The sequence below is a fragment of the Herpailurus yagouaroundi genome, unplaced genomic scaffold, assembly GCF_014898765.1.
Source record: "Herpailurus yagouaroundi ecotype Mexico unplaced genomic scaffold, PumYag 187, whole genome shotgun sequence".
Lineage (NCBI taxonomy): Eukaryota > Metazoa > Chordata > Mammalia > Carnivora > Felidae > Herpailurus > Herpailurus yagouaroundi.
The window spans coordinates 4,485,038-4,546,434 of NW_024412418.1; the positions used below are offsets into that span (position 1 = coordinate 4,485,038).

General features: G+C 37.2%; 5 protein-coding genes and 1 pseudogene across 5 annotated transcripts; 1 reads left to right on the forward strand and 5 right to left on the reverse strand.

Annotated features, from left to right (window-relative positions):
* Window positions 1-4,536: 4,536 nt before the first annotated feature.
* Window positions 4,537-5,493, reverse strand: LOC121043799 (olfactory receptor 1038-like). The gene has a single exon (XM_040495801.1). It carries the CDS (start codon window positions 5,491-5,493, stop codon window positions 4,537-4,539), a length of 957 nt encoding a protein of 318 aa, XP_040351735.1.
* An 18,952-nt stretch (window positions 5,494-24,445) lies between these two features.
* Window positions 24,446-25,405, forward strand: OR8U3 (olfactory receptor family 8 subfamily U member 3). Its single transcript, XM_040495802.1, has one exon. It carries the CDS (start codon window positions 24,446-24,448, stop codon window positions 25,403-25,405), a length of 960 nt encoding a protein of 319 aa, XP_040351736.1.
* Window positions 25,406-27,833: 2,428 nt separating this feature from the next.
* Window positions 27,834-28,775, reverse strand: LOC121043801 (olfactory receptor 5AL1-like). Its single transcript, XM_040495803.1, has one exon. The coding sequence runs from the start codon at window positions 28,773-28,775 to the stop codon at window positions 27,834-27,836; it is 942 nt and encodes a 313-aa protein (XP_040351737.1).
* Window positions 28,776-36,518: 7,743 nt separating this feature from the next.
* LOC121043802 (olfactory receptor 5AL1-like) lies at window positions 36,519-37,463 on the reverse strand (annotated as a pseudogene).
* A 4,963-nt stretch (window positions 37,464-42,426) lies between these two features.
* On the reverse strand, window positions 42,427-43,386 carry LOC121043804 (olfactory receptor 1044). Its single transcript, XM_040495804.1, has one exon. The coding sequence runs from the start codon at window positions 43,384-43,386 to the stop codon at window positions 42,427-42,429; it is 960 nt and encodes a 319-aa protein (XP_040351738.1).
* A 10,632-nt stretch (window positions 43,387-54,018) lies between these two features.
* Window positions 54,019-54,966, reverse strand: LOC121043805 (olfactory receptor 8J3-like). Its single transcript, XM_040495805.1, has one exon. The coding sequence runs from the start codon at window positions 54,964-54,966 to the stop codon at window positions 54,019-54,021; it is 948 nt and encodes a 315-aa protein (XP_040351739.1).
* Window positions 54,967-61,397: the final 6,431 nt, after the last annotated feature.

Sequence of the window (61,397 nt, forward strand, 5' to 3'; positions counted from 1 at the left end):
TTGATGAGTCCTTGGACTTGTCACAGCCTCCAATGGTCACTTTAGTTGGTTATAAATCCATTTTGTTCCAGCTTCTAGGCCACTTTTCTCCCCTGACATTTTCATATACAAGTTTCTTTCTTGGGCCCAGGAATTCTCAGCTGTTTCACCTGCCCTGTGTTTGTAGGTATAGACTGAGTGATCTTCCATCAGTCATTTTAGCCAACACATACTGTTACTTACTGTGGATTGAATTGTGTTCCCCCAAAATATATGTTGCTGTCCTAATCTTAGGTACCTCAGAATAACATTTGCAGATAGGGTCACTACATATATAATTAGCTAAGATATGGTCACCTTGGAGTAGGGTGGACCCTTAATCCGGTATGACTGGTATCCTTATAAGAAGGAAATACGGACACAGGCATAGACAGAAGATGGCCATATGAAGAGAGGCAGAGATTGGAGTGATGCGGCCACAAGTCAAGAAACACTGGGGCTACTAGAAGAAGCAAGAGGCAAGAACAGATCCTCCCTCAGAACTTCCTGGGAGCAAGGCCCTGCCGATTCCTTGATTTCAGACTTTAGATTCCAGAACGGTAAGAAATAAATTTTTATTGTTTTAAGCCACTTAGGTTGTGGTACTTTGTTAAGGCGGACTGAAAAAACTCTATGTTTTGTTGCTGCCGTGTTGGGACTCTGTTTTTTCTATGAGGCTTTTTTTAGTCTCCCAGGCTCTACCCTGGGAAGGTAAGCTATCATCCTTTCTGCTCTGGGAGCGCTTCAAACTCACTGAACTTAGCCTCAGTAGCTGTGTGTTTTTGTAGCAACCTCACCCGAATCTGGTATGCTACCCAGAGGATGGGGCAGCTTCTTTGCAATGATTCACTCACCTTTAAATTCTCCTCACATTGCCAGTCTCAGGTTGAGCTCTTACTGCTTGTGGAAAAAACAAAACAAAACAAAAAAACTCTTTCGTTGTTATGAGTTCTCTCCCACTCTCCAGTTCACTGTACAAGGTTTTAGCTATTTAATATTATAACAACCAAAACGAAACCAACAACAAAGATATCTCCCTCCGTTGAGTTCTTGCCCTTGACAATTGAGAGTCATAATTCCCAAGATTAATTTCTCGGCTGTCGCATCCTCCCCTCCAAAAGTTTAAGAGTTTGAAAGTCATAATTCTAATTTATTGCTTTCTCTCCAGAATCTGTACCATTTACAGTCACTTAGAACACATTATGGCCGTTTTAATAATGGTGTTGGGTTGTATGAGGCAAATATAAAAATAATTTTAAAAACATGTACCTTAATATGACAGTATTGATATTTTCACATAAATCTCAAGTCTAAACTTAACTATGAAATCTGTACTAAGATAACTTGGGATAACTTAAGTTAATCTTGTTATCACCGATTTCTTTTTTTTTAAGTTGTTCAAATAAGACAAAATCCAGTAAATCTGTAGTTATACCATTCTTTAATTTTAGTCATATAATATTCGAACAGCACTGGAAAGAACTCAGGTATCCAGTATGCTTCCCACATTGTTCAATGAACAATGCCTTAGGACATCTGCCTTAGGACAAAACCAGCTCTGAGTTTCTGAGTTTCATAAGCACCATGAAGTCAGAACTTAAAAATGTTAAAGCAACTTTTCATCTTAAGGTTCTGAGAAGCCTGTTTGATAGAAGTCAGGGATATTATCCAATGTCAGTTACAAATGGTAAAACAGGTTTGAAGCCCATAATATTCCAGGAAGTAACTATTGTTTTACTAAGATTCTCTAGCTTGAAGGCTGACAGATTTTGATTTCGGGTCATGCCTTGGTTCGAATCGCAAGGCTCTTGAGATGAAAACAGGGATGACAGAGAATAAAAAGGGGAATCAGCTCATGGAAGGTAAGCACTCATATGTTACCTTGGCTTTATTTTGTTCATTTGATAACGAACTTCATTTTGTTTGTTGTTTGTTCACTTTATTCACCGTTAATTGTTCCTAACTTCATTATTGAATGAACAAAATATATTGCCTGGGCCATTAGATCCATTCTAACACATGCTACAGTACATAGGTCAGAAAGGCACAGTCTTATAATTCAGCAGACTGATTTATTTAGAGTAAATGGGGGAGGTCATTGAGAGGACACGACCGCCAGTTGATCATTGAGCTGGACCTGGGCCATGGGAGGCTCCTCACTCCTTCTCCTGTCCTTGGAAGGTTCTCCCACAGTAGGAATCATTTTCAAGGATACAGACTGGAAAGAGCAAGTTGTTGTTGAAGACCATCTCAACACATACATGACTGAAACCCATTAAGGCCTCCACAGAAACTTTTAAGATTGTGGCAGGTGACAGTGGACATTTACTTGTCTTATGGCCACCCAAGACAAGCCTCACATGTAAGTTTCCTTGTATAAAAGTGACACTTACCCATCTGAGGTGCTCTGCCTCTTTCTTTGGTCTCTTTTTGCCCTTGTGTAATGGGGCCAGTTTCAGATTTCACCAAGGAAACTCCCAAGGTTAGGAATTAACACTTATAAAAAAAAAATTGTTTCAGTTTAAAGCCACAGAAACCACCCAAAGTATCTTAATGAAAATAAATAACAAGGAAGTGTGTTTTGTTTTTAAGTAAAATCACCATGGTATTTTATGAAACTCAAGAGCAGAGAATGTAACCAGGTTTCACAAAAAACAAGTACTTGGGCCTTGAAAGATAAGAACAAAGATTTCTCTTGTTTGGATTTCTTATTTTTCTTTCTCTATAGACCAGTTTTCTGTTTCTCAGTGCATGGGGAAGTCACACTGGCAACCCCAGCTCCAGAATTCACTTAACCTAAGATTAAGTGATCAGTTGACTCTCACTGGAATTACAGAATTATGTCAAAGTCCCTTGAAAGACATCTGGTTGGCTTATCCTCAGTCATGTGATCACTCCCAGGTACTGTGCTTATGGGGTAGGTCTACTAGTGCAATGACCGTTGTCACATTCCGCCTCTGTGAAGGAGATTTTCAGAGGGGACAGGGCTTTTGTAGGTAGGAAAGCAGTCTATACTGCGCTTCTTTTGTTTACTCACTCATTCCTTCACTCCACTCTCCCTCCACCACCGCCGCCACTACCATTCAGAGTAGTTATGGAGGTTGTATCGGACGAGAGCGATACATTGTAGAAGATAAATTCATCCCACCAAATCCTGGGTATCGAGCATGCCAGAATGAAAGCCTAAACTATATGTCTGAGCCAGACCCAAACATGTCATAACATACTGCAGACTAGCAAAGTGGAAGAGATTTTTGTACTGGAGTCTGGTGGGCTTCGCCAAAAACAATCAGGACTGATCATGTGTCCTTTATTTCTTTTTAACAGGCTTAGAATACTTGTTTTCCCTACTGGGACCTTCTTATCCTACATGTGCCCTTATTTTCCAAGGAGAACATGAATACAATGCTCCCACACTTAACAGACCTCTCAAGGCACTTATGGCTACTTGCTCATGCTGCTGGAATTTTGCCTTGGTTGCGCATTAATGGACTTAATCACCTTTTTTTTTCTGATCCTTTGACTCCCTCTGAGCCGAACTCATATCAGAATTAAACATTTGTTTTTGTAGTTATTTGATTGACGTTTGTCTCCTGTACCAGACTGTTCAGCCCTATCAGGCAGGGAATGTGTTTGTTTTAGCTCGCAATATGAAGCAGACAGTAGACATTATACATTTGAATTTTTGAGTGAAAAAAAAAAAAAACCCACAAATCTATGACATTACAGTTGACAGTTTAAGTGGTTTTGGATTATTTTGCTTTATACATAATCAACCCAACATAGAGCTATATTCTTGAAATGTGACAACAACCATAATTATCATGTTGTTTTAAGCTACCCCTGCCTGTCCCCCAGCACTTTGTAAAGTCCCCATATCCCCACAACTTCAGAGAAACTTTGGAAAGTACAGCTTTGCTTAGGGAATTTCGGGATAGGTCTACATTTTTGCTTTGATAGGGTTACCAAGGGGAGTATAGCTTTCTAAAAGGTACTCTTGATCCACAGATTTACATAGCAAAAAATGGCATCTTTTCAAAGGGCATGATAATTGTGTCATACCAGGGAATGGCCAGTAGTGAACCAGTGGTAGTCAGAGGCAGAGTGAGGAGTGATGGTTAGCAGACCAGATACAGTTGGGGACAGGCTTTTGCACAAAATGACATGGGGATGGACAAAAGATTTACTTCACTCCCTTCCTTGCCCCTTTCTCGGTCCTCCACCAGTATACAAAGCAGAAACACTTTTGAAAGAAACTGTTGATTCTTACTATCAGTGGAACAGGAAGGGCTCTCAGTGTCCTACACCTAAACAGTTGGAATTTACTAGAAGTCTAAATTCTACTCCTTTAAATATTTCATCTTAGTAAAGACGGTATTAAAAATGGAATTCATGTACAAAATAATTTTACTCCCATAAAGGATGATAAAAATGAACTTACTCCATCAAGAGACTGAAAAGATTATAAAAACAATATATCTACATGTGGCAGTACCCCAAGTCAGACACTGCCCCGAGTCATTTTTTAAAGTTTGTTAGAAGCAGGATATAACATTTGTCAATTAACTTCCTCAAGGCATTTTTCACCTCTTTGTTCCTCAAGCTATAGATCATTGGGTTCAGCATAGGAATTACAATTGTGTAGAACACAGAGGCCATTTTGTCTGTGTCAAGGGAATGGTTTGATTTTGGCTGCAGATACATGAAGATCAGAGTCCCATAGAATATAGTCACAGCAGTCAGATGATATGCACAGGTTGAGAAAGCTCTGAACCTTCCTTCTGTAGATTGGATTTTCAAGATGGCAGCCACGATGTATAAGTAAGAAATAAGAACAGTGGTCAAAGAGCTGATCATGTTGAAACCCGCAAAGATGAAAATCAAGATTTCTTTGAGACTGGTGTCTGAGCAGGCGAGGGCCATCAAAGGGACATCATCACAATAAAAGTGATTGATGATATTTGGGCCACAATAAATCAGTTGGAAAGTAACGGTTGTGTGGAGCAAAGCAACAGAAAAGCTGTATAAGTAGGGGCCTGTTACTAGTTGCATACACACTTTTGGGGACATGCTCACCATGTAGAGAAGAGGATTGCAGATGGCCACATAGCGGTCATAAGCCATCACTGCAAGAAGGAGCATCTCTGAAATCAAGAAGTTCAGGAAAAAGCCCAACTGTGTTGCACATGCATAGAAAGGTATAGACCTGTGCTTGGTCAGGAGGGTCTGCAGGAACTTGGGGGCTATTGATGAAGAGTAACAGAGGTCTACAAAGGCCAGATTGCTGAGAAAAAAGTACATGGGTGTGTGAAGTCGAGAATCCAATCGTATTAATGAAATCATCCCAAGGTTCCCTACCAAAGTTAGAGTATACACTACTGAAATGAGAAAAAAGAGAGTGATTTCAATCTCTCTATGGACAGAAAAGCCCAAAAGAATGAATTCTGTCACCCTGGTGTTATTCCTTTCAACCATTTATTCCAGTCTCTTGGCTGCTGAAAAAAGACAAAATAGAGTCAGAGACAAGTTATTAGGTCAAGGAATTGTCACCAGATGCCAACTCTTATGTTTTAGCTTCAGAAATTATAGTTCATTGAGGTGGAATATGAGAACAAGTAAACACATCCCATTTCGAACTCTCCTTTCTAGCTATCATAATTTTATGAGACCAAAGAATGAGGGCCAATAAAAAAAATCAATTGATGGCAAAAAAATAACAAAGAAAAAATTATATGTATGTATGTATGTATGTATGTATGTAGGTAGGTATGTATTTAATACGGTGAGAATTTTTCATCTTTCATTTTCCTCCCAAAATTAAAGTTGGCATTCACAGTCTCAGAGGTGGAAAGAGGCATATAACTCCCAATAACCACACCACATAAGTTATGATAACCATAGATGAGTCACATACAAAGAAATAAGATTAATTCTTTAATTCTAATGGGCCTTCAATTTTTGTTCTCATAAAATTATGATAGCTAGAAAGGAGATTTGAAATGGGATGTGTTTATTTCTCCTCATATTTCACCTCAATGAACTGTACATTCTGAAGCTAAAACACACAAAAGTGTGGGAAATAGAATAATCTCCTTTCCTCCCCAAACACATTAACCCAAGAGAAGCTTTTTTGTAACAGTTTTGTATGAGTGGACAGAAAAATAGCCTTTCAAATTTTATCTTCTTCATTTATTAATTCAGCTTAATACTGTAAATGATACCTAATACATTCTCCAAATTAAATGTATATGTATGCATACACACATATATATACACACAAATACATATATGCATTCATACAGACATATATGTAATGTGTACAGATGTAGATAAACACATATATATGTATGCCTACAAACACACACAACACATACATACCTGCATACATAATATCTGACATGAAAGCAGTTTTCTGTCTCATCCATTTACTTTCTCCTCCGTAGAAGAAAAACTCACCTTGTGAGAGGTGTTTTTGGACAGAATTTTTGAATTGGCTTGCCTTTCTGAGCTGGCGTCTTACCACAGCTGTTAGTGCTAGAGTTCCCTGTTCTAGATGTGGAACAAAAGGAAAAGTGGAAAGGGCACCTGGGTGGCTCAGTCGATTAAGCGTCCAACTCTTGATTTTGGCTCAGGACATGATCTCATGGCTCATGAGATTGAGCCCGCATTGCGGGGCCTGCTTGGGATTCTCTCTCTCCCTTTCTCCTTGCGCATCCCCTCCCTCCATAAACAAACAAAGAAACAAATTGTAAAAAAAGGAAAAGAGAAAGTACAGATGTGGACAGATATGGTCAGCATTCCCCACTTCGAGACATGGGATGCCTTTGATGTTTGAGAGGTGTAAGTTTTGGTATTGGGTTACTTTTTTTTGCACACACATACTGGAATCAGGCTGATTTTCTTTCCTTGTACATCCATTAAAAAAAAAAGGGGGGGGACCTTCAAAACCCACACTTCCATCAATTTCAAATTTTGAAAAGGCCCACTCCCGTTTTTATGTATTACCTTCACTTATGAATGTCTTTTTGATACACATTTTTTTTTTTCTCCTAAGAGAAAGGCAATTCTCACCCACAAATGCTTGTCTTCTACAGAGACTGGTTTCTGAAATTTTATCAGCAGATAAAACATGTTTTCTTTGAAAGGAAGCCTGAGTCTCAGGGAGCTATTGAGGGGGATAAATAAATAAATACATTTATTTTGGGAGTGTTAGGAGGGTTATTTCACTCATTCTTGTGTATAAATGCCAGCTTCATCCAGTTGGAGCAGAATTAGATAGGGTCATCCACTTTCTTTTTAGTGGGGAAAACTGGATGACTTGGGGAAGGAAGTCTGTGCAAATGACCAACTGTACCTATTTAACCTACCTAGTTGTAGAAAAAAATCTTCCCCTGAAGGTTTTTGCAGAAGCCTCCTTTCAATGATGCTCAGATAGGAAGGGTATGTGAATGTGTGATATAGGCCTTTAGACAACAGTCTTTTTTCCTTAGAGAGTTAATTCCCAGTTTTCCCCAGACATGACTTCCCTAGGGTCACTGACCCTCCAGGGGACAACTACGATTACAAAGTTCTAATTAGAAAAAGATTAGTCCATAAAAACAAAGTTAGCATTAGTTCATATTCAAACTAGAATGATCTCACCATGAAATCACTAGTCTTTGGTTACCTATGTCCAATCTAATTTGTATAAACAAAACAAAGAAAATCAAAACCAAATGGCAAGCAGTTGAAAGCTCACCACCATTTCCGAAATATTTTCATCATTTATTTATAATTGTCCCTTCCTGTCCGTGTGACCTTAGAGGGATTCTGATTTAATCATTTGTCTTATCTAACTGAATGTGTTTTACACCCAGATGTTTTAAGTGTTTAAGCAAACAATTCTGTTTATTTTTTCTTTGCTGAGCATAGGCATTGAAATAATAACAAACCCTCTTTATTTATATTTTGGGGAGTTGACATTTAATTTTTTAAGGTCATGTAGCATTAATTAGTTGATGACCTGAGGCAAGAACCTGAGCTAATAGGTTGTCCAAATAGTTAATTGCCCTGATGTTATTTAATTGAATAATCCATGTCTTTCTTATTAATTTACAATTTGAAAATATCATTTTATTTACTAAAACAATGAAATAAAATCAACCAGCTTCTGATTATAGTAAAGATCTTAGAGTTTTAGAAACCTATCAAAAATATTTTATATATACTTTCTTTAAAAAAAAAAGAAAAAAGAAAATCTTTTGCATAATATAAAGTACATGCATATATATGCTGATTGTGAAATTTTACATGTAGGAAGATATACATACAAATACAAAAATAAACACATGTCGGGGTGTCTGGGTGACTCAATTGGTTAAGGGGCTGACTTTGGCTCAGGTCATGATCTCATGGTTCGTGGGTTCAAGCTCTGCATGGGGTTCTGCACTGACAGCTCAGAGCCTGGAGCCTGCTTCGGATTCTGTCTCCCTCTCTCTCTGCCTCTCCCCCACTCATGCTCGCTCTCTCTCTCTCTCTCTCTCTCTCTCTCTCTTTCTTTCTCTCAAAAATAAATAAACATTAAAAATGTTTTTTAATAAAAGAAAAAGTCACATATAAATATATATCATCTACCAGAGGTAACTGTTCTTCAAGTTTAGGGAGACTTTTGCTTTACTTTTTTCTTTATATTTTTATGTATTTTACTAAATTGGAGTCATAGAGTGCATGACAATTTACTACATATAATTACCATTTTTTACCAGCAGTGCATCAGGATTTTACATACTATTCAAATTTCTTCCCAAAGCATGTTTTCTGCTATATATATATATAACACTTCCTATTTATACAGTTTATGATTTTTAATTAGTAAAATAATAATTCTTTTATTCAAAATTTGTTTAGAATGATCCAGTATTTTAGGGTAGAATGATAAAAAATAGAAATGCTGAATAACAGGATATGTCTAGTTTAAAACTTTTTGCTTATTGCTTTTTTTTTTTTTTTTTCTTTTTCCTGGCAGTGTTCCTTAGAAAGCTGTTTGTGTTTACACATTGCCTGCAATTTTTTTTTTTTAATTTTTTTTTCAACGTTTATTTATTTTTTGGGACAGAGAGAGACAGAGCATGAACAGGGGAGGGGCAGAGAGAGAGGGAGACACAGAATCGGAAACAGGCTCCAGGCTCCGAGCCATCAGCCCAGAGCCCGACGCGGGGCTCGAACTCACGGACCGCGAGATCGTGACCTGGCTGAAGTCGGACGCTTAACCGACTGCGCCACCCAGGCGCCCCTGGCCTGCAATTTATATCCTCCTACTTCTCTCCAAATCATTCCAGTAGACTTTCACCCCATTATTCTTTCCAAAATCCCCTTAACAAGAGTATATTATGTAGTTAACAACTTTTATCAACAATATTTGCCAAATTGATGATTCCTGGATTAGCTTTCTTCACTTGGTTTCCCATATCCTCTGATATTCCTCCTGGATGTTCTTTCTCTGGCTGGCTGGTTCCTCCTTGTCACCTTCACCTCTCTGTGTTGGCAAGTCACAAGTTCAGTTCTTTGCCATTTTGTCTGTTTATATCTATACATTTTCCTTTACTTGCCAATTTCATCAGCCTTATTCCATCTAAGAGTGTCCGTATGTCAGTGACTCCCAGTGTGAGTCTTCATCCCAGTACACTCCTCTGATTTCTAGATTCAAACATTCAGCAGCCTACCTGACATCTTTACTTGGATGTGTACAAGCATCTCGGGTTTATTGTCCAAAACTGAGTTCCACCACAAGACTTCTCCTCTATAGCTCTTCTTATTTCAACTCTCTCTCTCTCTCTCTCTCTCTCTCTCTCTCTCTCTCTCTAGCTGCTCCAGGCAAAAATCCTTGGAGTGACCCTTGACTCCTCTTGCTCCTATCCTACTCCAATCTGATAGGAATTCTAGTTGCTGTTACATTCACTGTATCCAGCATCTTTTTACCAACCACTGTGTTACTCTACCCTTCCATCATCTCATCCATCTCCCTTTCCCTCTACAGTTGTGTTTCAACACAGTAATTATTCTAAATAGTATCCCATGCGCTTTTACTCCCTGGCACATAATCCTGCAATGGTTGCCCATTTCACCTGGAGTAAAACCCAAAATTCTTACACGGGTGTACAAGACTAGGAATGATCTGGCCGTTGTTGGCTTTCTGAACCTCAGCTATGTTAATCCCTATATCCCCTTCCTGTCTTTCTGTCCACACTGGCTTGGAATACCCCAGGTCACACCAGCCTTAGGAATTTGTTTTTATTCCAGTATTATAGTGCTTTTAGATGCCTTGCTCCTCCACTCCTTCACAGTGGTAAAGTGTGAGAACACTGGAACCAGATTATCTGGGTCTTAAACTCTTCAATCTGCCATTATAGTACCTGGTCATGTAACATCCTGGGTCTTGTTTTCATCATCTTCGAAACAAAAATAGTGGGATGCCTGGGTAATTCAGTTGGTTAAGCATCTGACTCTTAATTTTGGCTCGGATCATGGTCTTATGGTTCCTGAGTTTGAGCCCTGTGTAGGGCTCTGAACTGACAGTGTGGAGCCTGCTTGGGATTCTCTCTCTCCCCAAACAAATAAATGTAAATGTAATGGTAATAGTAGTTGCCTCAACTGCTGCTTGAGAATTAAATGAATAAAAGTGTGAAAAGACCTAGAATCGTGTTTGGATTAGCATATGTGCTTTATAAACATTGACACGACTACTGCTGCCTTTCCTCAATTTACTTTATTTTTCTCAATATCATGTACAATATTTTTACTTGGTTAGTTTGTCATCTCTTTGTTATTTATTGTGTGGGCAGATTCGGGTCTCTTTATCTGTAGTTTCTGATACTAAGTAGAGACTCAACAAATTTGATTCCCAACACTGCTGTATTGTTTCTGCACTAACATTAATAATTACATATATATATATATATATATCACTTTGCCTGATTCACTCCTTACAAATGGTGTTTTCTCTTTTATGATTAAATAAATATGGATTAAAACCTTGAATTGCACCTGCAAGTATTCTGCAGGACAAGCAAACGTTTCTAATAAATTTTAATTTGATAAATAAGCGATGTCATGTGATACAAGTAGTACGTGATGCCGAATGTCACATGATCACAACTGAGCCAATGGTTCTCGAAATTCTCTTTGATATACAAGTGCTTTGGATTATAAGCTCATTTCTGGAACAAATTGTGCTCACAAATCGAGGTTTTTACTCTATATTTATTTATTTATTTATTTAATCATTGGTAAAATGTAAATTAGTCATTTATATTTTAAATATTTAATAATATTTAAATATTAGAAATTTATATCTTACCAGAGTAAAATCCAATTACTTACCAATAAGATCCATTATTTAATCTAATGATTAAATAAATATAATAAAAGAGGAAACACCATTTTAAAATTATAAGCTTGCCACTTCTGGAGTCAAGTTGCCAAAAATTTTCCAAGAGATTTATTTATATTGTTCAATAATACTTTATTAGGTCCCCATTTTTGTCAGGAACTACAGAAAAAGAAAAAACAGCTAAAACAAGACTTCTGTTTTGTTCTTTTTTTCCTTGTATTTTTAATCACTAACAATTTACATAAGGCTTTTTTTTTTTTCTTTACCCAGTTTGGCACTTAATAATCTTCCACATGTCTTTCATTTTTTTTTTCAGTTTTTATTTAAATACACACACTTATGCTGTTATTCCCCTGATACTTGTATTTTTTATTATTATTTTTTTTATTTTTTAGAGAGAGAGAGCATGCGTGCGTGCAAGAGGGGAGAGAGGAGCAAAGAGAGAGAGAGAGAGAGAGAGGGTCTTAAGCAGCCTCCACCCTCAGTGCCCTCGGGCTCAATCCCATGACCCTGGGATCATGACCTGAGCCAAATTCAAGAGTCAGATACTTAACCAACTGAACCACCCAGGTCAGGTGCCCCTTGCCTGATACTTTTAAAGCTCAAATTTGATTTATTCCTCCAAGCACGTTTATTTGTTTTTCATGGAGTGACTGTTTGATACCTTTCAATATAATGTTTGCATTGTGATGAGGTTTTTGGGTCCTGTTCTGTTTCTAGAAAATGATCAGACATAGCCCTGAGTATCTTCTCATAGCTCAGCCTATAATGCACATTCAGAAGGTTTGCAGAAACCAAGGCTTCACCTAATTATTGCAGCTCAGAGACGGTCACTTGCATCCTAAGTGTGCACGTGTCTCATATCCCACACTTCACCGCTAGTATGCATGTTTTCTATTTCATGTTTCTATCTTCTCTTCTTTTGAGTAGGCTTTTGCCTCGCAGACTCTTTTGGCTTTCTTTGTTCACTGAAGGATTTAATAGCCATTATTTTCCTTTAGTGCATTCTAGCAGGACCGTCTGGTCACAGCACATGTCAAAATGGGAATTGTGAAAAAAGTAATAGTTTGACATGGAACTTGAACGATTTCCATTACTGATTATGTTTCCAAGTTATGTGTTCCTGGTGGCTATGCAGTATCTTGACAGGATCGAGAAGTTCCAGAGGGCCTACTGCCCTCCCTACTACAGAATATGAAAGCCATTAGTTAGCATTTCCATTTTTACTCAGGCTACAAAGGTTCTGCATATCTGAGAAGTCAAGAAAAATGTCAGCTTCTGTCACCACCATTGTTCATCTGGTGATTTTAATTCAATAATTGGTGGTCATTAAGAAAAAAAAACCAAGTCAGAGTTTGCTTCAGCGTTGATGATGAAACGGTCTCTCTGTGTCTTATTATAAAACTCTTCGTTGCAATCAATTCCCTACGGGCATTGCTTCAAGTAGACTACTTGCTAATCAGTTTCAAGGGGCCTTATTAAAATGACTAGGTTTTCAGCTTTTTCATGGGGACGTTTTAATTGAAACCCACCTCAGCAAACTTAAAGTTTCAGCTTAGGATGAATGAATCTACAGTTTAGTGTGAGTGTGTGAAATTAATCATCTGATTCCTCAGGGATGGCCATTTCCTCTACCTTAAACCACCCTCCTCCGGGAGACGAAGTAGTGTAGGGGGAAGAAAAGGGGATGTGAAGCCAGATCTAGGTTTGCACACACACCTTTCTACTACTACCTACCTGTGTGCTCTTGGGAAGGAAATAAATTCTGAACCTAAATTAAGAAATGAAAATACTAACGTCGCACAGGGCTACTTTGGGGCGTTAACTCATAATGGCTATTAAATTGCTTTGCAAACTGCCAAGTTGGTGATGTTGCAATGGTTATGAGTAGCATGATAATGATCATAATAATAACAGTGACGAGAATTTGTTGGTGCTTATTATGTGCCTGGCAAGGTACTAAAAAGATCCACATACATAGTGATCAAAAAGAAATTCTTATTCTCCCCCAAACAAGAATCTCACTCAAACAATGGATTTTGCATCAGTCCCAGGGAATAGTAAACTATCAATCACACTCCTAAATTCTCTCATTTTTCAAGGTGTACACATCAGCTGCAACATGTAGTTTTCTTTTTTATTTATTTCAAATTCCACAAGCTTTAATGTTTCTACATATCAGTCTCTTTCAAATTCATTGCATGTAATTCCATAATGTTAAGCCATTATGTTTTTTTTTTTTTTGAGGGAGCTTTTGAAATGCATCTGATATATCAATCTTGTATAGAAGACATTTCTATCGTTTCTATTATGAGGTTTAGGCAAAACTGTTTATTATGATCTACAATGTTCTGTGTTCATGGCCCTGGATGTCTTTTCTAATTTCCCCTGCTTTTTCTCTCTCACTGTCCACTATAAAATGCCTCTCCTTCTTTGACTGTGGCTGCACATCTTGTCTCTGCATATCCTGCGTCACTGAAATACTTTCCCACAGCTTTTCCTCTCTGTAATGGCTAATACCTTCTCACCTTCCTAGTACAACGTCACAGTTAACATCTCGGTAAAATTTTCAGGCAATTCACAATTTTCTCTTTACCTGATTCTCCCCAAAGGGGGAAGATTGTTGAATGATCATTTTGCAGGATACTCTATTTCTTCTTTATGTCACTATTGTATTTTTCATGCTACATCATAATATAGATTTTCCATGTCTGTCTCTCTCATTGGACTCTAAGCTACTTGGAAAATAATATAAAAAAATAAATAATTTTAATAATTTTTAGTAAATAATGGAACTATTAGAAAAAATGATCTAAGAGAAAAGAAACAATATCGGAGATTATTATTATTTCTAAGGCAAAAATTGTATTTCCTTAGTGATTTTTTATTTGAATATTTTTAATGTATGTATTAGTCTAATACACACATATATAATACACCTCACAATATTGTTCATAAATCTTTTCCTATTGTGTTTTTCACATTTCTAGTATATAAAGGTGCTATTTCTGGTGAAATTTTATTATTCCAATTCACTGATTTCCTTGGGTTTTACTGATCACATTATTTGTGAAACATATTTTTATTTCTTTCTTTAAAAAAAAAATCTATGTCTGCTATCTTTCCATTCTACAGATTTTTTGGCCTCTGTGATAGTACTTCAAAGAGACAGAGAGAGTGTGAGTGGGGGAGGGGTAGACAGAGGGATAGAGAGAATCTCAAGCTGGTTAGATGCTCTCAGTGCAGAGCCCCATAAGGGGCTCAAGCCCATGAACTTGAGATCATGACCTGAGCTGAAATCAAGAGTTGGAAGCTTAACCAATTGAGCTACCCAGGCACCCCTATGATCATATTTTTAATAGATGTGTACTGATATTTTAACCCTCCCAACTAATATGACTACTTACAACTTTTAAAACATTTTTCTCCCTTCAGTAAATGGACTAATTATTATTAATAACCATTTTTATTATGGACATTTTCAAACATATACAGAATTAGAAGATTTGATACAATAATCCTTACCCCAATAACAATTGTCCAGCTTCAGTGTCTCCATTCATGATAAGGTATATATATATATATATATATATATATATATATATATATATGAAATGTTTATTTTTTAGAGAGAGAGAGTGGGGGTGGGCAGAGAGAGAGGAGACAGAGGATCTGAAGTGGGCTTTGCGAGGCCAATATGGGGCTTGAACTCACCAACCATGAGATCATTACCTGAGTCAAAGTCAGCCGCTTAACTGACTGAGCCACCCAGGTGCCCAATGGTCAGGTATATGTTATCCATACTTCTTACTTACCTCATACATTAGCCCCCAAAGTTATTTGGAAATAAATACATCTTTATTTCCAAATAAATAAATCCCAGAATTCACTCCATTTCATCTGTCAGTGTGCTCCAGGCAAAGATCACCAGGAACAATCTCTGGTCAAAGTTGTGTTACTTTTGTGTGTTTTAACAATGGACGTTGTACACCACGGGAATCAAGCTTGCTATGGGATTGCATCCTATGAGGTTATTTAGAGTAGGGTTCAAGAAAGCATGGTGGCACTCTGGATTGGGTATTGTCATGGAGTGACACATTTTTATGATTTGGTACGTTAATGGTTCCTATATAGAACACGGACAAATTGGAGTAGGGATAAAGCTTTAATTGGTAATGAAGCAACAGTCCCTTACAGTAGCCAGAGGAAAAGAATGTTGGACCATTTTTGTGGTCTAAACAGTGTTCTTGATTTTGTCTAGATCTCTGACACTATTACTGAGTGACCCTGTTTTTGTCTTGCTTCATTACTGTTACCAAGTAAACTTTTGTCATGTTGGTGTTCTGTGAAATTATTGGTATTATTGATATTAATTTATTAGCAATATTATTATTAATAATATTATTGATATGATAGTACAGCTTAACTTTTAGCACCAGACCAGGGCTCACCTAGCAGTTGTCAAGAGATGTTTTTTCTTCCTCATATCTACACTGATCTCACTTAAGATAAATAATTTTGATTACATGGATAAAATGTAAACAGTTCATATCTTAAGCAGATGGTTAAGATCCATGCACCTCACAGATCATTTCCCTATTTCTAAGAATGGTAATCGTATCTGTTCTTTAAGTCCTGGCCGAAGTGTTTGATTTTTCCAAAGGTCTTAGAATGTACCCACTCTCACTTAAATAAATAGACGTGATCTTACTTCCTAACAAATTCCCAAAGCATTTAGTTTTCAAAAACAACAACCACAAAATGAGCCTGATCGCAATGCAGTTAGAGAATTGTTGATCAGAATCTTGAGAACCAACCCATATAATTCAAATGAAGAGACGTCAATAAGGAAAGATTAGTGAGGCGCCTAGAGCCTAACAACGGTGCCACCTCATCACCACCGAAAGGTCTGACGGGACGTTGGGAGATGTAGGAGCCCGATGGGATCAAGGTTGTGGATATGGAGCTCCTGGAGGGAGCCGGACAGAGGGTTGATCTGCTGTCTGAGACATGGTGCCAAAGCGAGGAGAGAGCAGGGGCAGGGGACAAGTGCCCTGCCCTTCCTCTCCTGGTGCAGTCTCACCTCTTGTCACAACTCCCTTTTGGCTGCATCCAGTTAGAGCCAGCCCTCACCCATGACTGGAAGATGCAGTCATTCTGGTTGTGTTTAGAGCAGAGAAGGGAAGGAAGAGGAGTGTCAGTTAGTGGTTACGACTCTACAGCCAGTCAAAACACGGCTTTTCCACTTAACGGGTGACCTTGAGCAAGGTGCCCAATCTCTGTAGTCTGGTTTCCTCATTCTAAAATGGGAATAATAATGGCACTTATGTCGCAGGATTGTTGTGAAAAGTAAATGTACTGCTGTATATAATTATATATAATACATAAAAATATATTTATAAAATATGTCACACACACACACACACACACACACACACACACACACACATACACAGAGTGGAGTCTGGAGCAATAAAAGTGACCTTAAATAGGAGTTTGTGGATATTATTGTTAATGACGACTGTGACGCTCTTTTATTTGCTCTTAGGGGGAAACTGAGAGACAGAATTACTCAAGGTCGAGGAGCCTTAGTTTCCTCATCTGTTTAAATGATCATGTCAAATTAGATGACCTCAAATATTTATATCAAGGATGATGCAAATAATTCGTTGTAAAGCCTTGAGAAATTGCAAGCAAGGGTTGGTGCTGGTAAGGATGTGGAGAAATTGCCTTGTATATGATTGGTAGGAATACAAAATGGTATCGCTGCTCTTGACCACATTATAGAGATTCCTCAAAAAGTGGGAATAGAACTACTATATCATTCATTAGTCTCACTTCTGGATATGTATTCCCCAAAAATTGAAATCAATATCTGCAAGAGATATCTGAGTCCTCATGTTCCTTGCATCAGTATTCACAGTAGTCACATGGTGGCAACAACTTGAATGCCCACTGATGGGTGATGAATAAAGAAAATGTGGCACGGATCTACCATGGGATATCACACAGCCTTAATAAAGAAGGTAATTCTGCATATGTGCCAACATGAATGAGCCTGGAAGGCATTATGCTAAGTGTAATAAGCCAGTTACAGAAGGACGAGTACCGCATTATTCTATTCTTCATGTTAGATATGAGGTATCTGACATAGTCAGACTCATAGAAAGAGTAGAATGGTGGTTTCCAAGGAGGGGGGTGGGGGAGATAAGAGTTGATTGCTAAAGGATAGAAAAGGTCAATTATGTAAGATGAATAAGTTCTAGAGTTCTGCTGTACTACATTTTGTCTATAGCTGACAGTGCTGTATTGTGCAGTTACAATGTTGTTATGGGTTTGATCTTATATAAAAGCGTTTTTCCCATGATTAAAAAAAGAAACAAAACTGAAAAAAAAAGTGTGGCTTAACAAATGACAAGGAGTGAGACCATATACAACGTTTTCAGATTTCAGAGGAAATCCGACAAAGAGTTGAAAAGCGTCTGTTGTATTTACCAGTGAGATGATAGGCAGACAAGCTACAAAGAACGGACTTCAGTGGTGGGGGGCAAAGCTGGATTGGAAGGGGCAAATGATTGGGGCAAATTGGAAGCAGTAGGCAGATTTTCCAGTGGTTTTGGCTTCTGCTATGAGTTTTGTATTATGCACTCATGTATCTAGTAACATGATGTATATTAGACTTGAAAATGGCTTTCTAGTTTGAAATTTGGTGAGAAACTGAATTTCACCATTCATAAAAACACATTTCCCTTCTTGTATAGATTCACAAAGACAAAATCTGAAACTATGGTGAAAGCAGTTCTAGTTTTTAGGTAGGTTTTTGGGTTATTTTGGTGTTATTTATTTTTTTGTCTCCTCTTACTTTTCAAAGGAAATATCTTTTGAACACTTAATATTTACCATAGAGTTTACTGAGTCCTTCCCATACAGTAATTTATTCAATACTCACAAAATCATAAAATATGGACCACTTTTACTGAATGTTACAATTCAGGAAATTGAGGCTTAGAAAGAATTTGGACATTGTCCAAGGTCTCATAAGTGAGTTACTCAGTATTTAAGGGTTGATGTTTTCCTCTCAAAAAACTTGAATTTTTATTCAAATGAACCAGGTTTACAGTCTTTTTGTGTTGTTTCTAGTAGTATAGTCTACCTTTACCTTCATGGAAATTGTTCCTTCAGGAATACAGATAATTAAACATTTTTTAACTCCTCAATATAATTTGTCCAGCTTATCTTAATTTGAGAAAAATAGGAAAATAAATACTGCAGCTTTCTGATATCTCCAGAGGATCAAATTTAAACCCGAAGGGATCCAGGAACTAGTAAATCACCCAAACACCTTCAGAATGAACTCACTAAGAGCCAGGATCATGGCTAAGCAGGTGAGTCATGGAATTTGTACATGGAGCGAATTGCCAACCTTCCACCCATAACCTAGCTTCCCGTGAGGAACCTCTCCCCTTTGCAAGCTGTGGTATCTGATGGAATCCATCTGCTTTCAATATATTTTTTTAAGTTTATTTATTTATTTTGAGAGAGAGAGAGAGGCAGAAAGAGAGAGAGAGAGAGAGAGAATCCCAAGCAGGCTCCTAACTGTCAATGCAGAGCCAGACATGCAGCTGGAACTCATGAACAACAAAACCATGACCTGAGCCCAAGTCAAGAGTAGGATGCTTAACCGACCCTGAGCCATGCAGGTGCCCCAGAATCAGTATGCTTTTAGAGATAACACCTATAACATCCTAACTACATTTCTTAGTTCCATACTCTGTTTGCCAGTACTTTCTAAAGGATGTCTACTTGTACTTAAAATACTACTTTGTCTCTAACCCTCTGCCCTTCCCTCTTGCCCCCTCTGTCTCCCTTCTCTCTCTCTCTCTCTCTCTGTCTCTCTCTCTCACACACACACTCCTTAAATGACCTCATATTGAGTTATCCAGGTCATCTAGAACCACCCTCTCCTCTACAGCAGTACTCGTAAAAGCTAGTTGTTATATGGCCAACCGAGGAGAGATACAAAGGCAGGTGGCTCTCCTGTCTAAAATTCTCTTATAAGAGTGGGTGACCAGGAATGTTTCTAAACTGAAGTAATGGTAACAGTGTTTTTCTATTCTTGGAAAACACCAGATATATGGTAAAAATTTCCCTTTTAAATAAAGAATGGATACTCACTGTAATTTTTGAAACTTGAAATAAAATAGAAATCCACTAGTATTTCATTTGACTTTAAATTTTTTTAATGTGTATTTGTTTTTGAGAAAGACAGGACGTGAGTGGGGGAAGGGCAGAGAGAGAGAGAGGGAGACAGGATCTGAAACAGGCTCTGGGCTGTGAGCTGTCAGCACAGAGACTGACTCCGGGCTGGAACCCAGGAACTGTGAGATCGTGACCTGAACTGTGAGATCGTGACCTGAACCTGAGTCGGACCTTTAACCTGGCTTAACCAGGTGCCCCTGGTATTTCATTTTTCTAATATTCCTTCTCAGAAGAGGTGTTTGGCCTCAAGCAGGGCTTTAAGGCAGTCAGACTCACACCAAGTGCTTCCTCACCCTTTTTCATGTCGTGTCATGTCACATCACATCACGTCACATCTTGTCATGTCATGTCATGTCAGTTGTACGTGTTTTGGGATACACAGAGGGAGCATCTTATGGCTAAAGAAGTCACAATGTCTCCAATCTGTACATCTGTATGCCCAGTACACTGATGGTGTGCAGTGTGCCTTTGCAAGATGGTCACCTCTGGGGAGGAAACCAAGCTTGGTGAAGGACGAAGGATGCTTGGCTTGGAAAAGCTATACCGACCCTTATAAAGCAGGGAGCAGGACCTGGATAAGATGAGACACCAAGTAAATCAAGTCAATTTATTGACTAATAGAGCTGTGGATAGGAAAGAAGATGTTTCCCAGTAACTATTTCCTTCTTCTTTTCACACTTGCTCTGTGCAAAGCTTGCCATTGTGTTAATTGCCAAAGCCTGTGTAGAACGTCAGAGATACATCCCTAATCCTTAATAAGCAAGGCAAAGCCTTTAAGAATTAGTATAAAGGAAATATTTAATTTGTTTTGCAACGGTGTTTTGAGAAACCGGATGGGCAAAATAGAATCTACAAAGACAGATGATGGAGAATCAAATAAATGAAGTTGCTAGTTGTTAACAAAGTAGTCAACTACCAGAAAGAAATAAAAATGATTATTACTGATTAATCTTCGTACTCAAATAACTAAAAATAAAAAGTATTTGCCTCATTATATATAGTTAAGTAAACACCTAAAATGTTTCACCAATAGTTTAAATAAGTACAAAAGATAATTTTATATTATAAATATTGGCATTGTATATTTATATATATGAATTTTTACATACATACATATATATGTCTATATAAAGTTAAATTCATTAAAAATAGTGTAATATTATTGTAACCAATAATTGTCATCATCCATTGAAAACACAGAGACTCCTTTGTACAATTAGAGAGAATAGAGCATTTCTTTTTTTTTCTCTTTCAATTCATTTGTCCATTCAATTTTCACCATAATAATGTATTTTATTATATTTTATAATGTAACTATTTCCCTGGTTACTTCGCTTTGCTTCTCTGAAATTCAAATATACACACACTGATTAGAATTTAATTTGTGTAATAATAGATTCTATACCTTCTACATGTCATTGTGGTAAAATATTTCTATTTGAGTTATTATCACAATTAAATGATTAAAATCATCTATATACGTCCATTGTTGGTGGATAATTATTCAATATATATTTAATTTTCATTTGAAATTGAATTTATTAATGAACCAGGGGTATATTTATAGGTTGATCTGAAAAGAATCATCTAAATGACCAAATGTTGGAGCCAGGAAACATAATAGGATTCCAGATGGGTGAGAGATATGCCTTTCATTTGTCAAGTGTGAGAAGTGTGGGGTTTGAAAAGGGACGATACAAACAAAAACCAAGAGTACGAGTGCCTTCTCAGGCAAATGATATTTGGAAAGGAACAGATAAAAAAAAATGGAGGACCTGTAAATTAATTTTCTTCAAAGTATTCTTGCCCACATAACCCTTGGTGAGTCTTTTCATGTCAGTAGAAACAGCCATACTCCAATTTGAATTCCACTGCATTGGTGGAGTCATTAGTATTCAAACTAATTCAGCCATAGGCCAGGCAAACAAACCCAAAAGAGAAGTAAAAGTAAGTTTCAAAGAATGGTTGATCTCTGCTGGCCATTCTAACAAATTCGTTCTTCAGGCTACTTATTCCCAAACATGTCTGTACATTGGAACCACCTAGGGGGCTTTGCAAATGCTGATGCCTGGGTAAGGCCCAAATGTTCTGGTTAAATTGCTGGGGGGTACCGGGGCACTGAGTTAAAAACTTCATAGGTGTTTCCAATGTGCTGTAAAGTTCCAGGAAAAACCCACTTCAGGAAGGATGCAATAAAACAAGAAACAACAACGCTTCTTAAATAAATCTTTAGGTGAAATACGTCAATGATTTTGAGGACTTCCCTATTCCAGAGATGTGGAAATGACAGAAATATTAGCAATACTTTGAAATAGTGGTCGCTTCAGAACAACCTACTGAGACTAATTGGAAGCTATGAGAAAAATAATTACTTTTGAAAAATTAGGGGGATTGATAAAATAATCCATAGAGTTCTAAGGTAGATACAAAATCATAAATGCTGGATTTTATGAGAACTTTAACAGATGCTTATAAGTAATTTTATTTCTAGGTGATTTAAGTTTCTTGAGTTAGAAATCCAAAACTCCTCCTTAATAGGCACCTCCACTGTAAACTTTGTTCTTCTAGCAGTAATGTGGTGCATAAATATTCTGATTAATAGTAAATAACCACCATATTTAATGCTTTAATTGATGTATTTTTCTTCTCAAAAGGTTCCCTCTGATTTTATTTGACATGCACCTTGTAACCACCACAAACTTTACAATCAAGTTAATAAAAGCAATGATATAAGAAATTCTAATGCACAGATGGACTTTGCTGTTTTATGTAAAATATTATCAAATTATAAATGGGTCTTTTCCTCTGACACCATTTTTTTCAGTGAAGGTCTCCTTTACTTATACATCTCATGGCAGTCTTATAATTATTTTCAATTAAGTTTGACATTATAACTTCACATATGGAATTGAAATAAAAGACTTTGTGAGAAAACGTTCAATGCGTTCAAGCCCTATAAGCAAGTAAGAGAGGCCTTAATTCTGAATATTCTTGAATGAAACAGTTATTTAGCAGAATGGACAGCATTACTTGACAACTTTTTAAAAGCTCAGACTCCTGCAACTTTACTTTGGCAAACTGCATAGAAAGCCCAGGACTCTTCAAAAAAAATACCACTTTCGTATTTGTCTTCTCTAAGTTTGAAACATTCTGTTTGATATTACAGAAAAATGAATACATCTTCCAGATTTAAAATTCTATCCTAGTGATTAAAGCTAAAAGAGCAAGCCATGCACTTTGGGCAGTGTAGCATGATAATTAGGAATATGGGCTCTGCTTTTTTTTTAAAGTTTATATTTATTTTGAGAGAGAGAGGAAGAGAGCACATGCATGCATGTGAATGAGAAGTGGGGCAGAGAAAGGGGTGGGGGGAGAGAATCCCAAGCAGACTCCACGCTGTCAGCACAGAGCCCAACACGGGGCTTGATCTCTCCAACCATGAGATCATGACCTGAGTCGACATCAAGAGTCCTCTGCTTAACCTACTGAGCCACCCAGGCACCCCCTGGGCTCTGCTTTCAAACAAACCCAGCCACTCTCACATTATACCACCTACTCTGACCACAGCCATAAGCCTGGGTTTTTGCAAATGTCAATCAGGGATGTTGGGATAGAACCTTCGTCATAGCATTAGCAAGAGACTGGCATAAGTTAATTCATGTATGACAAAAAATAGAGTATCTGATAAGAACAGCCTTCAGTGGCAGCAGGTACATAATAACAGTAGAAAAAAATAAAATTTGAAATATGAAGGCAGTAGACATGATGAATTTCTCAAGGTGCCTTTCTTTATTAATATTTTGTAGTTACATTCTGTAGAATATAAAGCAAAGGACAAAACTAAATTCAAATAGGCTAATATTGAGCTTAATGAGATTAGTCCTCTTTTTAAGGCTGGTAGAACTAGAAAGAGTTGCAATTATTCTGAAGCATGCATTAAGAACTCCACCTAGCTATACATGTTTCTATTAAACTCTGCTTGCCGCTGATTATTTCCTTAGGCTATGTTGTTGATATGTCTAGAACCTACTAGAGTAAGTGCTTTGATATTTTAAGCCCTTGGAGTATACAGACACATGTTTATGGGGAAAGATGGCTATCTCCCTGTAGTTTAACAAGTTATATGATAGACTACTTAATTAATGTTAATTCTTTGGACAAGAAACATTAGAATGTTGTGAATTTTGAATTGGAAAAAAATAATGAGTCCCTAATTGCTATACAAATAAAATTGCATGTTTCTTCTATATTTCTGATTAATATTCTTCTAGTTTCTACAGCCTCAAGTACTTAGTCTATGTAAGTGAAGGAGGGGATATAGGAAAGCAAGTAAGTCATAGTAGATTATTTTGATGTTTTTAAGCCTGTGGAAACATGCAAATATGTTGAAAAAAGTTAAAATAGCTTCATTTATGAGTTACACATTTTTGTGCTGCCATATTTATAAATACAGAAAAAAGATAGTGGCAGCAAAAATGCTGAAATGTCAGTGTTTGTTGTCTCAAGTGTTTTCTTTCAGGTAGCATTATAATTTTAACCAGCACCCTTCCATATTTTCTAAAATTACAAGGCAAAACAACATTTAAGAAGGCTATTGTGAGAGTAAAGGACTCCTCTCCCTGAGCCAAGAGTCCTCTGCATGTTATCCAAGATATAAGGTGTACTTTTTGCCCACAAGACAACACGATTTAAGGCAAGAAGACACCAGCGATCACCTTTTGCCAACAGTGGCAGTGGCCATGAGAAGTGCCATTTTTATTCTTCAACTTGGAGTGAAATCAGTAAAATTCACTTAAATAAATGGCTGAGACCAATATCACCCATGTCACTGAATTCATTCTCCAGGGAATCACAGACCAGCCAGAGCTTCAGGCCCCATGCTTTGTGGTGTTTTTCATCATCTATCTGGTCACAGTGCTGGGCAACCTGGGGTTGATAACTTTAATCAGGATTGATGCTCGACTCCACTCGCCTATGTATTATTTCCTCAGTCACTTGGCCTTTGTTGACCTTTGCTACTCCTCTGCTATCACACCAAAGATGATGGTGAATTTTGTTGTGGAAATCAACACTATTCCTTTCTATGCTTGTGCAACACAACTGGGCTGCTTTCTCACCTTCATGATCACCGAGTGTTTCCTGTTGGCTTCTATGGCCTATGATCGCTATGTGGCCATCTGTAGTCCCCTGCACTATTCAACCCTGATGTCAAAAAGACTCTGCATTCAATTAGTGGCAGTTCCATATATATACAGCTTTCTGGTTGCACTATTCCATACCATTATCACCTTCCATCTAACTTACTGTGGCCCCAATGTAATTAACCATTTCTACTGTGATGACCTTCCTCTCTTGGCTCTGTCCTGCTCAGACACACACGTGAAGGAAATTCTGATCTTTGCCTTTGCTGGTTTTGATATGATCTGCTCCTCTTCCATTGTTCTCACCTCCTACATCTTTATCATTGCTGCCATCTTAAGGATCCGCTCTACTCAGGGGCGACGCAAGGCCATTTCCACCTGTGGCTCCCATATGGTGACTGTCACTATTTTCTACGGCACCTTGATCTTTATGTACCTACAGCCCAAATCAAATCACTCCCTGGACACGGACAAAATGGCGTCTGTATTCTACACGGTGGTGATCCCGATGTTGAACCCCCTGATCTATAGTCTAAGGAACAAAGAGGTTAAAGATGCCTCAAGGAAAGCCTTGGATAAAGGTTGTGAAACCTTAAAGCTGTTAAAGTTAAGAAAATAAGCATAACGAATGCTTAATTTAATACAAGAGGGTAAATAAATCAAACTTCCTCCTCCTGATATTTCTTGTAATTCTTTCCCAATCAACTAAAAACGTGACTGTAGTTCAGCTAACCTTGACTTTTTCTACAAGAACCCAGGCCAATTCTGGGACGTCAGCATGATCCAAAGAGTCTGGTTCAGGCCACTGCAGCCTTGACAGACCACTGAAATTATGTTCAAATACACCCTCAAACACACCTTTGTGTAGCTCAAGCAAAGATAGCAGCGTGTCTTTGGTAGAACTTACTATTCTGGAAGGAAGGCTGCCTGAGCTTGATTGCCAAGCCTTTCCTTTATTAACTATGACCCCTTGGACAATCGGCTTAAACTGTGTGACTCTGTTTCTAATTCTAGAAAATAAGAAGACCCTACTAATTGGTTTGTTTTAAAGATGAAACGAGTTAATATTTATGAAGTGCTTACAAAAATATCCTGTGATAACAAGTGGTATGTATATGTTTGTTACATAAATGTTTGTTGTATATAATTAAAGATTAATTCACCGAGCTCTCAAAAGCTTATCAGTCTTGAAGAAAGAGGGACAAAGCCTGGTCAGGTTTCTACTAGCTTCCAAGCACTGAATCAAGCACTCCTACCTAATACAATAAAATAAACCTAAGAAATGTCTGAGGGTTTACTTCTGGGTCTCAGTTATATGTAAAGTGCCTAAGTTCACATCACTAGTAATATGACAATTCTAAATGCAAATGTAAGTTTATTTGCATTTTTCTTTCTTAACATTGTAGATTTTAAAAAGATACTGCAATACAGATGATCTAATCTTAAATGGTCATTATCTGATTTTTAATTTTTTTTTTTAACATTTATTTATTTTTGAGACAGAGAGAGAGAGAGAGAGCATGAACAGGGGAGGGTCAGAGAAAGAGGGAGACACAGAATCTGAAACAGGCTTCAGGCTCTGAGCTGTCAGCACAGAGCCCGACACGAGGCTCGAACCCACAGATCGCGATGACCTGAGCCGAAGTCAGATGCTTAACCAACTGAGCCACCCAGGCGCCCCCTCTGATTTTTAAATATAATGGGAGGTATTTGTTTATAAGAAATTATGTTATTAAATGAATTAATAAGTTCAGTGTACCTGCACATTTGTTCAGATAGAAATAATCTTAAGTTATAAGGTTATTTATGTGTGCCTGTAATTTATTCAATGAATGTTATAGGATCATGCCATAAAATTTAATGAAAACAGTAATTTGTAAGATTTTATCATTTTAATATTTGCAAAAAGCGATTAAATTAGTTTCTTTTTTCTAAATCTTTATTTACTTTTGAGAGAGAGAGACAGAGAGACAGACAGACAGAGTCATGAACAGGGGAGGGAAAGAGAGAGGGAGACACAGAATCCAAAGCAGGCTCCAGGCTCTGAGCTGTCAGCACAGAGCCTGACACGGGGTTCGAATTCACAGAGATCATGACCTGAGCTGAAGTCAGATGCCTAACCGACTAAACCACCCAGGAGCCCCTGGTTTCTTAATATTATCTTCTTATTTTTCCACTTTAGAAGGAAATTGTGATAGTTGCAGTAATTATATAGAATGCAACCTCTCATGCAGATGATTATTTCCCCTTCTGCACTTAATGCGAACATAGTGCAGACGTGCTCTTTGAGGTGCCGGAGAACTTTGTGCATTGCATGAAATCTTCTATTTTTAAAGTAGGTTTGACAGAGACGTGTGGTGTTTCTATTCACCACACTTTTCCTGGTGGGTGTATCTATACGGATGGATACATTCTCACATGTCACGTACAAAACACGTAAAAACATCAAGACCATCCTTCCTTTGTAGGTAAGGAAATTCAGACGTATAGTTTGTGGTAAAACTAAAACTGCTCTAAAAAAATGAGGTCTGATGAAAAACGTTCAACCGTATCAACAGGGACATTTAAAGTAAAGAGCAAGGTCACTTTTCAGGCATCTTCAAACCCAAACCCTTCAACCGAACACCTTGTTATTTTTGCACTTCGGTTCAACTATGGCGGAAAATCTTGCCTGGTATTTTCAATCATATGTGCATGGTTGATGTCTGTGAAGACAACCTAAAATTCCCCATATCATCGTGAAATAAGATCAAGTTACGATTTTAAGGTGCTTTATTCTTCACCTCTATTGTGGAAGCATCTCATGGAAAAACAGAATGGGTTGTTTTCATCTCTCTTTTTAGAATTCAACAGTAAAACTAATAAACGTTTCTAAAGTGTCTACTATGTGTAAGCAGAAACAAGAAAGGCCTATTTTCAAGGAAATAGAGTCAGGGAACTGAGCTTCAGAAGACAAAGCTTTCTACACTTCCTGGCACTGTCCCATGTACAAGCCTTCGTTTAAAAGTTCCTAATTTCCAGCGTTTCTTTAGGAACAGCACAGCTGATTATCTATTATCAGAATGTGCTTTGTCAAAGATTTTCTTGAAAGCCTTTTTTACATCCTGATTCCTCAAGCTGTAGATCAATGGGTTTAACATGGGAATCACCACTGCATAGAACACTGAGGCAAATTTGTCTTTATCCAGTGAGTGGCTTGACTTGGGACGCAGGTACATAAAACTGAGGGTCCCATAATACATGGTAATAGAAAACAGGTGAGAAGCGCAGGTGGAAAAGGCTTTATGCCTTCCTGCAGCAGAATGGATCTTTAAGATGGTGAAGACAATGAACACATAGGATATGAGAACAATGATAAGAGAAAAGAACACATTGAACCCAGCAATGATCCACAGCATCAACTCTTTGACTTGGGTATCAGAGCAAGCCAGAGCAATCAAGGGGACATCATCACAGTAGAACTGGTTGACCACATTAGAGTCACAGAAAGACATGTGGAATGTAGCCACTGCTTGTACGAGTCCTACAGTGAGTCCATAAATATAAGAGCTAGTGACCATTTGGAGGCAGAGTTTCCTGGGCATGAGAATGACGTAGAGTAAAGGGTTGCAGATGGCCACATAGCGATCATAGGCCATGACAGACAGCATTAATAATTCCCAAACTGAAAATGTGATAAAGCAACACACTTGAGTGGCACATGCATAAAATGGCATACTTTTAATTTCACGTAACGAGTTTGCAAGGGTGTTTGGAGTGACGGTGGAGGCACCATAAAAATCAACAAAAGCCAGATGACAGAGGAAAAAATACATGGGTGTGTGAAGCTGGGGACTTATTTGGATTAACACAATCAAGCCAAGATTACCCAGGACAGTAAATGAGTAAATCAATAGGAATACACAAAAGAGGATGGCCTGAAACTCTGGATTCTCTGTGAGGCCCAAGAGAATAAACTCGGTGACTGCTGACTGATTGCCTTTTGCCATGAAAGAGATGAACAATAAACAATAAACAACAAATCTACAATAAACTCGTCTAGAGCACAGGCTCTGAATAATCTTTACTTTTAAGCAATAATCAATTCAATTGTGAGAAGAGAGTCCTGGCTCATCAGGGTGTTATGTTAAATTCGGCCAAAGAAGAATATTGATAAGCACTCAGAATTATGTGTGGATTTCACTTATGCTTTCAGTGTGAAGGGTTTGGTCCAGGAAAAATTCTGTGATACAAAAATTCACCAGGAAGCTGTATAAGTAGAAAGAGAGCATTTCAATTAAAATGTTATAATCAAGATAATGGCAACATTTTCGTTCTACTTTTCTTTAAATATACAGAAATAAAAAGGGACATTAAGCATGTAAGTGGCTTGGGGCACCTGGGTGGCTCAGTCGGTTGAGCATCCGACCTCGGCTCAGGTCATGATCTCCTGGTTTGTGGGTTTGAGCCCCGTGTTGGGCCCTGTGCTGACAGCTCACAGCCTGAAGCCTGCTACAGATTCTGTGTCTCCCTCTCTCTACCCCTCTCCCACTCATATTCTGTCTTTCTCTCTCTCAAAAATAAATAAACATTAAAAAACAAAGAATGTGAGTGGCTTTGGCAGCATATGCAAAAACGATTTAAGTTGTAAGTTTATCTCATGAAGTTGTTACAAATTCATTACTTTATAAGAATGTTAAAAATTCCCCAAATCAAGTGCAGAACATATAAAATGAAAGAAACAAATCTGAGTACTATTATTTATAGGCATCCTGTTTGGTATAGTCTTTAAAGTTTCTTCGTTTTACTTCTATCCATTGTCTTTTTTTTTTTTTTTCAATACACCCATAATATTGATTTCAAGGAAAAACAGGACTGTAATTTTTCTGGCTTTGTCTTTTGGCAAAACGCACACCAGAGAATAATTTGCCAAATTTCAAGAGAATAGTTTTCCACATTTCAAACAGCTTTCAATGATTACGAGACATTATTTTACCTTCCTTCTTCAGGTATCTAAATGGCCCAAGGCGAATAGAACTGAAGCAACTTTTAGAACAACTAAATGCTACAGAACACTTCCATAAACCCAGGCTGGACTCTGAAGGCATGCTAGCTAGCAGAACTGAAACCATCCCCCCTCCTTTCTCAAGCATAGCAGAGGATAAGTTAATTTGATTTTCCTTTATCACCACATTGCCTCAGGTTACTTTGCATGCACATGATGGTCAAGACAAGTAAAAGATAGTAAAATATAAAAAGCACTCCGTCCCCTTAAATTCTGATTAATATCCCCTTGGAAACTTTATCTTGGTTACTATTTCATTTTTTTCTCTCCTCTTTAGCACTTTTCAACCATATGCCTTAGGAAAAGCATCTACCCCTGATTTCTCAATCATATTTATGACTTAACCAAATATAACCTACCTTCCTTTTCCATTAAACCAAGGAATCCCCTCATCAAGTTTACTATTAGCTTCCCTATTCCCAAATCCAATAAAGCTCTTTTTACCTTAGCGGCTTTGTAGCACTGACCCCTATTGAATACACCTTTGGTTTCCTGAACAGAGCAGTCTCTGTGTTTATTATTTGTCCATTCTGATTTTCTACCTTGGAGTCTCTGCTTCTATTTAGACAACATATTATTCATGCTTTTATCAAAGCCTTCAGCCTTTCCCTTTTATACCTTCTTGTTTGGTGATTTTATCCAATCCTATGTCTTCAGTAGACACCTATACATTGCTTAAGCACAAACATGTATTTCTATCCCTCATTTATTTTCTATGTTCTATATTACATCTAAATGCCTCCCAGAAATTCCCACTTATATATTCTAGACGGCCATCAAGAGTATCACATGTACAAAATAACTTGGTATCTCTGCGCATTGAACCTAATACTCAGACCTGAAGTATATATTTTACATCTTCAACTAACAGTGCCATTATCCATTCAGTTTTCCAAATCGGACCGATTATCTTTTACTTTGCTTTCCTATTTCCCATGCCAATATTCAATTTGTCCCTGATACCTATTTCATACTTTACACACTTTACACATCTTTTCACTGATATCGGTTCCTTGATCCAACCACAATGACTTGTTATTTGGTTACAACTGACCCTGAATTTTTATTCTTGCCTCCAATCTTTCCTGTGTCTCTCTGTTCCTCACAGTTTGGCGTATGTAAACTTTTATAGACACGAACTTCATTTTTATGTTCTCCTGGTGTAATTCTTCAATGTCTTCCTATTCTTCTCAAGGTAAAAGCCTTTCTTCCACATGGCTGACATAACTCTTGAAAATCCGGTTCCTACATCTCAGATCAGGCTCATCTTTTGTGGTTCTCTTCGTATAGTGTTTATGTCACAGGTATTCCAAGCCACCATTGCTATTCGAATGTAAGCCAGAGTTTTATACACTTGTTTAAAAATGTCTATTTATTTTTGAGAGCGAGAGAGAGAGACAGAGAGAGGTGGGGGGCAGAGAGAGAGGGAGGGACAGATTCCGAAGCAGGCTCCAGGTTCTTAACTGTCAGCACAGAGTCCGCCGCGGGGCTCAAACCCAAGAGCCATGAGATCATGACCTGAGTGGAAGCCGGACCCTTGACTGAGTGAGCCACCCAGGTGCCCCAATTTTATACATGTTTCTAATCTCTGCGCAGAACACTTTCCCTTTGCCATCATTCCCTATGTCTGACTTTCCTCCCACTAAACTTCCAGTACCCTGTTGTGCTGCTTCTTCTTGGAGGCTTTCCTGACTTTTCAGGGTAGAGTAAGTGTTTCCCATCTATAGGTTTTTCATCCATTGATTTCTTCTTTGTAGCACTTGCCACACTATATGGTAACCAACGGTTAACATGTCTGTAACACATCCTAAACTTGAAACTGATATTGTTAAGCACTAATATTTGTATTTTGTGCCCAAGCGAATCACCTACCTTTTATAGTATCTAATACAAAGAAGATGATCAGTAACTCTGTTAGATGATTAAGTGAATAAAAGCTATAGATATATAAGTCCAAAGGCTTTCTCACTAAGATAGAACATATTTTTCCTATGATCTGATATTTTTCAATATTCAATACACTGCCATTCAGTTCAACCACAAACCTTCAAGTAGTCCAGTCTAGTGTACCCGTGCACCTGAAAGAAATCTTTGTGAAGCCAGTAGAATTTAAAATTACCTGGATATTATGAGATACCTTTCTATTATGTGTGTGTGGTCCCCCAGGAAGCTTTTTTTGGGTATTAAATTATTCTTAGCAAACATTGAAAAACAATATAATTATACATATTCAAGAGCAGACAATTATTTTATATTTAGGGTTTAGGGACAAAGTTATTTCCCTTGAAATGGTAGATCACTTTCTAGGTTATTAGTTAATGAAAGAATCTAGGGTAGAAGAACATTTTAATTATCTCTTTTGGGAAAACAGTTTGATTAATTGCTATCTCTGCTTTAATTTGTGTCACATTGGTTTCATAGTAAAATTATGATTTTTTAAAAAATAAACATTCAGTTCATGGTCTTCTATTTAGTAGCAGCTTTTGAAAGCCATCAGACAAAAATGAATTTCCCAGTTAGTCACATTGAAACCTTTCTTCTGAGATTAGTGTCTCAAATTGTGGTTATGATTGATATTTCAGTACAACTGCAAAGATTAATTTAAAAGAATGTGCATCTTCCTCTCTAGTCTCTAGGAGACCAAAGGCACACCAATCGTAGGTCAGTTGATACTTTGTTGTAGTCACTCCACGGAAACTGATGAACCTCTCTAACTGAATGTGCTTTAGTTGAAAACCGGTTGTGTCCACAGGACTGCGGTGGCTGTTTAGCCTCAGCAGCACCTAAGCAGAACAGAAAACAGAGGAGGTTACTGTACTCAGTAAGCAGAGCTCAAGATACTAATTCTGGATAATACTCCCCTTGATGAACCTTGGTATATATGTTATGTGTCTGGTTCTTGGGCTATTGGCGATGGCCTAGCTGTTTAAATGGTAAATTAGACCGCCTGCTGGTAAATTCAAGACATCCTTCTTTGTGGCCGTAAATAGTGGAAGCAAATAGCTATTGCTGATAAATTTGTCTTAGGCTTTATCCAAATTGGTTAAGATGGAGTCCATGCAATTACTAATACATCCTGCTGTACCTGGATTAATGTGTTGGGATAAGGGGACAAGTTATTGCAGAAGAGTCAGGAGAAAGACACCTACTTTTCTCAAAATACCGTGATTTATGGGGTTCGTTCACCTGCCTGTGTCTGGGATTCTGATAAGTCTGGTTGCGACTAATACCACAGGTTGACCTTATCCTGTTTCTTGGAGTCCTGTTGAGAGTTACCTTAATTAAACTGTATTGGGAAATTTGAACATATTTGGTTTCAACCCCTGTCAGATTGGCTATGAAACGGCGTATTCTTGGGTAAATTGTCCAGAAGCCAAGCCCATGTAGAAATGAAGGGTGGATGTAGACAGACAATTCTTCATGCGTTTCTTATGTTTCTGTCTTTTATTTATTTTTACTTTTTAATGTTTATTTATTTTTGAGAGAGAAAGATGGACTGTGAGCGGGGGAGGGTAGAGAGAGAGGGAGACAGAATCCAAAACATCCAGGCTCTGAGCTGTCAGCATAGAGCCTGATACTGGACTCGAACTCATGAAGCATGAGATCATGACCTGAGCCAAAGTTGGACGCTTAACCGACCCAGTGACCCAGGCGCCTCTCTTTCTGACTCTCTTTTAAGCAGACACCCTTTATTCCAGAATATTGTGTAAGCATGTTTATGTATGAAATGACTTTGGGAAATAGAAATGATGTCTTTCTTTGAGGGGAGGAAAGTTTTGTTTTACTGTGCAACTTATTAAAGATAATTTCTCCCTTCGGGGAATATTTTAAGCAGGCTTCTTTACATTACACAACACTATACAAAACCCTGAGTTCAGGGTTTCTCGGCAGTGACATAATCTTGCTTCGTGTCCACCATCAACCTGGGCTGCTCTACAACATCCGCTTGAGACTTTGGGGGACAAGGGTAACAGATACAAACATGGAATTCATGGAGCTTGCTGAGTCATGAGTAATAAAGTCCTCTGTCACTTTGGTGTCTTGGGTCTTGTGCCAGAATCTGTGAACTATAGAAGACTAACTTGTTGGCTAGAAGTGTGACAAAATTTCACACCCTTGACATTCTTTGACAGTTATATAGCTCTATTCAAGGGTAGCCATAAAAGACACTGGAGAAGCAAAACGCCCTGTAAGAACTTAATTCCAAGCAATGCACTTGGTTGTTGACTTTCCCCACAGAAGGGATATCCAGAAGTATGACTGTACTTCATGAGTAGTGGCTAACAGTTTGGCCTGAGGATCAGGGATTTGGAAGTAAGAAAATAAAAACTTCACACAAGTAGTTCTGGATAAGCGATATGGGGAGAGATTTTTCTGAATGTACCGATGCGGGGAGGTATATATGTTCATGGAATGGTCACTTAAGTTACTTTTACCAGAGAAGCTGCTTCATAGTCAAGCAACTATAAACATAATACTGAGCATGTAGTCCATTGTTATACTGAGCCACCTGCATCCTGATGCGATGTGCTCTTAAATAAGGTAGCCATGGCAGGATGGATAGTGGTCATTCTTTGGCTCAGTAAAAGACCCTGTACTCTCTTTGGCTGATTCCTGTACATGCACCACTCGGTGCTCAACCTGTCAATAGTAGAGAATAAACTCTGTGTCCAGTTTGACAATGTCCACACAGGAGCCAGCCAGACTTCTAGCGGCAAACTTGTTCTATTAGCCACTTCAAATATAGAAGAAACAACAGTGTGTCATCACCAGAATGGACCCTTATTGTGATTAGGGATTTCCCTTTCCTGCTCGCCATGCTTCTGAAAAAACAGGCAAGTTAGGGGAGTGTTGTCTTTCCTATTAAAATATTCTGAGCAACATGGCTTCTGAGCAAGAAGTTTACTTTATTTTTTTTATTTTTTTTTAATTTTTTTTTTCAACGTTTATTTATTTTTGGGACAGAGAGAGACAGAGCATGAACGGGGGAGGGGCAGAGAGAGAGAGGGAGACACAGAATCGGAAACAGGTTCCAGGCTCTGAGCCATCAGCCCAGAGCCTGATGCGGGGCTCGAACTCCCGGACCACGAGATCATGACCTGGCTGAAGTCGGACGCTTAACCGACTGCGCCACCCAGGCGCCCCTCAAGAAGTTTACTTTATAAAAAATGAAGCATGAAATATATTCACGAGCATGAAATTTGCTTGTCTTCCTCGACGTACTGCATGTGACAAAATTTTGCAATGGCCTGTTGCCGACTGATTAAAAGTGGCAGCTGTGTGTAACTTTAATGGGTAATTTTTCTCTTGGCCAGAATACAGAGGTCTCCAAATCAGAAGGTCATTAATAAAGTTTTCTCTTCCCACTCTTAAAATGAATAAACTTCCATCAAAATGTTTGTATTATTGGCACAAAGTTAGAGTTTTATAAGATTTACAAAGAATCTGAAACTGAAACACCAAAATGAGAAATGTGTTAAAAGATACCAATCAACTAAATACTAAAATTAAATAATAAATTCTGAGGTCATATTTTCATTTTAACTTTTTATTTTGACATAATTTCAGAATTACAGAAAAGATGCTTACATTTTACGAAGAATTCTTGTACATGCTTGACCCAGATTTCCCCAAATGTTAACATTTTACCACACTTTTTATCCTTAACTGTTTAATAACCAGTTGAAGACGTAATGCTTCATTTTCGTATATACTTTTCTGTCTATATTTACTAAAAGCAGGGGTATTCTTAAATGACGACAGTCCTATTATAAAAATAGGCAAGTTAACACTGGCACAGCATTACTATTTAAACCACAGACCTTATTCTGCTCTGAAGGACTTGTCTCATTTGCAAAAAATTGAGTTTGCTCTTTTAGTCTTTTTTTAATTATTTTTTAAGCTTTTATTTTATTTTTGAGAGACAGAGTGTGAGTGGGTGGGGGGGTGCAGAGAGAGAGGGAGATACAGAATCTGAAGCAGGCCCCAGGCTCTAAGTTGTCAGCACAGAGCCTGACTCAGGGATCGAACTCAGGAATGGTGAGATCATGATCTTAGCTGAAGTCAGACTTAACTGACTTAGCTGCCCAGGCCTCCCCTCTCTTTTAGTCTCTTTGTTAGGTGTTCCACCAGCATTGATGTCATTGTCCCCGTAAGGTCATCAGAACCAACAATTTTTTTCAGATTCATCTTACTGGGAGTACGTGTGTGTGTGCATGCATGTGCATGTACGTGTGTGTGTGTGTGCATGTGCACGTATGTGTGTGTGCTCATGTGTATTTTTTAGGCAATGTTAATAACTTTAATTGCTTTAGTGATCTGAAATAGATGTGCTTTTTACCAATGCCATGAGTTGGAGTGTTCCTCTATGGAAAAATTCCTCTATGGAAAAGAAATTTATTTTTAATGATCTATGGAACAAAATTTAACCCACTATTTGCAATTGAATTTATTTTATTTTCTTATCTTTCAATAATTTCGGGAGTCATAATTTTCATAATAATAGAAAATAAAATCAGAAAATTACTGTACACTCTATATCTATAGGAAAGCATGTTACTAATAGTATGCTAATGCAGAACACCCGAGAACTGTTTTTTTTAACGTTGTTTCTTTTGTTTTTGTTTTTGTTTCACATTTTTTGTTTCACATCCCGACTCTGAGGGCTTTCAGTTAGACCATAGGTCTTTTATTTTATAGCAAAGCACACCTTTTCTATAATTCTCTTCAAAGCATTTTGACTTCCTGGTTCCTCAGGCTGTATATCAAAGGATTCATCATGGGGATCACCACAATATAGAAAACAGAAGCTATTTTGTCAGTATCCAGAGAATGGCTTGTTTCGGCTGCATATAATGAAGATGACGGTACCATAAAATATGGTGATGAAGTCAGGTGGGAGGCACAAGTAGAAAATGCCTTTTGTCGGCCTTCAGCTGAATGAATCCTCAGAATGGCAAATAGAATGACTATGCAGGAGATGAGGACGATAAAGAGAGAGAAAAGGGTATTGAAAGCAGCAAGTGTGAACAATATCAGCTCTTTGATATCTTTATAATGGGTTTTACGGCAGGCCAGACCAACCAGGGCACATCATCACAGTAGAAGTGATTTATTATGTTTGCATTACAGAAAGGTAAGTGGAATGTTAGAATTGCCTGGAGGAATCCCACAGAAAAGCCATACAAATGTGTAGTGACCACCACTTGAATACAGACCCTTCTGTTCATGATAATGGTATAGAGTAAAGGTTTAGAAATGGCTACATACCTATCATACGCCATGATTGAGAGCATATACACTTCACAGACCACAAACATGATAAAGCAACACAACTGAGTGGCACAAGCAGGTAAGGATATTCTCTTAATTTCTTGGAGGAAGTTCACCAGGGTGTTAGGGAGGTGTAGCAAAAAGTAACAAAAGCTAGATTGCTGAGAAAAGAATACATGGGTGTGTGAAGCTGAGAACGGGTATAAATTAGCATAATTAACCCAAGATTACCTATGACACTAATTAAGTAGATCACTAGCAAGATCCCGAAAAGAAGGGCTTGAAGCTCTGGACTTTGTGTGAGTCCCAAGAGGATGAATTCAGTCACTTCCGAATTATTGCTTTCAGCCATGGAATACGTGTAGAAGCATTTCATATTCTTATCTGTGGAACATTCATGCTGGATAATCTTCCACTTCTGGCATTAAGAACTTAACTCATACTTATTTTATGGTGACCGGATTGGAAAGATAATCCTCACTGGTCCTGTGGGCCATTCTCAGGTTTCAATACCACCTGTTTTTAACTTCAACAGAGTTGCTCCAGGCAGAAATTCTAACATGTTTAGTGATGTAGGGAATTGTTGAAGACGAATGTCTTGAATTAAAATGTGGAATCTCATATACAATGAAAACCCAGTATTATAGGCATATCATTTTATCAACGATAAAAGAAATGGGGGCACATTTCAGAGTAATATATTAAGATTAAATACTAAACATTTCAACTCCACTGAGAAAACAATTATAAATCTGACTAGACATTATTCTTAGTGTACTAGCCAATGCAATAAAGGAAGGGGTAAAAATATTACTTATAAAGTACATGATATTGTATCTGTACCAGTTCAGTGGAAATATATATTTATTATTATTGTGGAAAAGTCTTCTGTTATAAATATAATGAAAATGATGCTATAATAAAAAATGTAACTTTCAATAAATGTGAAAATATAGTTTTTAAGATTTCATTTTAAATAATAAATTTAAAGCCTCGTGTTTGATTTAATATTTAACTTCACACAGTGTTGGCCCTATATGTTCCTGTTGTTTACGTTTGAGCTCAATAAATTCATAGTTTCACATATTTATTAGTTGAATGGTATTTGGGAAAGGAGAAAAGCCTTACAAGTTAATTCAGATATGTAATGCATGGTGGGTAACCCACAAATCTACTAAATAAAGCTATAAGAACAGTCTGGAGTTTTCTTTCTTTCTCCCTTTCTTCCTTTCTTTTGTTTTCTTTCTTTCTTTCTTTCTTTCTTTCTTTCTTTCTTTCTTTCTTTCTTTCTTTCTTCCTTTGATAGAGTGTGAGCAGGGGACACACACACACACACACACACACACACACACACACACAGAAAGAGAGAGAAAGAATCTCAAGTAGGCTCTGTACCACCAATGTAGAGCCCAACTGTGGGGCTTGAGCTCACAAACCATGAGATCATGACCTGAGCTAAAATTGGTCATATGCTTAACCAAGAGAGCCACTCAGGTGCCCCTGGACATTTCTCTAAAATGTAATGAAGACTTATTTATCCCTACAAATAGTAAACTGTGTTATAAGCTATAGAATGTAAAATAGAGTGGGACTCTGCCAGACCAGTGAATGTTTGTCAACTGGCGTTCAAAAAGTATTGATTTATAGCATCTGTTGTTTTTCTGATTTCTGTGGTATAAATATTCCGACTATTGCTGACTTCAGGCTACAAAGTTAAAGTCACGGAACCTGGAGTTGGGAAATAAATTCAGATGACAGCTTTTGCAAGCTGTTAAGAGAGAGTGGTAGTTATACAAAAATAAGTTGGTATTATAAGCAAAATCATAGAAAATATCATTTAATAAAACACATGCATATTATACCATATGCTAAAGAAATACTCAAATCAATGATGAGTCTCTTTTCATAATGCATTTCTATCTATAATTATAAGTGTCACTTACACTCATATGCTTATATTGATTAATTTCAAAGAGAAAAGGTTCATTTTACCAAATATGAAAGAATCAGCCAGCAATAGCTTGTTCGTTAGGTTGACCAAATTAAAAGATGATACTATCCGCGGTTGGTAAAGATGTGAGCAAACAAATATAGCCTTGCACAATCAAGGGAGGTGAAATTTGTGTTCATCTTTCTAGAAGGTAGTGTAATAGTAAGCATCAAAATTGTTTAAATTAGTCCTGCCGTTGATTGATACAATGGTTTTAATGCTAGGCAATTAGTGGAATAATAAAAGTATTCAAGTATATGAATGGTTTCATTTTTACTTCCCAAAACATGAAAGTTGTCAATACTCTGATAGTTACTCAGTTACTGCACATCTCAGTAAAATATTAGGTAGCCATTCAAAAGTTGAAACAAGCCTGGATTTATTATTTTTAAAAAATTTTTTAACATTTATTCATTTTTGAGAGACAGAGGGTCAGTGTGGGAGGGGCAGAGAGAGGGAGACACAGAATCCAAAACAGGCTCCAGGCTCTGAGCTGTCAGCACAGAGCCCCATGCGGGGCTCAAACCCACCGACTGTGAATGAGATCAGGACCTGAGCCGAAGTCAGACGTTCAATGGACTGAACCACTCGGGCACCCCCTGTGATATTGACAAATGTTCACAATACAGGATGTTAAAAAAGGGCAGCGGGCTAAACAGGTTATATAGTCATAAGTGATTTCTGTAGACACACATCACATTATGACCTACAGATCCTTCACACACGGAGGAAAACTATGCAAACCATAGATATCGCAATGTTAACAGTGGTTATATCTGTGAGATGGTATTGTGGCCTTTTCTTCCTTCCTATGCATTTTGACCATCCTTTACATTTCGCACTATACACTACTTCATTAAACTTGATTTCAATTTCAAATGTACGTTTCTGTTTTACCATGCATTCCATGTTTCTAAGGACTGACAACTTAATTTTTCATATTAGTTATTCCTGTAATTTGTGTTTATCTGGTGCCCATTTGGATGTGTGAAGTGTTTCTAATCATTTACCACTATAAATACCTTCATAATCCCACATTTTGGGGGGGAAATATTTCATTATAATACGTTGCCACGGTGGAATAATTTGTTAACAAATTGAAAACACTTCTCCTCAAAGAGGACAAAACTAATTTACAAAATCATCAAATTCTAAGTGAAAATCATGGTAACTATTTTTCCTCATATTAAAATTATATGACAAATCTTCACTTTTAATCTGAAGTTCTTAAATTTCACTTTATATAGTTTTCTGAATGTTTAACATTTTAAAAAGAAGAGTAAGAAATCTAAACATTGTCAGTTTAAAAAAGGTATTTATTCTGAATTTTTTTTTTATCCTTTGCCTTTTAAAATCCTATGGTAATAGATTGATTCATCAATACTTTTTTCATCTTCTTAACTGCTGAGGAAACTGAGGCATATGTAAGCATACTAAATTGTCTAAGATCTTTTCATTCAGCAAATGTTAGACTCACTATTCACATTCGGGCTTGTAGACTCCAAAGAATCCATGTTTGTTTTGTTTTGTTTTTTGTTTGGTTCTGTTTTAGTATACTCTACACCCAACATGGGGATCCAAACTCACAACCATGAGATTAAGAGTCACATGCTCTAACTGACTGAGCTAGTTATCTCCCTCAATCCATGCTTTTTAATAGCATAGTGGTGGCACAGTGAACCCACAGCCTGACAAGGCAGGAGATTGTGAAGTCAAAGATGTTAATGATAGGCTTTTGGTATATAGAATACAGACTCACAATCTGCTGCAGGAGTTTTGTAAAAAAAAAAACAGGGAGCACTGAAATGTTCAAATAGTAGATAAATGTGCTTCATGAAAAGACAAGGCATAAACTTTTGAGAACCTTGGATCAGAGTAGCCCTGTATCTCTATGATCCATCAAAATGTATAGTAAGATCAAAAGTGAACCCTGACCTAAGGCAAGTTTAAATATGATCTTCTCTCTCTAGCTCTTAATAACATCCTAGTTTTTTGTCATTAAGCATTAATATGACCCCTAGACTGAAAAGAAATATTTAATGATTTGCATGAGTGGCAAACTAAAAATCATTCTCTATGTCATTAAACATTATAAAATTATTGTTGCATTTATTTGAAACAGATGCATGCATATCTATATCTATATCTATTGTATATTATATGTCATATCTGTATATAGATATTATATAATCTATACATCTGTATCTATATCTATGTATCGATATCACAGTTATCAGTTGTGTGTGGTAACCCTTATTTATATATTGCTTCCTCAAGTTCATCAGTACAGCTGGAACTAGAACTCAGGTCTTTAGGTTCATAGAAGGAAGGAAGATATACAAGTACCCATTATTGACCGTTACCCTTTCCATGTTGTTTAATCCTTAAGAAGACTCCAAAATGAGTATCATTGTCCTCATTTAATTGATAAGCGAGTGAAAGCCCACACACAGGCTACATTGTCCAATGGGTTCCTTTTGTTTTAAGCTATACCTTGATTAATAAGGACCAACTTACTGAAGGTTTGCCCACTATGAATCATATGATCCTTGCTACTGGCCAAATGTTTATGATGTTTCCATTATTTTAAGTATATTTATATGGAATTTATATGGAATGGATGATGCCCTTGGGATGCTATCCCTGAACTGCCTAATTATTATTATTTTTTAATTTAGATAATTGGAAAAAATATAGTGAGCTCTCATAGGCTTAAAAAAAAAGCAGTTTACTGCTCTTTACAAAAAGAGTCTTTTGGGACCAAGCCAGGCTTACAGGTCAGTAGAAAGTTGTGTTAAATCAGTCACAAAGTAAAGTTAGGATGTAGTACTATTCTTTTTAATAAATGCAGTATGCTAAATTATAATATGGAACAGCTTTATATTGTCATATTTTTTCTAAGAAATTAGCAAGTCAGGAAAAGAATATTTATACCATGTATCATTGCTTTTTATGTGGGATACTGGTAATGTAGCCAGAGATTTCTGAACTGGGAATTTCCGAGAGGTGAAAAGTCTGAACTTTTGTCCATGTGTTGCCTGCAACTAGTTATGTAGATAACTAGAGGCTTTTTCATTTATTTGAGAATTGAGAAAATCAGTACTTCTCTATGGACCAAAAATTAATTATTCTTAATACATTTTCCATTGCAAAATGAGAATGGATATAAATTCTTACAGTTGTTTTCACATCTAAAATCTCATTTTAAGTGAAAATATTTTGAAAATTTCATTCTACAGTGAACACATATGCAGAAGTTGCATATTAAAAACAGACATTCTGATAGTTTTTAAAGAGCAGACCATGAAGAAAAGCCTGTTTAGATTTACTCAAGTTACTTCCTTAATTTAATGAACACAAAAGCCTGGTTTCTATTGGCAATGACCTTCTTCAGAGCATCTTTCACCTCCTTGTTCCTAAGGCTGTAGATCAAAGGGTTCAACATAGGAATGATCACTGTATAGAAGACTGAGGCCATCTTATCCGTGTCTAGGGAATGGTTTGAGCTTGGCTGTAAGTACATAAAGATAAGGGTCCCATAGAATATGGTGACCGCCAGCATGTGAGAGCCACACGTGGAGAAAGCCTTGCGCCTGCCCTCAGCTGAGCGCATCCTCAGGATGGCAGAAATAATGTACGTGTAGGAGACAAAGACGACCAGAAGGGAAGAACTGAACATGATCCCAGCACAGACAAAGATCCATAGCTGTTTGGAGTGAGTGTCTGAGCAGGTTAGCCTGAGGAGAGGCATGTCATCACAATAGAAATGATTGATGACATTGGAGTGGCAATAGGAGAGGCGAAAGGTGAGGATAGTATGAAATAGTGCAACCAGGAAGCTATAGCTGTAGGGGACAACCACAAGCTGAATGCAGATTCCTGGGGACATGACAACCAGGTAGAGGAGAGGGTTACAAATGGCCACGTACCTGTCATAGGCCATGGAAGCCAGTAGCAAGCATTCAGCAGTCATGAAGGCCAGGAAACAGCCTAATTGAGCAGCACATGCATTGAAGGAGATAACATTTTGTTTGTACAAGAAATTCCCAAGCATTTTAGGTGTAATGACAGAAGAGTAGCAAAAGTCAACAAATGCCAGGTTGCTAAGAAAGAAGTACATCGGTGTGTTGAGTCTTGAGTCTGTTCTAATGACTAGGATCAAGCTGAGGTTACCAACTACTGTGAAGAGGTAGATAGATAAGAAAACCACAAAGAAGGGCGTCTTTAATTCCTTTCGATCTGTGAGGCCCGTGAGAATAAAATCCTTTACGTGGGTGCAATTTATCTGAGCCATATCTTTCCAAGGCTTCTGCATAGGAAAGCAGAGAAAAGAGTTACATTCAAGTTGCTGCTCCTATGAGTAGTAATTTTATACTTTACTGTCTTGTGAAGAGGTTTAGTTGCCAAAATAGTGATTGTTAGCATATTGTGATTCTGGGAATGAGATGGAGAACAGAAAGAAATATATGCGGGAAAGGCATATTTCCCTTCTCTCAAATCCATTGTCTATAGAAAGATGGGACCCATGGAATAGTCCACATTGTTGTCCCAAAGCTGACAGAAAAATGGTTTGTATTTTTTATCTTACTTTAATAATTTGTCACTTAAAGTCCCTTCTAGGTTGCAGAATAATCTTCATAGTTATATTAACAATTCAAATACTAAAAATGGGTAGAGAGGGTACAGTGAGATGTTTATTGGTCTCATTTGATCTTGCTAGACCTTTATGTAAAAACCATATTGTAATGCCCACTTTACACACGAGGAAGAGGAAACTGAAGTAGTAACACCTGAAACAAAAGCAGATAACTGGTCTGAGTATAGGTAGTTTGGTTTCACACTCGTATGTTTTTCACTCAGGAGACCATATCTCATCATTTTCAAATTTTGCTTTCTATCATACTGCCCACACATCACTATCTCTGAAACATGAACCTACATGATCCAAGGGAATGAACCCTCACAAATTTTACAATATATTTCGAATGAAAATAAACTGATATTTGCTTTCCAAGAGATTTGAAAATGTATGTCTCTTTATAAGTCAATTTATGTTTCTTTCAATTCTTTTTACCTTTTATTAAGGAAATATAAATTTAAATTATGTTTTTGTATTCATCCTCATTTTCTTACCTTAGGTTGGATATTTATTTTTCTTATTCATTTTGACTGACTTTCCTAATTGAACTATTGAACATCTAAATATAATTTGTGGAAATCTATTGTAGGAAAGCATAAGAATTATAGAACTGTGTTCATACTGTTAAATGTCATCTCTCTTCTCCTTTTCTTCTCCCTCTCTCTTTCTCTCCCTCTCTCTCTGACTGTCTCTCACTCTCCCTCTCTCCCTCTTTTTCTCTCCTTCTATCTCTCTGTCTCATCTTTATACCTGAGAAATGAAAACAAATCTTTCTTAGATAAACTCATGCAAACTGCTTTAGACACTCTGGAAATTGAACAGGGAATAAATATACAAATCTAATAAAAACTTATGTTTCTTCAAATTTTATCCAGAGTTTACTAATAGCTCTTTTGTAGCTCTTACAACTATTATTCAACTTATCCAAAAACGCATTTTAGTTATTTTTTGTTTGTTTCAATCAGTATGTTTATTGGGAAACACTGTGGGGTAAGTAAAAACTTTTAAGAAATACTTATTTACTTTAATTTTATCATAAATAAATTGTATATTCCTTTCTAAAACATTAATATTCATGGAGTTTTAATGTCTAATTACAGCAAGATGGAAATTGATATAAATAAGAATTAGCAACCCATCTATTCCAGATATCTAATTTTCATATTAAAAATGAAAGTCAATCTAAGCAAAATGTTTTTTTAAAAGGAGAAAGGAACGAGAAAGGGAAAATAATGGGGTGCCTGGAGGCTCAGTTGATTGAGTTTCCAACTCTTGATTTTGGCTCAGGTCATGATCCCAGCATTGTGGATTCAGCTCTGAGTTGGGCTCCATGCTCAGGACTTAAGATTCATTCTCTCTCTCTCTTCTTCTGCCCCTCTCCCCCCACACTCTAAAAAGGGGGGGGGGGAGGCAGTAAAATAAAATTTTTATTTATTGGTCTGCTCATAAAAGATCTTTCTGTAGACTATTAGCTTTCAGACTCAACATTTTTGTGTCAGAAACCACAGAAATAAATAGTTATTACATGATGGCAATGAAATTAATAAATATATCCAGAATGATACTCTCATTACCGGGCATGCACTTACCTTGCATGTTCTTTTGTGTTCGAATAGAAACTGTTCTACATATCATATGAAGAGTTAATACCCAAAATCTATAAAGAACTTCTCAAACTCAACACCCGAAAAACAAAGAATCTGGTGAAGAAATGGGCAAAAGACATGAATAGACACTTCACCAAAGAAGACATCCAGATGGCCAACTGACACATGAGAAAATGCTCCACATCACTCATCATCATGGAAATACAAATCAAAACCACAATGGGATACCACCTCACACCTGTCAGAATGGCTAACATTAACAACTCAGGCAACAATAGATGTTGGTGAGGATGTGGAGAAAGAGGATCTCTTTTGAATTGCTGGTGGGAATGCAAGCTGGTGCAGCCACTCTGGAAAACAGTATGGAGGTTCCTCAAAAAACTAAAACTAGAACTACCCTATGACCCCGCAATTGCACTATTAGGCATTTATCCACGGGATACAGGTGTGCTGTTTCGAAGGGGCACATGCACCCAATGTTTATTGCAGCGCTATCAATAATAACCAAAGTATGGAAAGAGCCCAAATGTCTATTGATGGATGAATGGATAAAGAAGATGTGGTATATATATATATATATATATATATATATATATATATATATATATATACACAATGAAGTATTCCTCAGCAATCAAAAAGAATGAAATCTTGCCATTTGCAACCATGTGGATGGAACTTAGGCTAAGTGAAATTAGTCAGTCAGAGAAAGACAAATATCATACAACTACACTCATATGAGTACCTTAAGACACAGAACACATGAACATAAGGGAAGGGAAGCAAAAATAACGTAAAAACAGGGAGGAGGACAAAACATAAGAGACTCTTAAATATGGAGAACAAACAGAGGGTTACTGGAGGGGTTGTGGGAGGGGGGATGGGCTAAATGGGTAAGGGACATTAACGAATATACTCCTGAAATCATTGCTGCACTATATGCTAACTAATTTGGATGTAAATTTAAAAAATTAGAAAAATATATAACTACAAAAAATATTTCAAACAAAGAACCTGTTCTAATTAATTGAAATATTACAGTTAAGATTCTAAAAATGGAATCATGATCTACTTACTAGTAGTTACAACACAGTTCCAAAAGCTACACGCTAGCATAACACACACCATCACCAATCTCACTAATCTGAGTAGATGAGCAATTTACCTATAAACAGATCTAAGCAACACCTCCCATCCTGATCAATAAGCAAGACTGTGCACATTCCACCCTTTTCTTGGTTATGTCCAACTGCTACTCCCTTAGGAGCCTATCTCAATTAACTCATTCACTCTTTCAATAATATATATTGAGAACCATTCATTTCCAAGCACTACTGTCTGAAAACCGAGCAGCCAAAGAATAGGCAGTAGACTAGACTGGAAAGAAAGCTTTACCTCAATTTCCTTTATTTTTCTGGTCTCTTTTCTTCTCAATTGTTTTGCTTCACTACAACACACAAAATTCTGACATTTGTACAGACAAACCATTTTACTTTGTATTAAAAGTAAAGCATGAATTATATTTAAAAGTATATGTAAACTTTTATAATCTCATCCCTTAATATCTTTATAATCACAATTCCATTCAATTCTCTCTACGAGCAGTGGACATCCACTGGTCCAGTTAATCAAACTGGTCTCCACTTGTCAATAACAGCATGCCCTTCCTTGCTTCTCTACTTTGTTCTTGCCATTTCCAGTGCAGTAAAACCTTGGTTTGCAAGCATAACTCATTCCAGAAATAGGCTTGTAATTTAAAGCACTTGTTTATCAAAGTGAATTTCCCCTTAAGAAATAGTGGAAACTCAGATGATTCATTGTCAAACTCCAAAATATTCATATAAAAAATGAATTACAATACTGTAATATAATACAGAATAATAAAGAAAATACAAAATATAAAGACAAATAAACAATTAACCTGCATTTACCTTTGAAAACCTTCTTGGTTGATGTGAGGGAGATGAATGACAGGAGGGTTATTGTCTGGGACAACTTTCACTACAACTAACGGAACCACTGCTATCTATTGGCTCGATGGAATCTTTATTTTCCTGCAACTTTAACAAAGAACTTTTTTTTTTCAACGTTTTATTTATTTTTGGGACAGAGAGAGACAGAGCATGAACGGGGGAGGGGCAGAGAGAGAGGGAGACACAGAATCGGAAACAGGCTCCAGGCTCTGAGCCATCAGCCCAGAGCCCGACGCGGGCTCGAACTCACGGACCGCGAGATCGTGACCTGGCTGAAGTCGGACGCTTAACCGACTGCGCCACCCAGGCGCCCCAACAAAGAACTTATCCAATGATCTAGAATGAAGCAAAACATTCCCAAGCTTAGTCTTGTATGGAAAAGCAAAGGACTGTCCGTAGGTGCTTCGAAGTGACAAAAAATACACTAGCGCCAGTTGTGGGCTCCATCCAACGTTCTGAAAAATCACTGATTTCTGCCAGGCACCAGAGCCTGAGACTGAGCATCCAAGCATGGGAGATGATCACCCACAATCCCACAGTGAGAGAGAGAGAGAGAGAGAGATTGAAGATCCTTTGGCTTATTCGTGATCATGTTACTTTCAGCATCATGTACTGCTTGCATTGCAAGACATCACTCATTTATCAAATTAAATTATTATAAATGTTTGCTCATCTTGTGGAACACTCACAGAGCAAGTTACTTGCAATCCAAGGTTTTACTGTACTCTTCTTTACAAGAAAAATGGATGATGAAAGGAACATTCTTTTATCCTTAATGCCTGTTGAAACATCATCTATTCTGTGAAGAGCTACTTCCCATGTTAACATATTTCATATGTTTTTTCTAGAATCACTTGAGACATAATTCATTTATAGTTCTCGCCACGTGTATAACGACCATCTGTATCCATACGTCTTCCTTTTCTAGATGTTAGTTAGACATTTTAAAATTGAGAGCCATGATGGTTTTTTGTCATTTCTTAGTGCAGTCTCTTCTACATGTTAGATAATAAAGAAATAAATAGTAACATTCGGTTAACTATTTTAAGATTAATATCATAATAATTATATTTGAATATTTCTTCCTCTTATTCTTATGTTACAGTCATTGCTTTGGAAAATATTTCTAAAGACACACTGGTGATCTTTGTCCAATATACTCCCCACTAATCCTGCGTGAATTCTCTAGCTATAATAAATGCAGGGACACAGTTTTGGCATAGATTATAATCCGATAAATCACGGGCCTGATTTTTCCAAATTTCTTCAGAGATTCTGAAATGAAATTTTTATTTTCTTTAATCTGAAAAGAAATTATATATATGAAATAAAATACATATAAAATATATAATCTAAAAATAAAAATATGTATAAATAAATATATATTTAAATCTAAAATGAAACACATAAATATAAATATAAATAAATATAAATATGTCTAATGTAAAATCAGAGAAAACAGTTTACTTTTATTTTACAAAATGCACTAGTCCATCATGTTATACTCTAATTAAAAAAAATTTTCACATTTATTTATTTGAGAGAGACAGAGCGTGAGTGGGGGAGGGGCAGAGAGAGAGAGAGGGAGACAGAATCCGAAGCAGGCTCCGGGCTCTCAGCTGTTGTCAGCACAGAGCCCAATGTGGGGCATGAACTCACAGACCATGAAATCATGACCTGAGCTGAGGTCAGATGCTTAACCGACTGAGCCACCCAGGCACCCTCTATTTAATTTTTAAAATTCTTATCTTGAGCTGCTACAGGATTGTTAATAAGTCAATAAGTCAAAGCCCACCATTTTGAAATATATTCTTCTTATCTACCCAGGTAGAAGGCACTCCTCTTTCTTCACACAATGGGTCTGAATAGCAGGTGACTGCACGTATTTATTAGTGTCTCTGTCCCAAAAGATCTTGCCTCACAGCATGATGCAAGCAAGATTATTAGAAAAATTACAGTCCCTGTTCAATTGATACCTCGAGAAAGCTTTGAAGGTTTATTGATGTGATTCTCTGTTTTTAAAGAACTGCATATCTGTATCTCTGCCATTAGTATAGTATTATTGCTCTAAGGTTCTCCTAACTCTTAAAATATTATGATTAGTTAATTTTTAAACATTATTTTTGTGGTAGTAGATGATTAGTGTCAATCTTTGAGATTTAAAGGGCAGGTGTGAATTACATTTTTAAAACTCTCATAACTTCCTGTGATATGAGTATCTATTTCCTTTAAGGACCTCCCCCTTAATACTGTATGCACAGGGCATTTGGTAAAAGCTCTGGGCATTAGTTTCCACCCTAGTCACTTTGACCTAGATGATGAATAAGAAATATGTTGCCAATGGTGCATGGGGAATGAAGTGTGGATATGTGAATTTTATATACTAGCTATGAATTTAAAATTTTCTCCTATCCTTTGAGCAAAAAGTTAACTATAACACTGGGCTGCGATATAATGAAGAAGGGGATGGAGTCTTACATTTCTTTTCCATGATGTATTAAAAAGACACTGTGAAGGAGAAAATATAGCAAAGGCTTAAAAATCACATGCTGCTTACATTGTGTAAATGATGATCAAGCTAGGGAAAGATCAAGATAGGGAATTGTATGTGTTTGAACTACATGCTCCAGATATTAAATAATACTTTGAATGTATACTGCCTTTTTCTTCCCCGTCTCTGTTTGGGGAGCACATCTGGTACAATTGGCTAAATATCCCATCTCTACTTGTGTCTTGTTATAAAATGCTGCGACTTGAGGTTTGGTATTGAGATGCTTGTCCATTATGTACAGTACAACACTTAAAAACAAACTAACAAAATCCTGAGGAGCAGTGATTCTGAACAAGGCATTCAATGCTGAATGTAATTAAAAGGACACTCTTACTAATGAATCAGAAATATTTGTTTATTTTTTAAATGTTTATTTATTTTTGAGAGAGAGAGAGAGAGAGACAGAGTATGAGCAGGGAAGGGGCCGAGAGATGGGGAGGCACAGAATCCGAACGCTCCAGGCTCTGAGCTGTCAGCACAGAGCCGGATGCAGGGCTCGAACTCGGGAACCATGAGATCATGACCCGAACCAAAGTCAGACACTTAACTGACCGAGCCACCCAGGCACCTCTGAATCAGAAATATTTAAAGAGTATGGGGCACCTCGGTTAAGTGTCTGACTACAGCTCAGGTCATGACCTCATGGTTCCTGAGTTCGAACCCCGCATCTGGCTCTGTACTGATAGCTCAGACCCTGGAGCCTGCTTTGAATTCTGTGTCTCCCTCTCTCTCTGCTCCTCCCCCATTCATGCGCTGTCTCTCTCTGTCTCTCAAAAATAAATAAACATTAAAAAATAAAAAGAAATATGTAAAGAGTTCAGAAATTACATTCGATTCCTCAATTCTTTTTTTTAATCTTAAAATATTGTATCAGGTAAAACAATTAAATAAAATACAACTGATAGAAGACATTTTATAAATGGTCATGGAAAACCATACCTACATTTTATATGGGAATCCAGAAACTTTATTCCATGAATCCTGCATGTACATTTACCCTATGGTCCTGTTTAATGTCAATCCATACCTTCCTATTCAGACTTGTAGCAATCACTGTCAGTATCCATAAGTATTTCATGGCTTAGCTCCTCCTAAGCGTCCATTTCCTCACTCATGTCTCATCACAAACAAGATTTATAAGGCATAGTGTCTGTGAATAAATGTATAATAAAACCATGCTCAGTGAACAGAACTTGGCTGATCAGACAAGTGTAGTAAATTAAGGATTTCCATCTTGTAACATTAGACTAGATCAATAATATTTTAACATCAACAGTGGGTGCATACTAAAAGACTCTACATGGGACGAATGGGTGGCTCAGTCAGTTAAGCATCTGACTCTTGATTTCAGCTCAGGTCATGATCTCATGGTTCAAGAGTTGAAGCCACATGTCGGGCTCTATGATGAGTGCAGAGACTGCTTGGGATTCTCTCTCTCTCTCTGCCTCTCCCCTGCTCATGTTCTATCTCTCTCTCTCTCTCAAAATAAATAAATAAACTTAAAAAAATAAAAGGCTACATAATTTTATTCTTTCCTATTATTTAGTGGATCTATACATTCCCATACCTAAGTTCAGGGTAATAAGAAGATTCCAAAGGACTTTGTGTTCTCCTTGCTTACTAAAGCATCTGCTCTAGCTGTCCATTCTAAAACTAGGACCATTCATCAATAATTTTACAACAAATTAAAGGAAACAAGGGACAATGCAAAGTATCCACTAAAGGCTTTGTCACGATGTTAGTATAACTGATAAAAGAAAACATTTTCGGGGAGCCTGGGTGTCTCAACTGACTAAGCATCTGCCTCTTAACCTTGGTTTGGGATTCTCTCTCTGCCTCTCTCCCCCCTACTCCACTCCCTCTCTGTCTCTCTCTCTCTCAAAATAAATAAACTTAAAAAAAAAACCAACATTTCTCTGGGATGCCTCAAATTTCTTCTCCCCAAATTGGGTAGTTTAGAAAGAATTTAACTTAATTAGGGAGGAAATTAGTAGGGAAGAGTTTAAAAAGGATTTGAGGGGGCAGGTAATCTAAGGATACCTCAATTACAATTCTTTCATGTCTATGAGTCTAATTTTGTTTTGTAGGATTGCATTTCTTTTCTTATATCATAATTCTTATGCCTAAATATTTAGTGCCTATACTTGAAGAAGATCTTCAACACTGGAATTCATTTATAAGTAATGTGAACATACCCATAGCAGGTTAACATGATTTTCCATATACAGGCATACCTCAAAGATTTTGAAGGTTAGGTTGCACACCACTGTTATAAATAAAGTATCACAATAAAGCAAATCAAATGAATTTTTTTTTGTTTTCCTAAGGCATATAAAAAGTACGTTTACACTATAGTCTATTAAGTGTGCAATAGCAGTATGTCTAAAAAACAATGTACATAACTTAATTTAAAAAAACTTTATTGCTAAAATACGCTAACCATCAATGGAACTTTCAGTAATTCATAACCACTGGCCACAGATTACCATAACAAATGTTTGGAATATCACAAGAATTACCAAAATGTGCTAGAGACACAAAGTAAGCAAATGCTTTTGGAAAAATCATGCTGCTAGACTTGCTCAAAACAGGGTTGCCACAAACATTTTTAAAAACAGGAATGTCTGTGAGGTGCAATAAAGCAAAATGCAATGAAATGACAGATGCCCATATCTCTTCCAGTTTAGTTCTTTGACAATTTGTCAAGACTCATTCCTAAGGGTAAGTGTCGAAATCAGCCATAGAGCTGATTAAAATATGGATTTATTAACCTTTTTCTGGTGATGCTGGTTCAATAGGTCCATAATACCATCTGGTTATCTCTATTCAAAATTGTACAATAGAGACTGGTGTATACTCACTGATCAAAAACTCTCAAAAAACAGCAAAAAAGTCTATTACAACAACAAAAATTTCCCTCTAATGATACAAGGAATTCTCACAAACATGATCCCTGGAATGTCTAATGATATCACAGTACAGGACGTATATTATACACAGTAAAGAAGACTGAGAGAATAGGGAAAAAAGAAAATCCTCCAGTAAATTTATGAATCAACATGAAAATATCAATGGCTGTCCTCTGGGTCTTTCACTGAAAAGTTATATAAATTATATTAATTTCATTAAAATAATTTCAATCAGGGGCGCGGGGGTGGCTCAGTTGGTTAAGTGTCCAACTTCAGCTCAGGTCATGATCTCACAGCTGAGGAGTTCGAGCCCCGTGTTGGGTTCTGTGCTGACAGCTCAGAGCCTGGAGCCTGCTTCAGATTCTGTGTCTCCCTCTGTCTTTATCCCTCCCCTGCTCAAGCTCTGTCTCTCTCTTTCAAAAATAAATAAACATTAAAAAAATTAAAAGTTAAAGTTTTTTTAATTAAAAATAAAATCAAATAATGTCAATCATATTTAGTGTTCAGAATGTAAATTCATCAGTATTATATGTTTTTTTTAATCAGACAATAGTAAGGAGTTTTATTTTAAATATATTTTTCAGTTTAATTTTATTCACTTGGCTTTGAAGAGGATTTTAACTATCTGGATTATAGTTCTTCAAAACGCAGTGATCCACTATACCCCAACATACCCAGGTACAAAGCAAAAACAGAAACCAAAGGATAAGAAGGATCAATTTACTTCTCTCAGCTGTATTTTATTACTTTGTTCAAGTTTATTTACTTTTTTTAAGCATATGTCTCTCCCAATTCCTGGAAATATTTCTTTAAAATTTTTCTGTTAACATTTATTTATTATTGAGAGACAGAGAGACACAGAGCGTGAGCAGGGGAGGGGGAGACACAGAATCCGAAGCAGGACCCAGCCTCTCAGCTGTCATCACAGAGACCGACTCGGGGCTTGAACTCACAAACTGTGAGATCATGACTGGAGCCGAAGTCGGTCGCCCAACTGATTGAGCCACTCAGGTGCCCCGAAATATTTCTTTTAAAATTGGGTATGAAGTTAGTGAGCAATGTTTGTTTCTGTAACAACCTCACATTTCAAAGAACTTGAGTTGACTTTTTAATTCAATGCTTCCCAAATCCTAGCTCCTTTTAATTCCTGGGATTAATTGTAAACCTATGTCAGCCACCTGTTTGCTTTCTCCGACATATGGTAACCTATCTTAACCATCTCATCATTGACCTATAGAGCTCTAAAATTACACTGATTTTAAGGAATAGCATGAAATTGTTAGAAATCTCTGTAAGGCGGCCTTCACATCCTTATTCCGCAGGCTGTAGATCATGGGATTCAACATGGGGATCACCAGTGTATAAAACACGGAAGCAATTTTATCAGTGTCCAATGAGTAGTTAGTTTGAGGCTGCAAATACATGAAGAGAAGGGTCCCATAGAACACAGTGACAGCCATCATATGTGAAGCACATGTGGAAAAGGCTTTTTTCCTTCCTTCTGATGAACGCATCCTTAGAATGGACAATACAATGTTGAAATAAGATACTACAACTATTATCAAGGATAAGACCAAATTTGTAGCTGCGGATATAAATACTATTGTCTCTGGAAGGTAAGTATCAGAGCAGGACAATGTTAACAGTGGGACAATATCACAGAAGAAATGATTGATTACATTGGAGGAGCAATAAGACAGAGAAAATATACAATATGAAACCACAATACCTGTGGAAAAGCCATAGAGGTATGTGAGGGATACCAGCAGAAGGCAGATCTGTGGAGATACCACCACCATGTAAAGCAGGGGGTTACAAATGGCCACATAGCGGTCATAAGCCATCACAGCTAACGTGAGCACCTCGGCTACAATGAAAAATAAGAACCCTCCCAGTTGGGTGGCGCATTCATAGTATGAGGTGGTTTTCTTCTGTACTAAAAAATTGATCAGCATTTTAGGGGCAATGACAGTAGAATCGCCAAGATTGATGATAGCCAAATGGCGCAGGAAGAAGTACATGGGGGTTTGAAGTTGAGAGTCAACACTGGTGAGGGTGATGATGCCCAGATTCCCTGCCATGGTCAGCCCATAGATCACCAGGAAAACAAAGAAGAGTGGAATCTGGAGCTCTGGGCGGTCTGAGACTCCCATGAGAATGAACTCAGTCACCAGGGTGAGGTTCCCTGGAGCCATGTAAGCGTTTGGAAACTCATCTGTTTGGAGAAGAAAAGGAGAAGTGGTTACAAACTCTAAAGATTTATTTTTTAGGACTTTCATTAGGCAGTAAGGGTAATTCCTTAGGTGAGATTTCCTGGAATGATGTATGAATCTAACTCGGTTATTGAAATCAAGGTGCTAGGACTAGTAAATAAACTACAGTCATTTGGAAGAGAGAAAAAGCAAGTGCAGCAAATTAAATAGATGACCCAGCTTCATTCATTATTGGAGGATTTCCTTCCTCACATTCTTGTTCAGTTTTGAATATCTTATTAGCTTGCCAGGTATTTGAAGCCATGATTTCTATCTTATATGTCTCTTGAGTGTGAAAAGCCTTGAGGAATTGTATGCCTTCAAAAAATCCAATTTCTCCTTGTGATTTCTTAATCTGGGACTTGTTGCTTTATTGTAAGATTGGATGATTCTAGTCACTATCCTGCCCCATTTTCTTTATCCTATCTTTCTATAACTTCTAGCTGATGGACATTGAATTTGCAATTTCTACCATCCATATCTGTTAACTGTTTTTTCTCATTTTCCATTTTATTAACCCAGACAAAAATACTTGGAAATATGTCTTTTTTTTTACGTTTATTTATTCATTTATTTATTTATTTGATAAACACACAGAGAGAGCATACACAAGCAGGGGAAGGACAAAGGGAGAGGGAGAGAGAGACTCCCAAGCAGGTTCCACTCTGTCCTTCCAGAGCCCAATGCAGAGCTCTACTCACAAACTGTGAGATCATGACCTGAGCCAAAATCAAGAGTTGGGTGCTTTACTGACTAAGCCACCCAGGTGCCCTGGAAATATGTCTTTTATTTTTTAGATGACTTATTTTCTCTTCAGCTTTCAGAAAATAAGACCTGTAAAAATTACAAATATTTGTAAAACAACCCATTATGCTTTATTGGATACTATTTCTTTTTCCTTTTTTTTCTCATAACTTTTCCTTCTTACCTCACAAGTTATAAAGTTCCATCATGGTTATTTTTAATCAGTATTTTTAATTTATAGAATATTATAACATTATTTTAAAAACATAATATATCTGGCCTTTGTTTTTAGTTGAACTTTATCTTGACATATTTTCCTACTTTTGACATATTTCACTACTGCAATGATAATAAACATCCTTACATTATAAAACCTCTATGATAATTTCATTGCATATATTTCCCAACGGATCAGCATGCTATTATGATATGACTGAATATTTTCCTAAAGTTGCTTGTTTCGAGAATGGTCATCTGTTCCTAACTAACCCAATTAGAATCCCTTCCCAATTACAACTGATAGTTCCAGTGGTGGGCACCTGTCCAAAAGAGTACCATGATTGTCTCTTATATGAAGACCTTGTGTTACATTCTAGAGAATCAAGACTATATCATCATATAACATAACATCCACCATTTAGCAGAAGTTTAAGTATTCTTGCACATAAACACACAAAATTAATAGGAATAATAATAATAATAATAATAATAATAATAAAAGTGAGTAGGAGGAAATGTTCGGACATGATGGATATGGTTATGATATGTTGTGGTGATGGATTCACTGATGTAACTCCAGACTCATCAAATTGTACCCATCAAACATGTATAAGCTTTTTGTATGTCAACCATACCTCAATAAAGTGGTCTAAAAAAAAGACTACAGGTCATAAATGCCTGAACTGTTAAATCTAAAGTTGTTGACATTTTCTCTCTTACAATAGGATGGAATGGAGAACCATTCTGCAGTGAGAAAAAAACGAATGAAGCAACAATATAGAAAGAATCAGAAAAAACAAGACCAAAATAACGTCTAACATTAGAGTATTTACTACATCATTACTCTTTTCTTGGTTTCTTTGAGCCATTTTCTTATTCAAGGGAGAGAGAGAGAGAGAGAGAGAGAGAGAGAGAGACTGTGAGTGGGGAAGAGGTGGACAGAGAGGGAGACAGAATATGAAGCAGTCTCCAGGCTCTTAGCTGACAGCACAGAGCCTGACACGGGAGTCAAATTCATGGACCACAAGATCATGATCTGAGCCAAAGTTGGATGCTCAACTGACCAAGCCACCCAGGAACCTGAGCCATCTCCTTACTTATTTATTTACCAAGTATTTGTTTATTTCCTACTTGTGCAAGAGAATGTTCAATCTCCAGATAAAGTACTTGTCCCTCAGTTCATGAGACTTCTATTCCAATAATAAAGAAGAGACAAAGGCTGGTAATGGAAATTATAAATGAGATAATTGAAGGTTGTAATAAACACAATAAATAAATTGAATGAAAACATACATTAGTATAACCTGGGATGATGATATCACATAGGATGTTAGCAGAAGGCCTTTCTGAGAGAGTGACATTTGAACGGAAACCTAAAGTGTTGGAAGGAACCAACTATTTCATAGATCACAGGAAGAACATTCCAGGATTTCAGGCAGGCATGTATTTCTTGAAGATACTTCACAGGAGTAGAAAATAACTTGTCTTCTCTGTTTACAACTTATACTACAACTTGTTCCTGTTTATTTTTTTATTGATTTAGGAGAGAGGTTGAGAGAGAACAAGTCAGGGAGAGGGATAGAAGGAAAGAGAGAGAGAAAATCCCATGTGGGGCTTGAACCCACGTCCCTGGGATCATGACCTGAGCTAAAATCCAGAATCATATGCTCAACAGACTGAGCCACCCAGGTGCCCCAGCGTTTTGTTCATTTTTAAAATGGAACTTGAGGGCACCTAGGTGGCTCTGTTGGTAACGTGTCCAACTTTGGCTCAGGTCATGATTTCGTGGTTTGTGAGTATAAGCCCCCCATCAGGCTTTGTGCTGACAGATAAGACCCTCTCTCTCTGCCCCTCCCCTGCTCATGCTATCTCTCTCTCTCTCAAAAATAAATGAACATTTAACAAATAAAAATAAAAATAAAAAATAAAAGGGAACTTGGGGCACCAGGGTGGCTTAGTAGGTCAAGCATCCAACTCTTGACTTCAGCTCAGGTCATGATCTCATAGTTCATGCACAGTATGGAGCTCTGAGCTGACAGCGCAGAGCCTGCTTGGGATTCTCTCTCCCTCCCTCCTTGCCCCCCACCTCAATAAATAAATACACATTTAAAAAAATGAAAAAAAAAACAAGAAGTTTTAAGGTAGGTAAATAACATGATCAACTTTAAATTTAAAATGAGAACGCCTACTGACATGAAGATAATACGTTATAGGTTTGGAAAGAGGTACACATGAATAGAAATTTAGAAAGAGAGTCAAGCATTTGTTATAAGGCTCCTGGGGATGATAATGTTGACTTGGGTTCAAGTGGAGAAGCTGGAGGTAGAGGGAAGGAGATACATTTAACAGTTGATAGCAGAAAGAAAATGGTATCTTCAACATAATTCATATTATGTGAGACAGATATGAGGGAATAACAGATGGGGCCAGATCAGGAAAGACTTTGTGATTTTTTTCTTTTAAGTTTTTGCTACTGGATCAATAGCCATGATGTTTTTGAATATTAGAGAATGTGGTTTAAGATGGAGTGATTACAGTGGCATTTTGAACATAGTAAGCGTTAGAGGCTTATGAGACATTTAAACAGTAATTTACACAAACTAATATTTAAGTCTGGAGCACATTAGTGTGGTTGGTCTTATAGATACTTAAGATAGCATTTTTTTCATCTAATTCAAGAATTTTTTAAAAAATTGTAAAAAACAAACAAACAAACAAACAAAAAACCCTAACTTCTAATATGTTCCTCAATCTTCATCCTTTTCCACACAGGGACAACCCTCTGTTTCGAGATTCTAGCTTTTCTTTTATCCTCAAACATTACACTACAGAATATTGCTTCTGTGTCCCCACCTCCATGCCTCTTTATGACCTTATCTTCTTTGTTTATGACTTTTAATATTTTGTTCACAGCTTTCTGGCTCTGCATTGTCTCCCTTGGCAAACACATCAACTCTAAGCAAAAAAAAAAAAAAAAAAATCTGAATTATATCAGCTCTTCCATTTCTGCTGGAATCTGATGTGTTGCTCATTATATCCTTCATACTAAAGAGCAAAAATACATTTTAAAAAGCAACCATTTTAAAAGACAAACATCCTATTCATCCTCCAATTTGCTCTTTCAAAACTCCATATGCATTGTTGGCCAATTTCTCTAAATACTTCCCCATCCTAAGCGTCTTCCTCTTCTACTTGCTTAGGTCAAGCTTTCTTTATCACTGGACTTGACTATTGCATCTGCCTTGCTTTCCCTATCATAATTCTCTCAGGTTAGCTGGTAGAACAATGGCAGTCATTAAAGCTTTTTGCGTAATTAAGGTATATAATCTGAGCCTTTTTAAAAAAAATAATAATTGAAAGATGCTTCAGCTTCATTTTCAGTGCATTCCACATTCAGGGCTATACCAATTTTCTGGCCATACTATCCTATCGGATACACAGTGAACATAATTTTCATCTCTGGCTGTCTGTGTCCTCATGTTGATTCTCCTGAGATGACTCCATTCTTTATGTGTGAGAGGTGACATGTTATCTGAAGGAAGTTTGCTCATTCTTTGTAGCAGGGAGCCCCATGTGATCAGAAAATAGAAATAAAAGTAGTGTCAAATGAAGCTAACAAATGTGAATTTTGGAGTATTTAATAATGTCATCTCTGATCATACTCTAGGCATTTTCAATCTTCTTATGAATACTAATGAGTAACGTGGAGGGTAAAAAGTTGAGCTTTCATTAACACCAATGTTTCATGGCTAATAATAATAACCTTAAAAAGTATATATGGAAATAGTTTCCATGTACTTAGAGCCTTCTTTTACTATAAAATTATGAGGCAGAATTTTTTTTTAACGTTTATTTATTTTTGAGACAGAGAGACAGAGCATGAATGGGGGAGGGTCAGAGAGAGGGAGACACAGAATCTGAAACAGGCTCCAGGCTCTGAGCTGTCAGCACAGAGCCTGACGCGGGGCTCGAACTCACGGACCGCGAGATCATGACCTGAGCCGAAGTCGGCCGCTTAACGGACTGAGCCACCCAGGCGCCCCGAGGCAGAATTTTTTAAAAAGTAAATTTATTTTTGAACGTCTTATTTTGGGTCATGTGAGCTAAGGGCAACCCAGCAAGTGAACATTTTCTTCCTTGTTATAGAGGTTCTGTCCTATAAAACCAGGGATCTTGGAGTTTGCAGTTTGTTAAAGTCTCACTTCTACTTATGCAGCGTCTCTCCTCAAAGACCAGTTTTTCTTTATGAGTGAGATCTTCTCAACTATAATATTGGCACATTAGTTTTACTATGAGATAGTATATCTGTATGTTATCATATTCAATGGGAATTTTCTCAAGATAATTTGTGATTTTATATTCTCAAAAAGGAATGCCATTTGGAATTCTTTTTCTCACAGATTGTCAGGGGAAATATGCAGTTTTCTTTTAGCTAATATGGAAGAAATAAAACTATGGTATACATAAACTCGGTGAGCAAAAGTTATGACTTCAGTAGGGATATAACTTATTTAGGTACATAAGACATAACAATACCAGCCCTGATTTGGAAACATAATAGCCAGATCATATTTAACAACATGTATTCGCCCAAAGGCTACAAATCTTGGAAACAGATTAACGTATTATCTTATTGGATTATTCATAGTGTCGAGTGCCTTCCAAAATGGAAGTGAAGGAGCTCAGTTTGAGGTTGAGTTTTGGATCTTTCAAAAGCCATTATACAAAAACAAGACAAATATTTTCTACCCACCTCTAATGGAGAATCTGCTTCAGGCTCTTAGTGACAGTCTCTAAATGCGGTTCAATAAAATACCTAACTCTGAAGCACAGGTGATTCTAGAATCCACAAATTGCCTTTTATATCCTTGGGGAAGATGCCACTTGGAAATAGCTCCTTAACAAGACCTCCCTGCAGGAATTCAACCAGACCTCCCTTGAGTGTTGTTTGTGGCACTAGGAACCTCCATTAATGAAGTGAGTTCAGTTCCCTGATATCTCAGGGACACAGTGATTAAAGTGTGTGTGTCAAAGTAACTCATGTGCATTCAGAGATTCATTATTGCAAAAATGCAATATTAAAGAGGTAGAAACCAATGGCCTAGCAGTAAAGTTAGAACAATCTCTATCCATAAATAGTATTATATTATGCCAACTTTTGGGGCACCTGGGTGGCTCGGTCAGTTGGGCATCTGACTTTGGTTCAGGTCATGATCACTCCCAGTCTATGGGTTTGCGCCCTGTGTCGGGCTCTGTGCTGACAGCTCAGAGCCTGGAGCCTGCTTCGGATTCTGTATCTCCCTCTCTCTCTGCCTCTTCCCTGCTTGTGCTCTGTCTCTGTCTCTCTCTCAAAAATAAATAAACATTTAAAAAATTTTTATTATACCACCTTTTCTTTTTTTTCCTTCACT

Excerpts from the sequence above, each read along its gene's own strand:
- LOC121043799 (XM_040495801.1), bottom strand. The coding sequence starts at position 5,493 with ATGGTTGAAAGGAATAACACCAGGGTGACAGAATTCATTCTTTTGGGC.
- OR8U3 (XM_040495802.1), top strand. The coding sequence starts at position 24,446 with ATGGCTGAGACCAATATCACCCATGTCACTGAATTCATTCTCCAGGGA.
- LOC121043801 (XM_040495803.1), bottom strand. The coding sequence starts at position 28,775 with ATGGCAAAAGGCAATCAGTCAGCAGTCACCGAGTTTATTCTCTTGGGC.
- LOC121043804 (XM_040495804.1), bottom strand. The coding sequence starts at position 43,386 with ATGGCTCAGATAAATTGCACCCACGTAAAGGATTTTATTCTCACGGGC.
- LOC121043805 (XM_040495805.1), bottom strand. The coding sequence starts at position 54,966 with ATGGCTCCAGGGAACCTCACCCTGGTGACTGAGTTCATTCTCATGGGA.